Source organism: Hevea brasiliensis, chromosome 15 (genome assembly GCF_030052815.1).
Source record: "Hevea brasiliensis isolate MT/VB/25A 57/8 chromosome 15, ASM3005281v1, whole genome shotgun sequence".
Taxonomy (NCBI): domain Eukaryota; kingdom Viridiplantae; phylum Streptophyta; class Magnoliopsida; order Malpighiales; family Euphorbiaceae; genus Hevea; species Hevea brasiliensis.
Genome location: NC_079507.1, coordinates 20,287,986 through 20,360,074, shown reverse-complemented (window position 1 = coordinate 20,360,074; position 72,089 = coordinate 20,287,986). Strand labels below are relative to the sequence as shown.

The window sequence follows — 72,089 nt, the reverse complement described above, 5'->3', positions numbered from 1 at the left end:
CTTCTTCACCTAGGTGTAGAATCAAGATTTAATGAAGGGAAGTACAGGTTTTAGGGTGAGAATATGAGGGAAATCAAGCTTGAAAGCTTGAAAAATGGAGGAGGTAATGGCTATTGTGGTTCGGCCTAGAAGGAGCAAGGGAAGAAGATGAGCTTTTTGGTTCATTTAATTAATTTGTCTCTATTTATATTTAGTTTTCTAATTTCAATTGGTTTAAATTTTAATGAAGTCATTATTTTGTCATGCTTAGGTCATAAATACATTTAACTTTCTTTTCTTTCTTTTTCTTTTCCAATTATATTTCTTTAATTGTATTTTCATCATAATTCCATCATATTTCACTGCATAAATTTGCACTTAATTTAATTGACATTTGATCAAAAATCACCTCTTCATGTGAAATGACCAAAATGCCCTTCATCGGGTAATAATTTATCTTTACCGATTAGTATAATTTTTCTTGTATTTTCTTAACATTTTTATTGTCATTTATCCTTCATAAATCTTTCAATTAAGTCTCAATATTTATCTTACAAGGTTCCTCATAAGTGTGGGGTTGGCAACTAGACCCACAGTTGCTTCCTAGTAAGGTCACCCATTGCCGGAACCTCGGCTCCTTTAATTTTATGGCATTTCATTTCTTTTATTTTTTTCTTAATTTTACTTGGTCTTTATTCAATCAATTTATGTCTCTTCACTCTAGTTTAAGTATAGTTCCAGATATTCTGGTTGTCCGATCAGACATTTGTCACCGGAACAATAGAATGTATAGAAATACCTAAAGTGAGGGCGTTACAAAGTGAATCAAAACCTAAGGATTCCTCGGTAATTACTAAAAAAGATGGACTATAACCCAATGAGAGGCATTTTGGTCAATTTACTCCAATAATTGACTTTTGACCCAAATATCCATTAAAATAAGTAAGATTAAAACATTAGAATGGAATTAAATTCATGAAAGTGTGTAGGAAAATTTAAATGGGACATATAGGGACTTAATAAAATTGTATGAAAATAAGAATAATTAAATTTATAGATTAAATAATTAAATGGAGGATAATTATAAAAAAGAGACAAATACATAAGAAAATGAAAATAAACTTCATCTTCTTCTTCCATTTAGGCTGACTCCCTCTCTCTCTTATCCTTCCTCCATTGTTAACCTTCCAAGCTTTTAAAATGTTGATTTTCTCCACAAATTTCCATGCCCAAACACTAGAAAACTTTGAATTAGTCTATGATTGGAAGACTAGAAGCAAGAAAATTGAAGGAAAGTGGAAGATTTGGAAGATTGAAACTTTGCCAATTTAGGTAAGTTGTCTTCCAAGCCTCCCTTCTTATATATTTCTTGAATTTAAGGTTAAATATGGAGAATTGACTTGAGAAATGATGAAAAGCATGCATGAACTAGGGTGCATAAATTTTGGCCAATTGGGAAGGATAGGGTTTTGGGTGGTTTGACTCAATTACACATGAATTTTAGTGTTGCATGAAGTGTTTGCATGAATTGTATGTTGAATTTGCTTGAAATTGCTTGGAAGGGGAAGATGAGAATTTAGGGTTTGGTGAAATTAGGGTTTTTGTGGTATGGAACTCAATTAGTATTTTTGATGTCATATTATAGTCATTTGATGTACATTGAATGAGAATTAATGTTGGTTGGTGAAGGGAATTAATGAAGTAGGAGTTGTAGTCAATGTGTTGAAATCTAGACACCTGAGTTTAGTGTACTTAAATGCTCATAAGTTGAGCTACATAACTCCAATTGGTGTGAAACCAATTGAAAATGAAACTTAAAACAAAATGCTAAAACTTCCATAAAGAGTGTCAATCCAGAAAATGACCATAAGGTATATCAATTAGGGCTTGAATCCGAATTACCAATTCTGGACCTGAGAAAAATGACCAAATAAATAGTACCTAATCAATTAAGCATAACTCATTCTGGAAAACTCTAAATTAGATAATTCTTGAACTTGTGTAATCTTGAGACATAAGGGAACAATTCATATGGAGACCATGAAGCCAAATTATGATCATAACTTATCTAAATTGCTTGAACAAAATGAGTCTAAAAATCTACCCTGATTTTGGACTGAACCTAAATTCTGGGAAATTTAAGTATCCGACCAGTTTTGGTAAAATAGCCATAACTGGAGCTATATATATGCAAATTAGATGATTCTAAAGTTAAATACTCAAAAGACATAGAACTACAAATTTCATGTTTTGACCTAGACCCAGTTCTGAAGCCAAATTAGTGGAAATGTTAGGGTAACTTAGAAATTTAAAATATGGAAATCCTGTAACTCAGTAGTTTTTCCCTGTAACCTCCGGGCAGTAATTAGGGCATAACTTCCTCTACCAAACTCCAATTTAAGTGATTCAAAATGATTTAGAAACTTAACACAAATACCTAAAACATTGTTTTGGGGATCTGATTCAAATTCTGAGCATAAGGTGCTCGGATATTGAATGCAAAATTAGATGAAAATATAGAAAGTAGAAAAGTACAGGATTGAGTACCCAAGAGCAGTACCTAGTGTTTTGACCATAACTAGAGTTCCAGAACTTAAAATTGAGTGATTCAAAAAGGACATTAAAGCTAAGACATAAGGGAACGACTTTCATGAAGATTGCATTATCAAATTATGACTGAAACTAGGTTGAAATTAGGTTCTAAAGTTAGGCTCCAAAACTGTCCAGAACCCAAAACCAACTACAACTTTGAAATTTATTAGAAATTTATTTGGTTAGCTATGAGTGGAACTTAGAATGAGTATTAAACCTTTGTAATTGTGTATTTTTAGTGGATAAGGAGACTTCTAAAGAAGGGAAGAACTAGGACAAGAAGAGGGAATTGAAAGAAGGTTTGTGCACAACTAGATTTCTCTTTTGTTTTAAACTTTGTAATTGGATTGAATGGATTTTATACGAGTCAATTATGCTTTTCTTTTGTAATTGAGAATTTTATATTTTTTTTTTAGAACTTTGAATTGTGAAATAGATTTATAATTATGGAAAGGCGGATGTTGGCTAATTGATTTCATTGTAGCAAGCGGGTGAGCCGGTTTGAATGCATTTTTGAAGTGTTTGAGAAACTTGATGTGTTGCCAACCACTTATGTGGATTTGTGATGTTTGAATGTGACTATTTGATTTATAACCATGATTATTTGAATGGAAGATTATTTTGAGATTTGTTTTGAAACCACAGTTGGCATAACAGTCCCTTACAATATTCCCCATTAGTAACGGCTAATTGGAGTTTGATATTTGATTATGTTACCTTCCTTTCTGGTTTGCCAGTTGAGGTTGAGATTGGATGAGTACTCATATTGCTAGATAGCCATCTCCCTCATTAATAATGGTTAATGGGGTTGAGATTGCTTTATCGTGGTGTACAATGTGGCATTGATCGTGAAATTTTGTATCATGGCTTAGACTGTGTGATTGTTGGCAACACTTGTGTTTGTGAATATTTTAATAAATATGCGATTGAACACAATTGATTTGCTAGTGATTGAACAATGTTGTGTTGTTTTCATGATTTATCGGAAATGTGAATTTTGCAAATATTTAATTATGATTTGGCAAATATGTTTGTAATGAGTTTTTAAAATTATTAGTTGTGTACCACTGAGTTCAATGCTCAGCGATAGCTTTTATATACTGTCGCAGGTAGGGGAAAAGACAAGTCTGTAGAGTGCTAGACAGCAGAGCTGCATTTTGGATGGACACCGGGTATATTTTAGGTATACCCTGGTACTTTAGATTTTGATGTAAACTAAAACTTTATGTAGTTATGAACATTCGAGCAGTTGTACATAAATGTTGTAATATTATTTTTGAGACTTTATTCAAATGTAAATTTTATAATATTAATTTTGTTATTTCCAATGAATGTAAACTATAATTAAATGTTTCTTCGATGTTATGAATAATGAAGCATATTTCTTTTGATATTGAATATTGTTTTGATTAAATTTATGATACATGATTCTTTTAACAGGTTTAATAAATTTTGATGTATTGAAATTACAGCAGTCACCATGATGATTTTTTGCAAAAATCTTCTTGGTTTTTGAAATAATTAATTTATTCCTTAACTAAAAATGAATTTGGTTCGTTCAAAATCCCTTATAGTATATTTAATGGGTTATTTGTAGGTGGAGTTAAGTAATTCATTAGGTATACTATGGAATCATGTCATATCTTACAGAGAGATAAGGTGTGACACATCTAGTCCTTGAGCCTTTGATACATTGCTTTAGCATTCTTTAGTCCAAATGACATTGCTCTATAGCAGTAAACTCTTAAATTTGTCAAGAAGGCGATTTTCTCCTCGTCTTTTAGATCCATCATTATTTAGTGGTATCCTGATATTGCATTAATTAGCAATACTACTGCATGCCCTGCTGTTGCGTCCACCAATTTGTCAATGCTCAGTAGTAGGTAATGATCCTTTAGACATGCTCTGTTGAGGTCTGTGTAGTCGATGCACATTTGTCATTTTTTGTTTGCCTTTTTTACTAAGAAGACATTGGCTACCCAGGTTAAGTATTTGACCTCTCAGATTAAACCTGCATTTAATAATTTTTTAACTTTTATTTTAATTACCTACTGCCGTTCTAGTGCGAAGCACCTCTTTTTTTGTTGGATTAGTTTGTCTTTTAGATCGATGTTCAGCCTATGTATTATCATTGTGGGATCTACTCCTTTAATATCCTCTGCTTTTCACATGAATGTTGCTATTATGTTTCTTAGTGTTCGGATGACTGCTTCTCTATTTGCTCTGCTGAGTGTTATCCTAAGATGCATTTTCTTTCCTTCTTCTAGTTCTTCTTCTATTATTGAATCAACTGGTTTGTGTGAGATTTGGCTTTTTGGCTTTTCGAGTAACTTAATTGGCAAAGTCACTTTTGTAACTACCTCTGTTGATTTTTTTTAGCATTCCCATGCCAATTTTTAGCTTTCTTGGACTATAGCTATTCCTCTAGGAGCTGGTAGCTTTATACACAGCCATTGTATACTGATTATTATGTCATTGTCCTTCAAGATCAGTAGGCCGAGGATGACATTGTGTGACAAAGGAATGTCAATCATTGCAAACTCTATGTAGATTTCCCTCTTGTAGCCTTCGTCACCCAGAACCATAACTAGATTTATAATTCCAAGTACTAGGATTATTTTGTCACCGAGGCCGACTAGGGGGTACAAGACTTTAGTTAGGTTTTCTGCTCTATGTCTAAGTTTCTCCACAGCCTCTCTTGTCAGGAGATTTACCTAGCTACCCATGTCGATTAGCACTCGTCGAATAGTATACCTATTTATCTGCACAGATACAACCAATGGGTCAGTGTGTGGTTCGTTTACCTCATTATCCCTTGGGCCTATGGTGATTGCTTCTCTGCTTAATTCATTCTGTTGATGGAGAGGATTGCTAAGCCTTTGGTACTGCTCAGTTCAGCTTATCTTTTGTTGCCTGTTTTGCCTATGTTTAGGCTGCCAGCGATCACATTGATCACACCAATCAGACTTTCGTCTTTTTCGAGTATGGTTTCCTTACTTCTAGGATTAGTTGTTCTCCTCTCTTCCCGACCATCTTTGGTAAATTTCTTGAGTCGCTTATCCCTAATTAGCCATTCTATTTTATCTTTGAACTCCCTACACTCATCAACAGAGTGGTCGTGATCTTCATGAAACCTACAAAATTTTCCCTTGTCTCTCTTACCTGCAGTATCAGGGTTAAGCTTCTTTGGCCACTTGACTTATTAACCGTTTTTCAGAATGCACATGAGTATTCAGGATCTGGGCTCGTTCAAGGGTGTATAATTATGAAATCTTATTATGTTCTATTATTCATTTCTGTCCGAAAGGTAAATCTAATCCAAGCTATAGTTTTTTTTTTTTTTGTTCTGCTTCTTCTTATTGTTCTATTTGAACTTCTTATTATTCTACTTCTCATTCCTTTTTTTAAAGCTTCACAGGCTATTTCATGATTTAAGTTCTCTATTTGTATCGCTTCAGTGTTGAACTGAACGACATAATCCCTTAGAGACTCACCCTCTTATTGTTTAATTTTTTAAAGATCAGAGGATAACTTTTTAGAGAGATGGAAGAAATGAACTTGCTTTTGAACTCAGTGGCAAGCTGGAAAAAATTTTGGATCGATCCAAGCTTAAGGCATTGATACCACTTTTATGCTAGTCCAGTCAGCGTCGTTGGAAATACTCGGTACAAGTGGTAGTCATTTACATTTTCGAGCATCATTATTGTTTGAAAATTTACCACATGGCTCCTTGGGTCTGTTGTCCCTTCATATATATCTAGCATAGGTAGTTTGAATTTTGAAGGGAACTATTCGACCAAGATTGGTTTGGACAATGGGGACTCATCTCCCATTCTAAAGTTTTTCTCCTCCACCTATTTCTGGTACTTTTATACTGCCTTTATTAATCCTCAATTTACATTTAGTTGTGGCAATTCGTCATACTGCTCCTCTTGTTCACTCGTTGTGATACGTTCATTTTTCCTTTCTAAATTATTATTTGTTGATAGAGCGATTTCTTGCCTGGTTTCCTTAGCTTTGGTCGAATCTATTTCTATGACCTTTCCTAATTTTGGGGTAGATGTCCCTATTGAGGTGTTGGTTCCTGGGATCAACCCTTTAAAGAATGTAATTTGGGCCTCCATCTCTTAAATGCACATGTACACTTGATCTGGTGTCATTCCTTGAAATGGGTTTTGTTAACTTGGGATAATGACATTATACATTGGGACTTGTGTCTCAGATGGGATCATGGATGCTGCTGGCATGTCTCCTCCCAATGTAGGGGTAATGGATACGATACCTTTGTTTAGGGTCCTTAAATTTATAGCCATTAAAGAAAGAAAAAACACAAATATCACAGAATAATTAGGACCAAGAATTAGAGGCTATTGGTAGCAGAAAAAGTATTGAAAAGAAGAAGAATGATCTCAAATGTGAATCTTTCAGCCAATGCTACTGGTGCTATTGGTCCACAAATCGTGGCCCTGATATCATGTAAACCTACAATAAAAAAAAAAAAAAAGATGAGGTGGATGGCATTCTGGTAGGCCACTTCGACGCTCAAGTCAGAGATCTTCTTTAAAAGAGTATTTAGTTGAATAGAATTATAAAGTGAGAATACATGCCTATTTTTGGTCATTGGGTTGATATTTATAGGTTTTTTAGGGAAATAGCCATTGCTTTATTTATTGCAGTGATCTTGACTAAATTTTCAAGATTATCTTAGTGGAAATCTGAGTTTTACTCGATTACAAGCTTAATTATTACTCAGTCCATGAGATTTGGGTTCTACTCAACGCGTTTATTACTCGGCATAACTTTTGTTCACCATGTTGGGCGAATGAAGGATTGATCCATCTTGTTTTGTTCGATTTTGACTTCTTGACCATTTGAATACTGTATTTTTAATTGTTACGCTAGACATGATTCTGACTTTAACTGCCACATTGGACATAATTTTGACTAGTTAATTTTGGATTTTAGGTGGGTAGCATTATACACCTATTGACATTATTATGCAAAAACCATATTCTAAAATCACAGAATCAAATTTTTCATGCCATTGCTTGGGAGCTTGTTTTAATCCATATAATGACTTGATGAGCTTACATACTTTTGTCTCATTTCTTAGAAGAATAAATCCTTCAGGTCGTTTCATATATATTTCTTCATCCGAGTCTATATTTAAAAAAGTTGTAATAACATCCATTTGATGTACATATAAATTATAAATAGAAGCTAATGCAAGCAATACTCTTATAGATGTTATTCTTGCCATAGATGCATTTGTATCAAAAAAGTCTATGTCCTTTTTTGCCTAAAGCCTTTAGACACTAACCTTGCTTTAAAAGTTTGAATGGAGCCATTAGTATTGTATTTCTTTCTAACTACCCATTTATAACTAATAGGCTTATATTTAGGAGGTAAGTCAACTAGGACCTAAATATTATTAGATAATAATGAGTCCATTTCATCAATTATTACTTCCTTCCAAAATGCAACATCTCTTGATGCCATGGCCTCATTATAAGTCTTTGGATTATTTTCAATAGTTAAGACAATGAGTATTTTATTAGTAACTTCATTTCTATTGTCTTCAATAAGGAAAACAATAGCTTGAGAAGAAATAAATTCTGAACCCAAATTCTTTTCTTTTCTGACTCTTTGACTCCTTCTAAGTTCAAAAGAATGTTGAGTTTCAACCATTTTATCATTAGAAGACTTTTCAAAATTTTTATTTTACTATTGTGTTTGTATAGATCAAGAACCAGTTGAGTCATTAATGAATTTACTTTCAAAAAATTCTACATCCCTTGACTCAACAATAACGTTAGAATCCAAGACTAGACTCAACAATAATGTTAGAATCCAAGTCTAACAAATTATATGCTTTAGAATTTTCTACATACCCTACAAACACACTTCTTAGAGCTCTTGGCTCCAACTTAGCTCTTTTTGGGTCTGGAATTCTATAGAATGCTAAAAAGCCCCATACTCGAAGATAATTCAAACTAGGTTCCCTTCCTTTCGATATTTCATATGGAGAAACCTTAGTTTTTCTGGATGGAATTTTGTTGTGCACATGGCATGTAGTAAGCAAAACTTCACCCTAAAGATTTAAAGGTAAACTAGCATTAAGGAGAATTAAATTTACCATATCAACTAATGTTCTATTTTTTTCTTTCTGCTATTCCATTTTGTTGTGGGGTATATGGAGCACTTGATTGATGTATAATTCTTGGCTCTTCACAGTAAGAGGAGAATTCATTTGAAAATATATTCTCCACCTCTATCACCGTGAAAGATTTTTATTTTCTTTTTTCTTATTTTCAACTTTTGTTTTGTACAATTTGAACATATTAAATGCTTCATCTTTTGTTTTCATCAAATACACATAAGTGTATCTTGACTAATCATCCACAAAATTAATAAAATATTTGTTTTCACCTGTTGTTAAATTACCATTAAGTTCACATATACCAGAATGCACAAGATCAAGCAATGAAGTATTTCTTTCAACTTTAGGGAAAGGTTTCTTAGTTATTTTTGCTTGAATGTAGATTTCACTTGTAACACCCCTCACTCGACTATAGTGTAGCCGAGCAAGGCGTGCTACATTCGGTGCCGGAGCACCCTATCTTATCTTACTTTATTCTTTTAATCATTTTCAAGTTATTATCTTTTAATATCAATTATTTTTTGACGGAGAAACTAACGGAGTTTCCCCTATTTTATTATCGTTTGACGTATTTCACTATTCAACTGTTTGAAATTTCAACAATATTTTTAAATAAAAATCTCACCATTTCATACATCATCTATATATTTCAATTCCGTATTCAAATCTATACAATTTCATTCATATCCAATTGGATACATTCCCATTCATGCTCAACTTATATATGAAAATTTTCAATCTTCATTAATTTACATGATATACAATTTAATCATATATGAATTAATCGATTTATTAATTTACGTCACATACCTATTAATTATATTTTCATAATTTACATTACAATACTATAACTAAGTATTTCATACAACATACAAATTATGACCTATATGGGCCCTATCTACATGCATCGCTGAGGATGTGACAACCTTGAATATTTCAGACACTTCTACAGATCAGAATTTCAAAATCTCTGTTTAATATTCGTTAGGTTTTATCTTCAGTACCTGCGCAAGGAAATAAATCCATCACGCTAAGTATTGTTGCTTAGTGGTGCAATAATATAACAAGAAAATAATATACAATAAAAAAAAAGGAAATGGATCAAAATTTGGATACTCTGGAATTTAATCTAATTTCATATAATATTTCTAGTATTAACTATCCTTTGTTCTAATTTATTCCTCTTTAAAAGCGCTCAATTCTTTCATAATAATTAAATATTCTTACTCATTTATTTAATTGCTAATATTTTCAGTTACTAATATTTTTAACTTATTTCAATAAATTTCACTGCCCAAGTAACCTATGTGGTGACTAAATCTGGATGATGGTCGTTGTACTTTGGACACCGCATGATTGCCTCGGTCGTTATACCTTGGGACGCAAAATGTCAACCACGTATGCAGTCAGTATGGCCTAAGAGCCATGATAACATATCAGTATGGCTAAAAGCCATGATAACATATAATCGGGCATAAAAGCCATGAGTGTGGGCATAAAGCTATGAATTCCGGCATAAAGCCTTACGTAGTACTGCTAAAATAATACCCTATTGGCATATCAATCCATCCAATCTGACACACGTGTTTAGACAATACATGGGTACATAGTACCATTAAATATTAATATATTGTGTTTTATGACTTCATTATTTCATGACAAATTCCAATTATAATTTATACATTCATTTGATCATTCATATGATTACAATTCACATCAATTATCCTTCTATACCATTATACTCAAAGTATTAGTCCTTTCTGTAATAATGAGAAGTAATGTCTCATTCATATATTAATATGATTCAATTATTCATTCATTATGTCATTCATATTTATCACAATTTATAACAATTGTTTCATTAATCACATTAACTATATTAACTATACTAATAGTTTTTCTAATTTAGTATATCATTTCTTATATCATTGGAGTTATTATTCATTTGATCATTTAAGTCAAAATATTGACTTTCTCATATATAATAGTTACATAAGTTCTAATCACATAAATTTACCACATTTTAGTCCCCAAAAGTGTTGGCATTAGTTGCCAATCCTTACTTCTAACCAATGGAAAATAAAAAAAAAATTTTCAGTTTTGGGTGCTAAAATTCACTGTTCCATTAAGCCATTCTACAATGAGAATTTGGCCAAGTGTTCTCAATCAAAGTTGTTCTTTATTGTGTCTAGTTATATTTCACTTTTTGAATCACCCCATTTGGAGTTTTTTACCTCAAGATATGCCACTTTGAGCAAGGCTGGCCGGATTGGTGTCTACCCAGAAATTCTGGGCAGAATACCATTCTGCCAGATTTGGTAGTTCAACTTTGGCCAATAATTTTATTTGGTTAAGTCTAGAATTAGAGTTTGTGTTCAACATAAAATTTATTCTAAATTGTCTAAGCTTTTCATTGATATAAATTTTAGGTCAATTGGACCTTTCTATACTAAGTTATTACCAAATGAATGAACACTGTTCATTTGGTCATTTTGCCCAGGCAGAATTAGTGTTATCCAGATTTGGTCAATTTTTAGGGCATCTTAAGTTTGTTTTATGGACAGGGTTTCTTCATTAAAGTTGTGCCATTATGTGTCTAATTTCATGTCCAATTGGCCTTGCACTAATTGAACCTACACAACTCAAGTTATAATTGCCCAAACATGCTGAACTCACATTCAGACCTGCAGGGCACTCAAGGCAGCACACCTAACCTCAAATCCAAAGCTACAATTCACTTCAATTCCTCATTATACTCAGCCAAATTGTCACTATTTGACCATTAGAACTTCCATTTACCATCAATATGGACAAACCCTAATATAGCTCAAAACCCAAATTTTCAATACCTCAATTCATGCATAAAGACCTTATAATTCAACTTCTACCATATACAACTCATCAAGAACAATACTAATCAAATTTAATTTCATCAAAATCATAATTTTCTCAAGGTTCCTCATGGCTGCCAAAATTTATGGCTTTCAATTCCTCAACATATTCTTTCATTTTTTTTAATTTCTAACTCATTTCATACTCCTAATCATCAATTTCAAAGAGAAAAGAAAGAGATATGGCACTAACCTTGTTTGATGGAATTCCCAACTTGATAAACTTTCAAGTCTCCTCTTCTTTTTGCTGCCTAGGGGTTAATCAAAGTGCAGGGATCAAATTTAATAAAGGAATCAAGTGGTTTCATGGTGATTTTAAGTGAAAAATGGAGCTTAGAGAATGAAGATCAATGGAGGAAGAGAGAGAGATATGGTCAGCCAAAGAAGAAAGTGTGAAGTGCAGAATTCGTTTTCCATTTTCCTTATTTTATCTCTTTTTAATTTGGTTTTTAGTGGCTTGTTGCAAGGTGATTGGGTGAAAGTGGTTTGATGACATCATGTGATGTCAAAATTTAAATTTTCATCCATTTTCTTTTCTTTCTTTTCTACTCATTTTCAATTCAATTTTTAGTAATATTTATTCATATTTTAGATCATAATAATTATTTACTTAACTGGACAAGTCGGCCAAAAATCATCTCTGAAGACGAAATGACCAAATGCCCTTCGTTTGGCTTATTGAGCCAAAATTGTCTGTACCGATCGAAAAATTTTTCTAAACCTTTTCTTGGCATTCTAATGCCATAAAAACCTCAATGACTCTTCTTTGAACTCTCAAAAATTATTTCATAAATTTTCTCTCGGGTTTAGGGCTCTTAGCTGCGAAGACAACTTCCCACTAGGTTACCCATCGGTAAGGCATAGACTCATTTAACTTGGTTGTATTTTATTTATAAAATTTTTCCTAAATTTTTCTTACCATTATTTGAGTTTTTTATGACTCCTCACTCTAGTCTAAATATTTTTTCAGATGTTTTAGCTGTCCGGAATGACACTGATCACCGGAACAGTAGAATGTACATAATTGCTACAGTGAGGGTGTTACATCACATTTCTCTTTTTATTCATTGATATAACTTATTGATCCATCTTTGGCCATAAATTTTAATGATTTATAATTAATATATGCTAAGCGATTATGCCATAAAGGAAAAAAAATAATCGACAGTATAAACAGAAACATGTGGATTATTATTATTATTATTATTATTATTATTATTATTATTATTATTATTATTATTATTATTATTATTAGTAGTAGTAGTAGTAGTAGTAGTAGTAGTAGTAGTAGTAGTAGTAGTAGTAGTAGTAGTAGTAGTAGTAGTAACACTTAACTTAAACATTGTAATATCCCTCACCCGTTTACAATGTAGCCGAGCAAGGAATGCACATTCGGTGCCGGAGCACCCTATCTTATACTGTTTTGTTCACTGTTAATTCCAAAACTTTATTTGTTCAAAAATGGTTTAGGCACTAAAGTTGTTTATTAAATATGACTAATGTAGTAAATATCACATATTTTCTATATTCACAATTTCAATCTCATTCATATTCAGAATCAACTCATATATCAAAATGTTCAATTCCATTAAGTAACATAATTTGTCAACTAATTATATAAGTTCACAGTCTACATATTATATAGTTTAAGTAAATCACAGACTTATTCAATACAAATTCTTAAACTGAATTACAACATAAGAAATAATTAAAATATACAAAATACATTATATGCTTAATGTAAGCTCTATCTACATGCATTGCTAAGGAGGTGACAACCTTGAACTCTTTTGACACTTCTACAGATCTGGACTCCAAAATCTTAATCGAAGTACCTGCGCAAGGAAAACAATTCCATCGTGGTAAGCATTCCTGCTTAGTAGTGCAATAGTATAACAAGAAATAATATATACAAATAAAGAAAGAAATAAATCATAATTTGGATACTCAGGAATCAATTTAATTTGGTATGGTATTTCTAGTATCAACTATCTTATATACTAGTTTGTTCCTCTTTGGAAGTACTTAGTTTATAACCTTTCAGTAAATATACTCAGTATACAAATTATTCTAACTATATTGTATTTTAAGTCTATACAATTCTGCAAATTATATTTTTGTTATGTTTCTATTACTAATCTCTTTTACTCATTTCATTCAATACTTAATTTAATTGTACTAAAATTTCATTATACTTAACTGCATGAATCGAATAATGTTTTAATTGACTGCCCGTGTAGCCTATACACCGACCAGACTGGATAAACGGATATAACATTGGATACCTAGTACCTCGGGCCTTCACACCATTGGTCACAAAGTATCTCTCGGTGTGCAAACAGTGGATAAAATAGCACTGGGTACCTAGTACCTCGGGCCGTCACACCATCGATTACAAAGTATCTTCCAGTGTGCAAATAGTGTGGCTAAGAAGCCATATAATCAGTCAGTAAGGCAATAAGCCGAGTATCATAACATAATCCGTATAGTCATAGGCTATTAAAATCATAGTGTGGCATAATGAGCCATAAAACATAGTGTGGCGTGAAGCCATTTACAATTCAGCTGTTAGAACACTATTGGCATGCCAACCTATCTAAACTAGTCAACTAGGCAAACTAGGGCATATTATAAGGTTACATATTTAATTCTTTATTCTTAGGGTTTATACATCTTTATGCCTTTTACTGGTCAACGAATATGTTGACCTTTTTATACATCATAGATAAGTTGATTCTAATATCAACATGTCACAATTTGCATTTCAATATGATGCCAACATAGTACACTGTACATTTCTCACACGTTGGCATTTATTGCCAATTTATTTCTAGGCTTTATTGTATAGTATTGTCAATTTTTCAGTTTTGGTATGCTAGATTAATCTAGCTAAATGTCCTGTTTCCATTGGTTTTTAGCTTCTGGTCAAAGAAGTAAATTTGTAGCTCTATGTCTTATTGAATTTTTGACACTGATTTCAGGTCATTCTGAGTTGTATAGACCAAGTTATCGTCAATTTACTAAAACTAGACCGATTGCATTTTCAATGCAATTTTGGGTCATTTTTAAGTCAAATTCAATTCTGGCAAATTTAGTACCCTAATTTGGGCAAGCAATTTGACTTTATTCTGGTCATTTCTGGGCTTTAGTGTCTTCATAAGACTTGTAGCTCTATGTCTAAGCTTTCCATTGATATAAATTTCAAGTCATTTGGACTTGTTTACAATGAGTTATGGCGAAAATGAGTGACTGCTGTTCATATGGTCAAATTTTGGGTTGCAATGGTTCTGGATAGTTTTGATACCTTAATTTGTGCAAGCAATTTGACTTAGTAAATGGAATTTTTGTGTTCTGTGATCTTCACCACAGTTTTAGCCCTATGTCTAAGCTTTCTGATGGTATAAATTTCAGGTCATTTAGGCCTGTTTTGAGTGAGTTATGGCCAAAATACTGGCCACTGTTTATATGGTCAAAAATTCTGGGTTACATGTTAAGCAATTCCGGATTTGGTCATTCTTTTAGGTTACTTCTAGGCAGAATTTTGGCATGACCTACACATGAAAATTGGCCTATTGTAAGTCCTATTTCACCTCCAATTGGCCTCATACCAATTGGGGTCACACATCTGTATTTACAACATAAAATGCATACTGCCCTAATTAACCACACTTTGCATTAAAATTTTGCATTTCTAGTGAACACCATACACATTGCATCTTAGTTAATTGTCTAACAATAATTCAATACAATCAATATCTAGCCACAATATATTTGATCAAGTATCCAGCAATTCAATCAATGTCCAAATACAATTCAACTCAAGTAATTATCCATCAACTCAATGCAATTTAATCAATTGTCCAATATCAATTCAATTGCTCAAACCTAGTCCAACTAATCAAGATCAATAATATACATTCAATTGTTCTCAAATCAACATTAATTATACATAAATTTAAGGTCTTCCTAAGCACATCAAAGCTGCCCAATTTACACTTATACTTCCATCTCCCTTATTGACTTCCTAACTTCACTTTCAATGCACAATTCACACATACACATGGTATTCAAACTCATATATATTTAAGCACTCTAATTAACTCTTCAAATCACCAAATACATGAAGAATTAAATCATACTCCCATGGACACAAGGGCTATTGAATTTAAAGCCTTGTCAATACTCATCAAATCCTTCAAATTTCTTCACCAAACTACTCATCTCAACCTTAATACAAACTTTAATTAAGAGGGGTAAGGAAAACTAGCACTAACCTTAACTTGAGCTTGACAAAACTTCACCAAATCTCTTTCTTTTTGCTGCCTATCTACTGCCCATGGTGTGAGGATCACTTTTAATGAAGAGACTTGCAAGAAATTATAGCTTGAAGATGGTAAAATGGGAGCTTGCATGGGTGGCCATAGAGGAAGAACTGGGAGAATTGAATTCAGCCATGGTTGTGCAAAATGAAGAAAATGAATGTTGAAGTGGTGATTGCTGTCCACTTATGGGTATTTATACCCCCACTAAAGTCCACTAATTGTCCACTAATAATAATTAAACATTAGTTTAATCCAAGGTTTCAATATTTACAAACTAATCCCTTATTTCTCTTTTAATTGCACTTCATTTTTAATTTCATTTTTCATGGGGTTCCCAAAATTTAATACCACTTATTTTTAATAGACATTTAGGTCAAAAGTCTACTCCAGGTGTCAAATGACCAAAATGCCCCTCTTCGGGTTGCATTTCGAATTTTTCGGTGCTACCGATTTACTCCTTGCATCGTCGATTCCTTAAATTTTCATTTTTGTTTATACTGACTTACTAAATTTTCTTTAACATTTCCAATGTCAATTACACCTCAGTAGACCTTTAATTATTTCTTGAAAATATTTCCCAAGGTTCCCCGTAGTCCAGGTCTAATCAACGGTCCTCGCCATAACTTCCCAGTGCGGTCACCCATCGCTATGATTCTGGCACATTTAAGCTAATTGCACTTCATCTCTTTTATTTTCTCTTAATTTTTCTCATCACATATTTCATTATTTTATGCTTCCTCACTGTCAATTAAGTGTAGTTCCAGATATTTCGACTTTCCAGAGCAGACATTAGCCGTCGGAATAGTGGAACATACAGACTATGTAAAGTGAGGATGTTACAAACATCCTGTCATATGAATAACCCTTCCCAACAAAAACTCCATTAATCCCTTTTTATCCGACTCTAAGGCAGTCTTAATCCCTTTCTTACATAACAAATTTGCAGACACTAAATTTTTCCTAACATGTGGAACATGTAACACATTAATAAGAAGAAGCTTCTTTCTAGAAGTTAATAGTACTTCAACATTACATTTTCCTAGCACTTCTGCAGTATCATGATTGCCCATTAATGGTTCATGTCCATCTTCTGCTTCTCTATATTCTTTAAAATAAGACTTCTTGTTATAGATATGAACAGTAACACCAAAATAATACCACCAATCATTCGATTTGGAAACAGTAGCCATATGTAATTCTATGATCATTCCAATATGCATTTCCGAAATCATGGCAATAATTTCTTCAACATGCTCAACCATATTTGCATTATTTGCATTGTTGGTACTGGATTATCCTTTTTGGGCTTATTTATGAACCTATAATCATGTTTAAAATGCCATTTCCTTCCACAATTATAACAACTTTTGTCTTTCTTTGACTTATTTAAATTATTTGAGTCACTTGCTTAAAAACTTTTCCTCTCCTTTCCTTTATTGCCTTTCTGAAATTCATTATTTCCATTAATATAATTTACTTTATTACCAGACTCAAAAGCACATTTCTTTTCATGAATACGTTATTCTTCTTCAATACCCAAATGCTTCATAAGTTGGTTTAAAGTGAAACTCTCAAAATATGTAACAACTTTTTTTTTTGTAGCCATTCCAACTAAGAGGAAGTTTAGCAATTATAACACCAACTTGTAGTGGTTCAGAAACCATTACTTTCAAATCTTTAAGTTTTGAAACTAAGGTTTGAAGTTCATGGACTTGATCCAAAATTGAACAACTTTCTTCCATAACAAAATTAAAAAATTTAGAAAATAGGAATTTATCAGCACCTTATTTTTCTCTATTGTACTGGTCTCTAATGCAGTCGAAATCTCTTTCAGAGATGTCATAGAAGCAAACAAGTCATAGAAACGATCTTTCATAGAATTGAGAAGATGGCCTCTGCATAGAAATTCATCATCCTCATGTATTTTTCTTACTTTTTTGGTTGCTTCAATATTATCAGATGTTGGTGCAGGGAGTTGCATTAAGGTAGGATCCAATACATAACCAATCTTCAAAGCAGTAAGTATGAATAACATCTTATCTCTCTAGCGGGTAGACTTGGTGCCATCAAATCTGTTTAACTTTAGAAATTCATGATTCATAAACTTGATTGTAGACTCTAAACTAGACTCCATTGCGAACATCACTTTAAAATTGTTGAAATATCACTAAATATAAATAAATCTACTGTTAATTTTGAGGCATGAGAACACTTTATTTAAAGTAATATTTGCCCCCTTATATTTTGCTGCGGAGTTATGGCAAATTATTTTCAGGATACAATAAAATCAATCAAAATCGATAGTCAGCAAATTTGGAAGGTTTTCTTATTGATATTTCTTGAAATAAAAAGATTGTAGAAATAAGAGAGAGAAGAAAAAAAAATATTTAATCCAGAGAACTTATATTATCTATATAGTAGATAGAAAATATAGCCGCTAGCATTGTGAACCAATACAACTAATCATAATAAATATAACTGTTGTGAATCAATATAACTAATACTGTTATGAAGCAATACACCTAATTGTAATCAATATAACTCTTAAAGGCTAACGATAAAAACTGTTATTTCATAATTATTTTTATTATATTTGGATAAATAGAATAAAGTTCTATCAACTGGTATTACAATATACGCTTACACTTATACCATACCAATATGTAAAAACTTTAACTGGCTCAATAGTTCATTGAATTTTTCCATACAATCAAATAGATAACCCTAAAGGTCTCATATTCTAGGAGCTCAAACTATGTGATTGAATAAATTCTTTTCTATCTGTTACGGGTCGAGGACTTCTTCTCCTTCTCCTTCTTCAAACTCCAATTCGTATCTTTCATAAAAAAAATAACGTTACAGGTTTATGTGCTTAATTTAAAGAAATAGTTTATTCAATTTACTTAATAAAATGATTTGAAATAAAATCAAAAGAACCAATTTTACAAATGAGATTAATATTTTTCTTGGGGATGGACAGAAATTTTTAAACTAGAACCCATAAGTATTGGATTTCACAAAACACATTTTATTTGGGGATGAATCTTGTCATGGGACCATCTGCCTCTGAATGAGCTTTGCGGCTTCCTCACGTAAATTACAATAAGAAAAATAGAAGGTTGGTAAAATTAAGATGGACGAAAAGTGAAGCTTCGGTTCCTTTGGTTGAGCTTTAACGTCTAACGCCACATTACCCTCGACGGCCGCTAAGCCGTACGCAATTAAATTACGTTCGCTCGTGGAAAGCAACAAATCACCGAGTCATGGGCATTTTCGGAAATCAATTTTTTATTTAAAAACTTTAATTTGAAACTAAATTAAAATTAATCCCCAAACTCCCATATCCCATTCGTTGTTTTCCCAATTTGCATTTACTCTCTTTTCTCTAATTGGTCTCGGCCTCTCTCTGCGTTTCGTTCTCCCTGAGGAGGTGCTAGAGCCAATCACCTCACCTCTTCGGAAACCCTTTTCTGTGTGACTAAGAAAGCAACCAAAATCAATGGCGTCTGAAAACTTCACCGACAAAAATGCTGTGTTCAGAAAGCTCAAAGCCAAATCCGATAACAAGGTTTATACTTTTCATTTTTTTTTTCTTATAGATCTAATTTGGATCTGGATGTTTTCTTATTGGATTTTGAATTATAATTTTTTTTTAACTTGTAGATGTGCTTCGATTGCAATGCCAAAAACCCTACATGGGCATCTGTGACGTATGGGATCTTCCTTTGCATCGATTGCTCCGCTGTTCATCGCAGCCTTGGAGTACACATCAGTTTCGTCAGGTATTCTTTTTTAATTTGTCTGAATAATGGTTTGGTGTTTAATTAGCTTATTTGAGTTTAGGGTTGCTAATCTATTGTGGTATGAACTGATACTGTCTTTTCAATGCGTCCCTTCTTGTATTTTTTCAATTTGTTCTGGTTCCTGACTTCATTTAACTTAATTATTCACAATTTTTTCTTAATACTTCAGAAAATTATAACTTGTATCGGATGATGAGGAATTAGAATTATAGGTCATGGATTTAGAAATTTATATGGATTAATTACCACAGATTTGGGATTTAGAGGTCAATAGTACCTGGCTAGACTCCATTCCTAAAAACGATCTAATGTGGTAATTGTCCTACTGAGGTTTTTATTTTGTGCCTCTATGATTTTGTTTTATCCATTTGGTGGTATTATCTGTGTCAGTAAAGTACATTGCATACCGTAAGATATTTTAAGGTGAACATCACAATGTGAGTTGGTATTATGATCGCAAATCACAGTTGGTTCTCTCCGTCATTGTGTAGAATGGTGGCAAATGCTAGTTTTTATAGGAATGCCAGCTAGATTAAAATAGATTGTTCATTACAATGTTTGCTTTTTTTTTTGGGTGGAGTTGAATGAAGAGAAGAAATTGAGGGCTTTAACAATAGTAGAGGAGAAAAAGAAGCAGAAACAGAAAAAGATGAAGTTCATTTACATGGTGTCGGTAAGAATCATTACTAGTCTTTGTGGGAGTGACTTATAGAGTAGAATTTGGTGGTTACTATTGTAATTTCTTTTCCTTTTCTTCTTCTTCCTTTTTGTATTCCCCCCCTTGCATGCAAATGGTTTATTAAAGTAATTTTACTTGAGTGTTGTGTCACAGAATTCCTGAGTTTTTGCCTTAGATAATAAGAAGAAAGGAGATGAGAGAATAGAAGAAATAGGGATGAGAAGTGTAGAGAAAGAGAAAATTATAGAAAGAGAAGTAATTCTTGTATTATTGAATTGTTGGATGACCCAATTAGTTACAATGCTACCCTATGTATACAATATTTTGCTCCCATACACTCTCACAATTCCTATTCCCCTTATTATAATGACATTCCCCATTTCTTGAGATAATTCTTGTCCTCAAGAATGAAAAGGTTCCGTGAATAAAAGAAAATTCTTCTATGCAAGTAGCTTGAATGCTACGGTGGCGCTGCACTTGAATGCTAGGACTGAATTTGCAGGGAGCATTTTATCTAAACAAGATTGCCTTTCCAATTGGAATGTTGGTGTATTGGAATGTTTTGCACACACTTTCTTACAATCAGCCATTGTACATTCTCCCTCAGTGACAGAATTTCAATTTCATTTTGTTCTTTGCCATTTCTTGTACTCATCCTCTTTGAGAAGAACAATCTCATAGGAAACCCACTCCAAATTATAGCACTGAAATTCAAAATCAACTTCTTCATCAACCTTAATTACCCTTGAGTTGTCTAGGTTATGCCATGTGTTTGGAAAGAACCATAAGTAGAAAAAGTAATACCCAAAAATGAGTAAAACTTGGTCAGTTTTTGGCACCTCCTTAGGAATTGAAAGAATATCTCCCTGTTGTTCTTCTGAATTCACCAGGTCAAATGACATCCCATCTACCTTATCACCACTGAAAATCATCATGGACTGCTTTTTTGGAACATCATGACTCACTGGTTCCAACTTCAATTTAAGGATATTAGCCTTAACATCCACCTCTTGGTTGCAAGCCACTTATGAATTTTCTTCCTTAGTAATTTCCACTTTTAAACATTTGCACATCAAACTTTTCTACATTGTGATCCTCTTTTGCTCTGTCCACATGATTAATGGGCACTTGCTACTCTATTTCAAATTTCGCCAATTTTTCTTGAAATGATATCTCCCACTTCTCCCAAACGTTATATCCAGTGTATCCTCATATCTTTTAAGTGCTTTATCAACAATTTCACAAGTGCCCTATTCCAAATCCCTTAACTTTTGTTCCCAAGATTGCTCTTCCATAATCAGAAAATACAAGAAAAAGGAAAGATGAGTAAGAGTCAAGATTTTCAAGAATAGGGTTTGAACCTAGGAATTATTTCCGAACCTAAAACAAAGTTTCAAAGCTAGAAATGGAAAGAATTAAGGAAAAGGGAAGCTCTAAGTATAGATCTAAATTTGGAACCCTAACAGATGCAGAAAGAAGAATTGGGAAGAGGAATAGAGAGAAACTGAAGAAATTAGAAGAAGAGATGGAAATAGGATGAGAAATAGAAAAATTGAAGGAAAAAGAGATTTTATTTGTAGTAATTCTTGGAATTTCAAGAAGAAGGGATGGAGAAGATGAGTAGGGTTGTGTCGAGAAGAAGAAATAGAGGAAGAAATAGAAGGGAAAGAATAAGAAGCAATTTCAGGGGAAGAATGAGGAGGAAGAATTCTCGGGGAGGAAGGGGGAAGAATTAGAGAAAGGAAGAAGAAGAATAGACAGAAGAAAGGAAGAAATCTTGGAGAAAAAGAAGAATTGGAGGGAAGAAGAGGGAGAGAGAAGAATAGAAGAAACTTGGTATTTGGGAAGAGTAATCTGCCATATTTGCAACTCCCATGAAACAATTTCTAGTAATTGCCCATTGGTCTAATAGCTCTTAACACCAATTTGTTACGTATTGGAATTCTCAAGACCCCATACACCAGAATTAGACGAAGAAACAGAAGAGAAGTAGAGAAAATAACATAATAGAGAAGGAAGAAATCGAGAGAGAGAGAGAGAGAGAGAGAGAGAGAGAGAGAGAGAGAGAGAGTAACTGTGGTATTATTGATTTGATGAATAACTATCAATTACAATGAAGGGCTATTTATACCATTCACCCTTATTTTCTATTTCAATGTGTAACTACTTAATCCAATTCAGCTCACTAATTGCTTAGTCATAGCATGTTGCTCATGTGAATTGTGATTCCTTCCTCACTGTTTTATAATAAGTAATAACACAATCAACCAATAGTTATAACTAGGTTCAAGTTGGGCCAAATCTAATGTATTGAGTTGAGCTCGATCCAACCTAGGGTTTTGGGCTTGTTTAAGAAATCAAGTTTGACATATAACATTTGTTATATATTAAGGGTTTGTTTAGGACTCATATTGGAGTTGCTATTGGGAAAATCACCAGCTTCAATATGTTAATTAGAGACCATTAATTTTTTTTATATGTTAAATTTAACATGAAAACAATAATTTCAAACTACTTTTTGTAAAATCTAGATTGGAAAAGTGGTTTCAACGAATGCCTAACATACTCCAAAAGTAGGGGTGGCCACGGTCTGATTTCGAATCGAAACTGAATCGGAACTGGTTCAGTCAAAACCAGACCGAAACCGGACCGAAAATGTCCTTCTGCGGCTTGGTTTAGGTTCATATTTTTTAAGAACCGTGAACCTACGGTTTCAAACCGAATTGAATAGGCGGTTTCGAATTGGACTAAATCGGCGGTTTCGAACCAGACTAAACTGCCGATTTAAATATTAAAGAAGTCAATAAATACCTCACACTACTCCTAATTCATTTATATATATATCATTAATTCTATACACAATTATTCTCTACACTTTCTTTAATTCTTAATATTTTTTCAATTTCTCTCAAATTCTCTAAACAATTTTTTCTACACTCCTTTTAGTTCTCAGTATTCTTTCAATTTTCCTACTTTATTATTTTATATGCTTACTGGAATTTTTAATACTATCTCAATTACTCTATTATTATTTTACATCTTCAATAAAATTTTCAATACCTTTATTTTAATTTTTTTTTTCTCTTTTATACTTTTTTAATTATCAATTATCATATAATTTTAAAAAAAAGGCAAACAATAGAACATAAATTTTAATTCCTCTAAATCCTAAAGGGATACATAGGCAAAATTAAGTTTATACACTTTTTTCTAATTTCATTAAAAAAAAATTAATTTTATCTCTAGTTTTTTAATTAAGTTCAAGTCTTTGCTTATTAAATTTTTCTTAAAGATAAATTATTTTTATTCTTTTTTTTCTTATTTTATTTTGATTGAAAGATTTATAAAAAAAATTAAAATATTTTTATAAATATAATTTAAATTCTGAATTAATAAAATTTTTCTTTAATCATTTTCGTCTAAGTTACCCTTAAACCGTTCCTAAATCGCTCCCAAACTGTCCTCTAAACCTTTCTTTTTCGAACCGCTCTTCAAACTGTTTTAAACAGAGGCTCGAACAGGAACTGGCGGTTCAAGAACCGTCTTTTAAACCGTTTCTCGGCGGTTTGGTTCAAGTTCATGATTTCATTGAATCTGATCCGGCGGTTCAGGAACTGTAACCGGTGGTTCCTGAATTGTGGCTACCCCTATCCAAAAATATTGAGATTATGCTTATAGCCACCATTGGCTTGGTATGTAACTTAGCCCTTCTGTGGGCTTAGTGGCGATGGCTTCAAGTGCTATCTATGCTAACTTTATAAATGTTGTAATTTTTGGGATAATAACTATTTTCTCTTCACTGTACCCTAAAACTGGAAATTTTTAATAATATTTTATGAGAATTATTATTTATAATTCGTTCATTATAGGACATATCCATTTAGTTGGTATAAGTAAGGGTGAATTGCTATTTGCCTCTTGAGGTTAGATCATGATCAGGTTAGATCATGATCACTACTAGGCCCATGTTATTTGGAAATCGAGCTAACTGGTTCTTGGTATTTGACTCGATGAATCATTTAGTCCCTTTGTCCTTTTCCATTAGTCAACTGTTTAAAAAAAGTTTTAGTCATAAGAACACTAAAATAATAAAACAACTTTTTTCAAATCACTTTTTTGCAACAATGCCTAAAATGGTGTTTTGTTTTTGAAAAACAGTTTTAGGCTTCCAAACTCAATGCCAAACAGATCCAGAATTATTTTATCATTTGAAGCCTTTGTTTCTATACTTTTGCTATTGCTTGAGGCATCTTTTTTTGGTTTTCCATCATTTTAATTAGCCTTCTTTTTAGGGTATCTGCTGTAATCTTATCTTAAAAGAAAACATTAGGGGAGATTATGGTGAATGCATGTTATCTTGTAAATTTGATGCTGAAACAGTGAATCACATGTAGTACTATATTGAGAATGAGGATTTGTGGGATGTATCATTTCAGTAGTTTGAGGGAATGGAATGGGTAGGCCTTTGAGGTAGAGGAAAAGCCTGTATTCTTTTGCCTATGGTTTAACCGGCTTAGTACTCAAAACTTTGGTATAGTGGACAGTTCTTGTGAATTCTTTGTATGTTGTAGTCTTTTATGGATTCTACTTCATGTACATAATCTCCTTCATTGTGTCCCATATTGATTTTTTTTTTGAACTAAAAAAAAAAAATATTAAATAGAGGAAAGCTATTCTGTTCATAAAAATTATTTATTTTATTCATGTAGGTCTACAAATTTAGATTCTTGGAGTCATGAGCAATTGAGGATGATGAGCTTTGGGGGAAACAATCGTGCACAGGTTTTCTTCAAGCAACATGGATGGACTGATGGGGGGAAAATTGAGGCCAAGTATACATCTAGAGCTGCTGATTTGTATAGGCAAATACTTTCAAAAGAAGTTGCCAAAAGTATGGCAGAAGATGCAGGCTTGCCATCATCGCCTGTTGCTTCTCAGTCAGCCCAAGTGTCCAATGGACTTCCTGATAACAAGGTCGATGAGACTCCTAAAGAAAGTTCATTAGAAAAGCAAGAAACAACTGATGTTGCTCATTCCCTAAAAACTTCTCGTTCAGTTATTACCGGTTTAATCAAGAAGCCTGTTGGTGCAAAGAAAACCGGGAAGACGGGGGGCCTTGGTGCTAGAAAGCTTACCACAAAGGTAGGATTTTACTTACATTTATGAATGAATTAATTATTGTTAGAAGTGTTAGCAATTTGTCTTTATGTAATCTGTCATAATAATCTGCTGATCAGTTAGAGTCTAAAATCATAAAAAACTGAAATAACTGAATTTTATATTTTCAAACAACCTAAATAAATTAGATTGAAAACCCTTAAAGTGATTTTCTGTTCAATTTTATCGGTTTATTTGGTTGCGGACCTCTGAATTGGGTTATTAGATTGTGTCTATAATTAATGGGTCTTTTTTGAGCTTAAAGAAAAACTAAGAAATAAATCACACAATTTTTCAACCTGTTTAGAATAAATCTTGTGACAGACATTCTATTTTATCAATAGAATTTAGTCAATTGATTTCACAATAAAATTTATATGTGTAGAAAGAGATGATTCTTCTTAATTTCAATTAATTTGTACATGGGTATATATATACAATTGATTCCTATAATTGTGTTCTACTAATTAGGAAGAAATCCTAAATAGGAATAGAGAATACAAAATATACAAAGAAATAATATAGTGATTGACTTTCCATTACACTCCCCCTCAAGTTGGAGCATAGTTGTTAATCATGCCCAATTTGTTGCAAATGTAGTCAATCCTAGCTCCATTCAGAGTTTTTGTGAAAATATCTCCCAACTGTTCTTCAGTTTTGATGTGTCCTGTTGAGATGATCTGTTGTTGAATCTTTTCACGAATAAAGTGACAATCAATCTCAATATGTTTGGTCTGCTCATGAAACACCGGATTAGAAGCAATATGGAGAGCAGCTTGATTATCACACTACAATTTCGCAGGTAGGAAGGTCTTAAAACCTGTCTCATCTAGTAATTGAAGTATCCACATTACCTCACTTACTGATTGTGCCATGGCTCTGTATTCGGATTCAACACTAGATTGAGAAGCTACACTCTGCTTCTTGCTTCTCCAAAACACCAAATTTCCTTCAACAAAAACGCAATATCCAGTAGTTGACCTCTTGTCAATCTTAGATTCAGCCCAATCGGCATCTGAAAAACATTCAACATTTAAATGCCCATGATTACCATATAGCAAACTTCTTCCTGGAGCGCCCTTCAGATAACACAAGATTCGTCCCAAGGCTTCCCAATGAGCAACAGTTGGGGAAGACATAAACTGACTTACCACACTAACGGCATAAGTAATGTCAGGACGAGTGACTGTAAGGTAGTTCAATTTTCCTACCAATCTCCTGTATCTCTCTGGATCTTCAAACAACTCACTATCCCTTGCTAACGGTTGTAAAGTTGGAGTCCTTGGTGCACTATAAGGCTTAGCACCTAATTTTCCTGTCTCTGTCAATAGGTCGATGACATATTTTCTTTGAGACAAGAAAATACCCTTCTTACTTCTCATAACTTCGATACCCAAGAAATACTTTAACAATCCCAAGTCTTTGGTCTGAAACTGGGTTTGGAGGAAGGTTTTAAGAGATGAAATACCTGCAAAGTCACTCACAGTGATGACAATGTCATCCACATAGACTACCAGGAGAATTAGACCAACCTCAGATTGCCTATAAAATATTGAGTGATCACACTTACTCTTTTGCATACCAAATTCCTGTACTGCTTTACTGAATCTCCCAAACCATGCCCTAGGACTTTGTTTCAAGCCATAAAGAGACTTTCGAAGACTATAAATTTTACCCAACTCCCCCTGAGCAACAAACCCAGGTGGTTGCTACATATACACCTCCTCCTGAAGATTACTATGAAGGAAAGCATTCTTGATATCCAATTGATGCAGGGGCCAATCATATGTAGTTGCTAAAGAGATAAACAAGCGAATAGAAGTAAGTTTAGCTACAGGAGAAAAAGTGTCAGAGTAATCAACTCCATATGTCTGAGCATATTATTTTGCTACATGGCATGCTTTTAACCTAGCCACAGAACGATCAGGATTTACCTTTACTGTAAATACCCATTTGCAACCAATAGCTTTCTTACCAGTGGGCAAAGGTAACAGTTCCCATGTACCATTAGCATCTAAAGTCTCCATTTCCTCTTTCATAGCAGCACACCAGCCAGGATGAGACAGTGCCTCACCAACAGTATTAGGGATAGGAACAAAGTCTAAAGAAGTAACAGAACACCGAGAACAATAAGACAATTGATTCCTATAATTGTGTTCTACTAATTAGGAGGAAATTCTAAATAGGAATACAGAATACAGAATATACAGAGAAATAATATAATGATTGACTTTCCATAACAATATGTTTGGAATAATTGTTAAAATTATATAACTCTATTGAATTCTAGTGTTTGAAATAATTAAAAAGTGTATTGATTTTACGGTACTTTTGTTAATAATAAGACAGTCTTCTTTAAGGGTATCTTTAGGTTTCAGTGATAAGACTTCCTAAATCAAATGAATTGAATTATTTTAAATTATTCTATTTTTGGGATGATTTCCAATTCTTGCAAAATGCCTTTTTGTGACTTCTTAAGAATTGAACTTTATCACTTAAAAAGAGCTTTCCAAACATGAAATTAAACGAATTTGATCTTGCGTTTTAATGGTTTACGAGTACATTTTTTAGGAAAGGGGGAAAATATAAATAATAAAAGAACTTGAGGAAAATCAAAAGCAAAAAAAAAAAAAAAAAAAAATCAATTGGTTTTGAGAATTAAGTATTGATTAATATTTTAGTGAAGTTCAATCTAAGTTATCTTAGTTGAAGTGGGGAAAAAGAGTTAAAAACACATGCCTTAATATTATAATTATAATTACCATATGTTATTATTATTATTATTTTTTTTTAAGTTTTAAAATTCAAAAACTGAACTAACAGAAAATTCTTAAAAATAAAACCAAAGTAAACCAATTTATTGAAAGAACCTAAAAAAAATTGACCAAATTGTGCAAGTTCAGTTTAATATTTTGGTTTTGGCTGATTAATATTTGCTCATAGTTACTTGATTTTCATGTGCCTTCTCAGTAGCTATCTTAATAATTGCAGCCCAGTGAAAATCTCTATGATCAGAAACCTGAAGAACCAGCTCTTCCTGTTCCTTCATCTAGTAACACCACCACTCCAAAAGCTGGCACATCGTTTGTATCTCGCTTTGAATATGTGGATGATGTCCAATCTACTGAGCTCATTTCTGGAGGTCCGCAAGTGATTAGCCATGTATCACCACCAAAGTCATCAAGCTTCTTTGCAGAATTTGGAATGGATAGTGGATTTCAGAGGAAATCAAACTCAAACTCCTCAAAGGTGCAGGTAAACTTCATGAATTTATGCTGCATGCAAATTGTGCTCCGGTTAATGCAGTTGCTGCATTACTAAATGGTAAAAACTTCTCAAATTTAAAAACTGCAATGTTTGATGACCTGTTTGGAATTGTGTGTAGAGATTTTGTCATACTGCAGGGTGGTTGTGTTGCCAAAATGCAGGGTAGGCCTAACGTCTGACATAATGCAGTCTCTATGTGGGTGCTAAATGGGGTAAAAGGCCTCAATTTTTCACCCTAGAAATGAAGCCAGCCAAAAGTCTAATAATTGATGGCTGATATGACATGGGAACATAGGTTGGTGATGCAGGAAAGCTTATCGATATGAGATTAAGGTTGAAATTTGAGGTCATGTTAAAGCTAAAATGGGTAGGAAGTTTTAGTTGGAAGGCAAGGATTTAAAAGGCTATAAGTTTAGGAAGTAAAATTAAACAAGAAGCAGGGTTTTGTGGGGCTGTTTGCGGGGCTGAGTTATGTATAGTGAACATCAGAACAGTTTAGGCTTCACACCCAAATTTCTATAGCCATCACACACAAGGTTGAATTGCATCACACAAATAGAAGCATAACTGCTGGAGTTTGTATTGATCAAAACTGTGAAATGACATTACAAACATAAGTATTCATGGATTGGACTCCAAAAGTAACCCTTAATCAACAAGGACACTAAAAAAAAAAAATTCTAAAATAAAAATAAAGTTTCCTAAAAGCATATGGATTATGGACAGATTTTCCAAAAAAGCTGGAAAATTGCTGGAGACTTAAATTTAATAGGCTAGAGCTAATATGATAAAACTCTAAAATAGCGTATTATATAACTTCCCCAATAAACTGTAAATTAAAACTGAACCCTAACCCTAAGCTTTTGAGTATTTGACTTTGAATTTTCTGGAATTCATTGGCTGGATCAGATGGCATAAAGTATGTTTCTATGGCTTTAGATGAGAGAGGGAGAGAGAAAGTAGAGGCCAAAGTTGCAGAGGGTTTGTCTGGGAATAGGAGGAAGAAATTAGGGCAACTGTTTGTCAAGTTATTCAACACTTGAAATATCATCATTTTATGCATGCGTGCATAATTTTTGGTTCAGGTGAGTTCTAATAGATTTGAAATCTGGAAAGCTCAGCTGACCTGTAACTGTTGATTGTCAAGTTCTTTATGGACAAAACTCCCACACTTGTAACCCAGGGCAGCCCTTCTTTTTGGTTACCTATTTTTTATAGCCAAATATTCATTGCCTATACCAATACCTTTTTATATTGCATAGGGTTTTTTTGCAACCTCTATGCCTATATCCTGTAAGGATGTTATATGCCACGGGAAGTATAATATTTGCACAGAAAAACCCTCAGCCTTGGTTGTAAGTAACTTGTAAGATCCTTGATAAGTTAGGAACAATATTACAGCAAGAATGTAAGAAGCAGAGTCCTTGAATAAGGAAAATTTGTTGTATTGATAATGCAGATTCAACTACAGCAGCTCTTCTGCAATTACATTAATCTCTACTACACTTCAGAGGGCAAACTTAAACATGAAAAAGAAAAAGATGACCCAAGAGATAATTCTCCCCAGCAAGAGAACAATTCTTGCCCAAGCAAAGATGCCAAAATCTTAGGAAAGTTCTTCTCCCCACCTTTAGGCTTTGGTTACTCTATTTAATCATTTCTCACCTGCTGCCATTCTGTTAGCATCTCCATGTGGCAATATTCCTATAACTCCCTCTAACAAAAATGAATTCTCCTCTGCTTCCTCCACCTATAAACTTCTTGAATCTTCTTTTGCTTTTTCTCTAAATTCTCTCATTCCTCTCCTATCACTACTGTACTCAACTCAATTCAACTAAACTTTTATCCCAAAAATTTGGGGTCGGCTATATGGATTCTCTTTCTCCACTCTAAACGGTTTTGGGTTAAATTCTCGGAAATGTGTAATGCTTCTAGGTCATATTGTACTACTCTCTTCCAAGTCAGTTTATGTCTACCCCTTCTTTTATTTTTATTCTCTACCCTAATGTGCTCTACTTGTCTAACCGGAGCCTCCGTATGTCTACGTTTCACATGACCAAACCACCTCAATTTCTCTTCTCTCAACTTATCCTCAATTGGTACCACTCTTACTTTTTTTCTAATGCTCTCGTTACGGAATTTATCTAGTATGGCCACTCATTCACCTTAACATTCTCATGTCCGCAACTCTTATCTTAGACATATACGACTCTCTCAGTGCTCACCAATCACTATCATATAACATGGCCGGTCGTATGACTATACGGTAAAATTTTCCTTTCAACTTATTGGGAATCTTGTGATCATATAAAATTCTCGTGGCACGTCTCCACTTTAACCATTCTGCTTTAATTTTATGATTAACATCATCCTCACATCCTCTATCTACTTGAAGGATTGAGCCGAGATATTTGAAGTGATTATTTTGGGACATATCACTCTATCCAAACTAACTCCATCCAAATTAATTCCTTCCCCATCACCAGTTCGGCCTTCACTAAACTTGCAATGCATGTATTCTGTCTTCGTTCTACTTAACTTAAAGCCCTTTGACTCTAGAGTACTTCTCCAAAACTCTGACTTTCTATTAACTCATTCTTGCGTCTCATCTATCAGAATTATATCATCTGCAAACATCATGTACCAAGATATACTCTCTTGTATATGTTTCGTTAATTCATCTAAAACTAATGTAAAAGGGTAAGGGCTTACAGCTAAATCTTGGTGTAATCCAACTGAGATAGGAAAATCTTGTGTCCCCTCCCACTGTGCTTACGATAGTAGTTGCTCCTTTATACATGTCTTTTAACACTTGTATGTACCTAATAGATACCCCTTTTTGTTCTAACACTTTCCGTAAGACATCTCTTGGAACACAATCATAAGCTTTCTCCAAATCGATACAAACCATGTGTAAATCTTTCCTCGCCATCTCTATATTTCTTCAAGTTTCTGATGAGAAAGATCGCTTCCATAGTTGAACGACTAGGCATGAAGCCAAATTGATTGGGAGAGATAGAAGTATCATGATGTAGTCGATATTTCACAACTCTCTCCCACAACTTCATAGTATGGTTTATGAGTTTAATTCCCTTATAGTTTGAGCAACTTTGTATGTCTCCCTTATTTTTAAAAATAGGTATTAAAATACTCCTCCATTCATCAGGCATTTTCTTTGAATTTAGAATCTTATTAAACACTTTAGTTAACTATGCCACTTTCATATTTCCAAAACACTTCAACACTTCAATTGGTATTTCATCGGGTCCACAGGCTTTACCCACTTTTATTCTCTTAAGTGCTTCATTTACTTCTAAAGATCTAATCCTTCCAGTATAATTTACATTCTTTTTTATTGCTTTGTAGTCTTTATTCACGCTATTACCATTTTGACTATTATTAAAGAGATCATCAAAATAATTTCTCAATCTTTCTTTAATGTCCTCATCTTTTACTAACATTTTTCCTTCTTTATCCTTAATGCACCTAACTTGATTGAGATCTTGACATTTCTTTTCTCTCCTCCTTACTAATCTATAAATATCCTTCTTTCCTTCTTTAATTCCAAGTTTCTCATGTAACTTTTCAAAGGCTGCGCTCTTACTTGACTAATTGCTTTTTTTGTTTCTTTCTTTGCTATCTTGTACTGTTTATATGCCTTATTGTTATCACACTTAGATAATTTCTTATACCATTCTCTCTTTCTCTTCACTGCCTTTTTGTACTTCCTCATTCCACCACCTTCTCTCTTTTGAGGGTGGTCTATGTACTCTAGACTCTTCAAGTACTTTTCTAGCGACTTCTCTAATCTTTGATGCCATCTGTATCCACATATCATTGGCTTCCATATCCAGCTTCCATGCTTCGGACTCGAGAAGCTCATTTTTAAACTTCACTTGCTTTACTCTTTTGAACTCCCACTACTTTGTTTGAGCTACACTATTTCTTCTAACCTTACTTGAATTGTTTCTAAACTTGACATCCAAGACCATTAACTGATGTTGACTTGTTAAAGCCTCTCCTGGAATGACCTTAAAATCCTTGCATAGAGCTCTATTTGTCTTCCTAGTTAAGAAGAAGTCAATTTGGCTTTTATGATGCCTACTTTTGAAAGTTACTAAATGTGACCATTTTTTTATAAATTAGGTATTTGCTAGTATTAGATCATATGTCATAGCAAAATTCAGAATGCTTTTTCCCTCCTCATTTCGGTTACCAAATCCAAAACCTCCATGAACATTCTCATAGCCTTGTCTATCACTTCATACATGTCCATTCAAATCTCCACCGATGAAACATTCTCTTCATTCGGTATGCTTTGCCTTAGATCATCCATATCTTTTCAAAATCTTTGTTTACTCTCACTATCTAGTCTTATTTGTGGGGCATAAGCACTAACTATATTTATCGTTTCTCCTTCTAGTATTAGCTTTACTAGTATAATTCTATCTCCTACTCTTTCCACAGCTATTACAGCATCTTTCAACGTCCTGTCTATGATTATGCTTACACCATTCTTATTTCTCTCCTTTCCGGTAAAACACAGTTTGTACCTGTAATGGACTTTTACTTGCTTTGGGCCTGGATTGACTTTCCCTAAACTTTTAGCTGCATTCTTAACAATCCTACATGCATAATGTATTGGATCATGATCTATTAAAAAGGATCTAGGTGTTTATAGTAACTTGCTCTAATGATGCTTAATGTTATGTTTTGGCAACTGTTTATCTGATATTTGACTGTAATTTATTTTATGTTTATTTCAAGGTATACGTTTTGACGTTGAAGATAATTTTGCCTGTAATAATTGGGGATGGTCAGAAATTATCAATGATTACATGATAGTTAGATATTGGATGGCATATTGGCATGTGTTTTTCCTATACTTTCTTGCTCTTACATCATAGTACTATCAGATTCAGGAAACAGATGAAGCAAGGAAAAAGTTCTCAAATGCAAAATCAATCTCATCAGCCCAGTACTTTGGAGATCAGAGCAAAGCCACCGATGTTGATGCTCAAGTTTCCTTGCAGAAATTCACAGTATGTTCCATGCATCAACTGTAATTCATTCTTATTGACAGCTCTTGGTGTTCATTTTCTTTGTTAATTTATTTTGATAGTGTTCATTTTCATTGTTAATTTATTTAGACCTGTGGGAAAAATGGTTGCGTTTAGATGGTGTGTACCTAAATGCCCCTTCATCTCTTTTCTCATTGGGATAAGAAGACAAGATGCCTTGAGCTTTTGCTTGGGTTGGGATCACCTAAGGAAACAAAAGTGAAGTCATCAGTAGTGCTGGTGATACTGGATTTGTTCCCTACTTATTGGTGCATATTTCTCGTGGTATTATTCCACTATTAAAAGGCTACATTTCAGACTCACGGAACTGCATGGAAAGCTAATTGACCCAGTAATTATTAATCATTCACTACTAGTAGAGATCATAATCCTACTGTTGAAATTTAGAATGATTGAAAAGATAGGAGAAAATAACAAGGATTTATGTGATTCGTCTAGCACAAAACCTCTAAAGCGCTGCATTTCATTCACTTGTGTATGTGCATAAAATACTGAAGAGTCCATATTTATAATGAAAGATACAAGATATATATGGCATCCCATAGATCACTCCTTAATACAAGCAATAATCAAGCCAATGATTCTACTATCAATCATATAATTTTCTCATAATCATATCCCATGAATTAAGGGAAAATTCCAACACCTACAAAGAAACTTGTATTTTGATATATCTGAATAATTATAATGTTCCTTTTGATTTTTTTCTGAAATTTTTTGCGTCGAGGCCAAAGTTATAATCTTCATGTTCATTCCAGGGTTCCTCAGCAATCTCCAGTGCTGATCTTTTTGGCAACGGCAATGATAACTCCATTGATATTGCTGCAAGTGACCTGATTAACCGGATATCTTTCCAGGTATGCATCACATGATTTGGTTCTGAAGAATGCTTGAGCGTTTATTGATTAATGTTGGGAAGTACTTTATTTCTCTTCATCATTGCGTCACCCTATAAAAAAAAAAAACTATAATATATATGTGTACGTGCATGTGTGTGTTGATAAAATCACTTATGCTTTTGTTCTATCCTTTTCAGGCACAGCAGGATATTTCTTCCCTCAAGAATATTGCAGGAGAGACTGGGAAGAAACTCAGCTCGTTAGCGTCCACCTTAATAACTGATCTTCAAGATCGAATCCTCTGATTTGGGTTTATTCGATGTTAAAAAATTATCCAAAGGGGTTTGTTACATTGACAGCCAATATTTGTGTAGTGGAATGTAAAATGAGTCGATTATAAAATTCTTTTGGAACACAAATAAAATTATAACTTTTCAAGGTGGTATTATTTTCTAGTGCAGGTTGTTTTGAGATTAATTCTGTTTAGTTATTTCACTTAGAAACTATATCAGTTTGTAAATCAGAACAGTTTTCTTGCACTGTATTCGTGTAGGAACTGATATTATGAACAGTTTATTGATGAGAAAACTACACAGATCTATCCTGCAACTTGTATTAATCTGGCTTGTTAATTGTAGCCCTGTTGGCTCCTTTTGATTTCCGATGCTGGAATTTCTTTGTAATTATTTTTTTAAAAACTTACAAGAACATTTAAACCTTGTTCTCAAAATTATAATTGTCTCAAATTTATTTTCCTGGTGTGCATGTTATTATTGAGGGTGTGATTGTGGAAACGTCAATGTATGTGCCACGGATGTGTTGGCTATTTATAGGCAACAGTAACTTCAAATGGAGGAAGCTTTGCTTGGGCTTAAGAGTAGCTTGAAGCTGAAGTGGCTCGTGGCTGCTCGCGAGCAATCTCAGTAGCGTAAGAGAAGATTAACGAGTCTTGCAAAACGCATAGAAGCATCGCGAGGTTCTTCCTAACTTATGAGCAGACAAGGAATACCTCGACGCCTATGGAAGTGCAGCGTGCAAAGGGTCTTCGCCAAAAGGTTAGGAAGCTAATGAATGCCCGCAACGCCTTTGGAATCATGGGTTCTCTGATGACCTATGGAAGTAAGAGGATATTATAACACCTTAGCAAGCACTTTAAGGTTTTTCACTAACATTAGGAAGTTAAAAATTGAGTGATCATTGGGATCAAAAGGAAAAATAAAACAATAAAAGAATAAAAAGTGTGGTGAATCCGGGGATGGTTTGCATTAGTGAAGTGTACGCCCTTCTATAGAATGTGGGTTGTCCATGTACAGTTGTCTACATTTGATCCTATGTTATAATGATTTATACAATGGTGATTGTCCACACACACACATATATACACATGAATTATCTATATACACATGAATTATCCGCAAGATATTCATAAGATTTGTATGAATAAGATGATCTTTATCTTATTCTGTGTTGCAGTTGTAACGACTTGAAATCGAGACTGTTACCGATACTAGAGAATGAATAGGCATAAAGATTTTCAGAACATGTTGCAAGCCCAAACTTATTTTCTTAGGATCCTTTTGAGTCATAAAATACTTTAATAAAATGAAACACGATTATATTTTAATATTTCAAAAATACTAAACAACAAGCACAACAAATTAAAATACCACCAAAACTATATATTAAAACTAGTTTCACTAAAATATATATAAATATAACATGATGGCCAGATAACCTTCACTAACCAAGACTTGCCATTGGAAGGGAAGAACCACAACAAGCCCCCGTTCATGACAATTGAAGTTAAAGGTTTCCCTTATGTTATGGATCAACTATCAATGTGTGCACAGTGAAAGTCCCATCTAAGTTGGAGATGTAATATTTTGCCTGTGCCTTTAAAAAATTAAAAGGATCAAAATCAATTCTTTTAATGTGACCTGATATTAATTGACATTTATTTTAATTAAAACAATTCCTAATGTAACACCTCTATGTTCGGTAGTGCGTTCTACTGTTCCTGTGACCAGTGTTTTCCGGATAATTAGGATGCATAGAACTACACTTAGATATGAGTGAGGAGATGTAAAATAATGAAATACAAGAAAAGAAAAGACAAGAAAAATAAAAGAAAAATAATAGCAATGAAATGTAACCAAGTTAAACGAGCCGAGAACCCTAGCGATGGGTGATAGTACCGGGAAGTCGCAGCGTGGACCGTTGACTAGTCCTGGACTGCGGGGAACCCTGGAAAATATTTTTAGGACTTAAATAAATGTCTATTGAAGTATAAATACCATTAGAAATATCAAATAAAAATTAATTAATTACTACAAACAAAAGTGAGAAATCGAAAAACGGACAAAACTCGGTGTTATCAAAAAATCGGGAATGCAACCGAAACAGGGGCATTGTGGTCATTTGACACCCCGAGTTGTCTTTTGACTTAAATGTCCATTAAAAATACATAATATTATACTTGAAAAATGTCATGAAAAATTAAATTAGTAGTACATTAATTAAATAGCAAAAGTAAGGGGTTAAATGTAGGAATTTGGGAATTTAAGATTAAATAAATATTAAACTTCACTTAGTGGTCCACTAACTCCCTTAAGTGGACCATTAACCTTCATTTGGCTGAAATAACTTCATCTTCTTCCACCTTTAAGACAGCCAGCCAAAAATGGGAGAGTGAAAACCTCCATGGACGCATTGTTTACAAGCTTCATGCAAGCTTGATCCAAGCCTCCTTCCTTGCACTTTCCTTCATTAAAAGTTGTCCATACACCTTGGGCAGTAGATAGGCAGCAAGAAGACCAAGTTTTGGTGAAGTTTTGAAGAGTTTCCAAAGTGGTAAGTATGTGTTTTTGATTATTGCTTCATTAAAGTTTGTGAGGATATTATGGGTACTTGAATTGTGGAGAGATTTTTGGAGTTTGATGTTTAAAGGGAGATGTGTATTTTTGGCAGCCATGGAAACTCCTTAAGGGCAGTTTATTCTTGCTTGTAAATGGTAGATTAAAGGATTGATTATGTGTTTATATTTGTAGGAATAAATTGGGTGATGTATACTAAGTATATTGTGAATGTATACTTGAAATTGGAAGCTTGGACATTAATGGAGAGAGGTGTATGAATCGGCAGCTTGAATAGTAAACCATAAAAATGTTATTTCATGTTTGGTTTATGGAATATTAATGTTGAATTGTGGTACTTGTTATGGCAGCTTGTGTATATGTATGAAGGTGTGAGGTTAGACATGTAAATGAGCTAGGTTAGGTGATTGAATTATTTATAATTTGAGCTTGAAAAATTCTGTCCTATATGGTGCATATTGAGTGTGATTATAAGCTGCCAAAATGACCAACAATGTGTTGTGAAATGTGTTTGTGTTATGGTACAAAACAGAAATTGCATGAATGTGCAACTTGGTAGGTGTTAAATGTATCTTTGATTGAGTGATGGACAATGTGCAATAGGGCAGTGTGTAAATTGGCTTAGAACCTTAAGTGTGTGGCTTCAATTAGTATGAAACCAATTGGAGGTGAAACTAGGCACAAAATGTGCTAACTTTCATGAAGGAAGCTTACCAAAATTCTGCTTGGAAGATAACTTGAAAAGTGACCAAATCCGGATTAGTGCAATTAAGGCTTGAAAATTGACCATTTGGGCAGCAGTTAGTGTTTTGGCCATAACTCACTCAAAACAGGTCCAATTGACCTGAAATTTTTACCATGAATAGTTGAGACATATATCTACAAGTCTTATGAAGACACCAAAGCCCAGAAATGACCATAAGCAAGTCAAATAGCTTGCACAATTTCGGGTCTAAAAACTGGCCGAACCAAAAGTGACCTAAAATAACCTAAAGTGACCAATTTTGGTACATTCTGAACAGCAATAGTAAATGATCATAACTTGGTCTACATAACTCAGAATAACCTGAAATTTTTCCTCGTGTGCAATAAGACATAGAACTACAAGTTTGTAGTTTTGACCAAAACCCGAAAACAGAGGAAACTAGATCATCCGGCTAGGTCAAATTAGTATACCGGAATCCAATAAATTGCAATAAAATGCAACAAACATGGAAATGAATTGGGTAACATGTGCCAACAATAAAAGGCTATCAAATGTGACATATTGGTAATATTAAGACCTAATTCACCTAGACTGTATCGAAGGTCAACATCTTAGGTTGACTAAAGAAATGATAGAATTCAATAATTAAGTATTAAGTCTTATTGTTAGAGACGGTTTAAATGAGTACTGAAACACTTCAAATTGTGTTTCTCAGTTAGCAAAGACTCAGGGAAGGGGAAAGAAACACTGAGTCAGAGCCAAGAGGCATATATCAGAGGTTTGTGCACAAAAGTTATTTTTTTTGAAATTTTCAATTAAAATAAATTATGACTATTTGTATGTTATTATTTTAAATTGTGTTTGTGCACAATAGTTATTTCTTTTGAATTTTTCAATTAAAATAAATTATGATTATTCGTATGTTATTGTTTTAAATTGTGTTTGTGCACAATAATTTTGATTTCTTATTTTCTACTTAAATATTTATTTGAACATTATAGTTTTAAATTGTGTCTGTGCACAATTCTTTTTATATTTACTGCTTTTACTATAAAATTTATTTGGAGAAATGAGTTATGAATAATTTTTGATTATTTTGGCTTTGAGAATCTTATTTGGAAATTATTGTATTGCCTACTTTGCAAATGGAAATTTTGAGATAAAATATGATTTGTGGTTTGTATGAAATATTTAAATATTATGATTTGGAATTGTTTTGATTAACACTTGGCATGACACTGTTACTATGCTCCTCCTCCATTTATGGGGTGAGTGTGATTATATTCCTCCCTTTTTGACTTATCAGTCTGGGGTGAGTGTGATTATTTTCCTCCCTCTCTGGTTTACCAGTTGAGGTTGTAGATCGGATGAGTACTCATTAGCTAGCTAGCCACCTCCCTCATTGATTTCGATTAGTGGGGTTGTAGATTGCTTTATCGTGGTGTACAACACGGCATTGATAAAAAATTTTGTGTCATGGCTTAAGTTGTGTATGAATTGGCAACACTGTATTTATTAAATTATTTGACCCAAAATTTTTCTATAATGAGCTTTGATAATTTGTGAAATGTAATTGTGCAGCATTTAAATTATGTTATTGATTTGCAAAACGGTATTATTCAGTTATTTGATCAAATTGTGTTATTGATTGACAAAACTGTATTATTCAGTTATTTGATCAAATTGTGTTATTGATTGGCAAAACTGTATTATTCAGTTATTTGATCAAATTTGTATTATATGAACTTTGTAAATTATGAAATGGAACTGTGAATCATTTGATTTGTGAATTGTCAATAAAAAATTTATATATCGCATTTCAAATTGTTATTGTGCACCACTGAGTAAATTTTACTCAGCGATAGCTTTTCATTACTGTCACAGGTAGACAGACTGACAGGGCAGTAGACTAGGCTGCTAGTGCTTCAGTGAGAGATCATCGGGTATATTGAGTATACCATATTTTGCATTTTGTATTATAATGTATGATCACTGTATGTATATAGTGTTCTTGGTTTTGAGCAGTTGTAAATTAAAATTGTACATTGAAGTGCTTTTTATAGGTTTTTGAAGAACTGTTTTATTCAAAATGCAGATGGCACTCCGCTAAAATTTTTACAGAAATTATTAATTCTTCAAATGTATTAGCTGTTTCACTTCAGTTCAAAAAATTTTTTTTTAACACCTGTAAATAGTGCTCACCATTGTAAAAAGAAGTAAGAAAAGTTTTAAAATCCCTTGTAGTGTATTTAATGGGTTATCAATAGACGAAGTTAGTAATTCATTAGGTATACTACGGGATCATGTCATGCCTTACAGAGGGGTAGGGTGTGACACCTAATCCTAATCATACAAGGATTACTTGATTGACGTATCAGATTAAGTCTAGGATATATATATATATATATATATATATATATATATATATAAGTTGATTTTCTTTCTACTCATAAAGTCATACACATTTTCTTTCATAAAGTTAGAGATATTAAGGTCATCTCAAGAAAGTCTTCTATCTTTAAAGTTTTGTGTGTGAATAAAGAAGGGTCAAGAAGTAGAAATCAATTTAGTGAATCAAAAAGTCTCTCTTAATTATTACCATGACTCAATTAAACTCCACATCACTATGCTTTCTAGATCTGTGAGAATTTATTTGTTCAAGATCCATTATTAGGGTAATAGTTAAATTTTGTATATAAAATTTAGTTGAATTAAGTTCTAGGCATTAGGAATATCAACATGACGAAAAATCTTGTTATATAGAAATTTAAGTTTAGGATGAGTTCTCTCAAAAGAAAGAAATTAAAGAAAGAAAATAATAAATAAATATATCAAAGTGGCCGAATTGTTTTGGCCATGAATTTCAAAACACGTGAAAACGTATTTGTAATAGAATATGCTTAAAATTAATTAATTGATTAATTAATAAATTAAAGTTTTGGCCTAAAATTAATTCGGCCATGAAAGTTTAACACGATGAAAAAAACCTATTAGAAATATTACATGTATTCCCGAAAGCAAGAAAAAAAATTAAAAATTATGTTTTTTACACAATCTACTTAAGATTTGTAATTAAACCTAATGATTGAATAAATATTAGGTTTAATAAGATATATAATTTATATGATACCTTATGATATTTATTTTAGTTTGTTAGTCACCAAAGTAGTCAAACTATGAATGATATTTACATGCATATAAAAATTATTAATTATCCATACTAATAGACGCTTATGATGAAAAATAGATTAATTGATATTCACTAATTATCAAAACTTAAGGATTTTACTCAAAGGTAAATCAATTACTCTATAAATAGTGAGAATTATGAGGACAATAATATTTTATCAAATATATATTGGATGTCCAAAGATAACATATATATTTGATATAAGTTAGTTATTGTCCCATCAAGTTTAAATGCATTTAATTTAGGATAATTTATTGTAGTATCTACTCAAAGAAGAACTATAGTATATTTTAACTATTTAAGTTATCTGAATCTATTTTGAGCATATAAATATCATATTGTAACTGTTTTTCCTCATTTACAAGCTTAATCTATTATTTTTCTAATGGGTTGAATTTCTTTGAATGGTGTGAGCAAGTTAAGTTCCATTTAGGTGTCTTGGACCTTGACTTGGAATTATTAAAAAATAAACTTATTGCTATTATGGATACAAGTAGTGAGGAAGAGAAGTTATACCATAAGCAATAGAAATGATTAAATAGATTGACTTTATGTCCTTGCAAATGACTATTACCAACAATATTAGGGCTACAATTTCACAAATTGAAAATGTAAAAGAATACCTTAAACTTGTGAACGATCTTAAACTTATGAAATATATGTTCCATTCTGCAGTTAAGTCACTCAATCGTACTCTAACGGCATAACTCACGACCATGAAGTATAATGAGTCAAAGAGTATGTAAGAGCACATTATTAGAATGAGTGATATTGTAGCAAAACTAAAAACCTTAGGAATGACGGTTGATAATTCTTTCTTGGTGTAGTTCATTCTGAACTCATTAACTCCTGAATATAGGCCATTTCAAATTAATTACATCACTATTAAGGATAAGTGTAATGGTAATGCATTGGCCAGTAAGACAGTTTAGGAGGAAACAAGATTAAAGAATTAAGTGACTCATTTCGCCAACATTATGGGTTAAGAAGCTAGTAAAGGACTTAAAGTTAAAGCCTACAAGTTTAAGAAGAAAAATAAAGGATCTTCAAATGTTACTCAAGCTGAGGAAAAGGAATAAATGGTAGATAAGTGTATTTTATGTACTAGAATAGGACAGTATCAGAAAGATTGCTTGAAAGATAATGTGACACCCCTTACCCGTCTACAGTATATCCGAGTAAGCTATGTCACACGGCGTACCGGAACACTCTATTTTACCTTAATCAATTTTTGTCATAGTTTTGAATATAGTTTATGAAATATAATTTATTTAAGCCATTTATCGAAATTATTATTTATTTGAGGTTTCGAAAATTTTAAAGAAAATCCGGCAGAGTGCCGGCTAAAAATGGAGGAAACAGTTCTTCGGAACCTATTAAAAATACTTCCAATATTCATATCTCATCACTCTCAAACTCCAATATCAAAATCTCAACATTTTTCAATTTCATTTCTCAATCATTCATCTAATGTGATAATCAAGTACAAATCACAGATAAACATTCACTTTTCCATTCACAAACACAATTCTCATTATTTACATGAACATCAAAATACATTACATAAGTTTCATTTACACAAAGGAAAATAAAAATTGGTTACAAAATACCAAAATGAAGCCTAGTGTCCTACCAATGCACTGTGGAAGGTGAGGTGACACGGACACTGTGCAGAGCTGCAGGATGGACTCACCCAGTCTGCGGTCTACTGGGCTCACGATCAGTATCTCCAGAACCTACGCGTGGCAAAAGCAACGCGCTAAGCAATGATGCTTAGTGGTGCAATAATAAAATAAAAGAAAATAGCAGAAAATAAATATGTATTGAATGTATATGTCTTATTTGTTTTGTATTTATTATATTCATTTATTTCTTTAACTTTGTCCATTTTCATTCATTTGGTTGCCCAAGTAACCTATACTGGATGACTGGACTGGATAAACGTAGCGCCTTGGGTATCTAGTACCTCGGGCCGTCACACCATCGGTCACATATGCATCTCCCGGTGTACAACAGAACAGCTAATAAACTGTAATAACAATAGGCACAAGGCCAAATATCAACACAAAGTCAGAATGGCTAAAAGCCATGAAATCATAGAATGGCATATTGCCATGTGCAGTACTGCTAACTGAACCCTATTGGCATGCCAAACTATCCAAACCAATCTTGTTAGGTATACTAGGGCATTTGATACTTTAAAATTCTTCAATTTGTGAATTTCAAGTTTTGGTGTCACTATTCACTTCATTAGTCAACAAAAACGTTGACTTTTGGATAGAAAATAGGTGTATTGGTTTTAACACTCCCAATGTTCCACATTTTGCATTTAAAACTTGTTGGAATTAATCACCAAATCCATTTCCACACTTAGCACTAAGCGGCAGAATTTTCAAATTTTGTACCATAATTTTACTGTTCTATTAGGGACTGTTACAGTAGAAATTTGAGGAAGTGATAAACATGAAAGTTGTTCTTTATTTTGTCTAGTTAAATTTCGTTTTTTGAATTACCCCATTTGGAGTTTTGTAGCTCCACTTATGATCCAAAAACCACAGCTGGCCGGATTGCAAAACTGCAGAATTGACCATATCTACAGTGCAGTGAACAGTAACTACCACTGCCTTGTTGGATAGGTTCTGGTCATAATTTCGGGTAGGTTTCTTCATGAAAGTTGTTTGTATATGTCTTAACTTGTTGCTGTAAACATTTCAGGGCAATTGGCCCATTCTACAATGAGTTATGGCCAAATGAACAGTTACTGTTCATTTGGTCATTCTGCAGAACCTATTTGCAGGGTATCCGGATTGGGGCCAACTTTTGGTCCTCTTGCTTTGGTCTTTTGGGCATGCTTTCTTCAGCAAAATTGTGCCATTTTATGTCTAGTTTCATGTCCAATTGGCCAAACACCAATTGAACCTACACAGTCAAAGATATGGCAGCCCAAACAGGCTGGACTCACAGCCTCCATTCTTTGTCACTAAATGACCTACCAAAACTCTTTGTAACCCTCTAATGGACTTCAAATTATGGTCAACTTACCTCAAATGGTCACTAATTGACCATTAAAATGTTCTTGAACAATTTCATCAGCCAAGTCAAAATTTTACTCTCAAAACCCTAATTCCCATTATGAGTTTTCACAACATACTTTAATTAACTAACTAATCCATTATACTTATATTTACATACTTTAAACATAATCTCTAGTGCACTCCAAGTCCATCAAAAACACTCAATCTTGTTCCTTCCTTAGGGGCAGCCGAAATCCATGGGTTACATACACTTAACTTTTATTCATTTGGTTCACAAATTCACACTTATTTTGAGTCATTAACATGGAATAAGAAAGATAGGTGTATAAATAGGCACTAACCTCTTTGCTCAACTTATTGAACTTGTGAAAACTCTAGAATTTCTCCTCTTTGTGGCTGCCTAGAGCTTCCTTAGGGTGTGTGGATAAGTTTTAGTGAAGGTGACTTAGGGTTTTAGGGTGAGGTGTGAGAGATTTTTAAGCTTGAATGGGGTGTTAATGGAGGTTTAGGGCAAGGCATAGGTTCGGCTGGTTTGGGAAGGAAGATGGCTGATGGCATTTTTAATTCCTTTGGTCTAATTTTTCCTCTTTTATTGGTTAATTAATTGGTTGTTTAGTTATAATTGGTGGAAGCTTTTAAGTGACATCATAATGATGTCATATTTGGCATTTTATTGATTTTTCTTTTCTACTAGCTTTACATTAATTTTTCATCACCCTTAATTCATATTTTATGTTATAATAATTATGTACTCAACTGGACAAGTCGGCCAAAAATCACCTCTGAAGGCGAAATGACCAAAATGCCCTCCGTTTGGCTTAACGGGTCAAAATTGTCTGTACCGATTGAAAAATTTTTCTAAATATTTTATTGGCATTCTAATGCCATAGGGACCTCAATGACCCTTCTCTGGAGTCCCAAAAATTACTTTATGAAATTTTCCCCGGGTCTAGGGCTCCTAGTTGCGAGAACCGCAACTTCCCTCTAGGTTACCCATGGTTTGGGCATCGGCTCATTTAACTTGGTTGTATTTTATTTTTAAAATTTTTACTAAATTTTTCTTATTAATATTTGTGTTAATTATGGTTCCTGACTTTAGTTTAAATATTTTTCCGAACGTTCTAGCTGTTCGAACCGACACTGGTCACCGGAACAGTAGAATGTACGGAGTTGCTACCGGGAGGGTGTTACAACTCTTCCCCTCTAATTTAAATTTCGTCCTCGAAATTTATCTGATGCAAACAGTTGAGGGAACTGTTGCCTCATCATTTCTTCACTTTCCCAAGTTGCCTCCTCGGTGTTGTGGTGCCTCCAAAGCACTTTCACCAGTGGAATCTGCTTATTTCTCAACTCTTTCACTTCCCGAGCCAGGATTCGTAGAGGTTCTTCTTCATATGTCAAATCCGGCTGTATTTCAATTTCTTCCCTGGAGATGACATGTGAAGGATCTGAGCGGTATCTTCTGAGCATGGACACGTGGAACACATTGTGGATCTTGTCCAGCTCTGGAGGTAAAGCTAGCCTATAGGCCACTGGACCCACACGTTCAATGACTTCATATGGGCCAATGAACCTAGGGCTTAACTTACCTTTCCTTCCAAACCTCAATACCTTCTTCCACGGTGACACCTTGAGGAACACTTTGTCGCCAACCGCATATTCTATTTCTTTTCTCTTCAGGTCGGCATAAGATTTCTGTCTGTCTGAGGCAACCTTTAGATTGGCTTTGATTAGTTTTACTTTCTCCTCAGTCTGTTTCACAGTGTCAGCCCCACCGCTTGTCTTCGCCCAATTCAGTCCAAAGACACCGAGTTCTACATTTTCTCCCATACGATTGCTTCATACGGGGCCATTTGGATACTAGCTTGGTAGCTATTATTGTATGCAAATTCGCGATGGGAGGTATCTATCCCAACTTCCTCAAACTCAATGACACAACTCTCAAAGATATCCTCAAGGACCTGACATATATTTCATGTTATTGTTATCATTTTAGTTCAATAGTTGTATTAATTCAATTGGTTCAATTGTTTACCTGGATTACTCTTTCGGATTGCCCATCCGTCTGAGGATGGAAAGCTGTGCTGAAGTGGAGTTGTGTACCCAAGGACTCATGCAACTTCTTCCAAAATCTCGATGTGAACCTTGGGTCTCGATCAGATATGATGGAAAGTGGAATTCCATGCAGTCTAACTATCTCACTGATATACAATTTTGCTAACTTCTCCAGTGAGTAGTTAGTCCTAACTGGCAGAAAGTGTGCTGACTTCGTCAATCTATCCACTATCACCTATGCTGCATCATGTTTCTTCTGGGTGAGAGGTAGACCACTTACAAAATCCATGGTGACCCGATCCCATTTCCATTCAGGTATGCGTATAGGCTATAGCAAACCTGATGGGACTTGATGTTCTACCTTGACTTGCTGACATGTCAAGCATTTGGTCACATAGTCAGTTATGTCCTTCTTCATACCAGGCCACCAATACTGAAGCTTCAGATCATGATACATCTTTGTACTTCCTGGGTGCATAGCATATGCACTGGTGTGTGCCTCTTTTAGAATACTGGCCTTCAATTCCCCATTATCTGGTACACATAGTCTTCCTTTGTAATACAGACACCCATCTGCTTTCACCCCATAATCAGTTGCTTTTCCCTCTGAGATTTTGCTCATAATAGCCATTAGCTTCTCATCTACTTTCTGCCCATCTAAAATCTGCTGTAGCAGGTTTGGCCTCACTTGCAACTCAGCCAAAATAGCTCCATCTCGAATCAAAGTTAGATGGGCACAATGATCTCAAAGCTGTGATGGACTTTCTGCTCAAAGCATCAGCAACTACATTTGCCTTCCCAGGATGGTAGTCAATTACACAATCATAGTCTTTCAGGAACTCAATCCATCGCCTCTGTCTAAGGTTGAGCTCCTTCTGGGTTGGCAAATATTTTAGACTTTTGTGGTCTGTGTAAATGTAGCATTTCTCACCATATAAGTAATGCCTCCATATCTTCAGTGCGAAGATAATTGCTGCAAGCTCTAGATCATGGGTAGGGTAGTTCTGTTCATGTGGCTTTAGCTGTCTGGAAGCATAAGCGACCACCTTCCCCTCTTGCATCAATACACACCCTAACCCATTATGTGAGGTATCACTGTAGACCACAAAGTCCTTTCCTGACACTGGCTATGTTAACACTGGTGCCTCTGTCAACATAGCCTTCAACTTCTCAAAACTGGTCTGACACTTGTTATTCCAAATCGACATTCTTGTGTAATACTTGGTCATTGGAGCAGCTATTAAGGAAAATCCTTCACAAATCTCTGTAATACCCACTAGCCCCAAGAAGCTTGACCTCGGTTGTATTTCGGGAGGCTTCCATTCCATCATCGCTTCTATTTTCTTGGGATCCACCTAATCCCATCACCGACACTATGTGTCCAAGGAATGCAATCTCATTCAACCAAAAGTCACACTTGGACAACTTATCATACGACTTCTTTTCTCTCGTGGTTTGCGTAACAATCCTCAAATGCTCATCATGTTCTTCCCTGGTCTTGGAATACACCAAAATATCATCAATAAAGACCACTACGAACCGATCTAAGTGTGGATGGAAGATACGGTTCATAAGGTCCATGAATGCTGCTGGTGCATTTGTTAGGCCAAAGGGCATCACCAGAAACTCATAATGCCCATATCGGGTTCTGAATGCAGTCTTGGGCACATCTACATCCTTCACCCTCAACTGATGGTACCCTGATCTGAGATCAATCTTAGAAAATACTCCTGCTCCCTTCAACTGATCAAATAGATCATCAATTCTAAGCAACGGATATTTGTTCTTCACAGTCACTTTATTCAATTGCCGGTAATCAATGCAAAGCCTCAAAGTCCCATCCTTCTTTTTCACAAACAGACCGAGCTCCCCATGGTGACACATGGGCGTATGAACCCCTTATCAAGCAACTCTTGCAACCGAGTTTTCAACTCCTCAATTCGATGGGTGCCATCCTATAAGGAGCAATGGAAATGGGTCTTTGTGCAGTGTCTCAATAGCAAATTCAACTTCCCTTTCTGGTGGCAAACCGGGCAATTCTTCAGGAAATACCTCTGGGAAGTCTCTTACTGTGGGTATATCACTCAGGTTTGGCTTAGCCTGCCTAGTATCCACCACATGTGCTAGGTAGGCTTCACAGCCTTTTCTCATCATTCTTCTTGCAATCGTGGTCGAGATAACATTGGACAGGAAATCTGTCCTTTCACCCACAACAGTGATCTCATTACCTTCAGAAGTTTTCAAAGAAATTCTCTTCAATTTGCAATCAACTATTGCCTGATGACGTGACAACTAGTCCATTCCCAAAATCACGTCAAACTCGTGGAAGGGCAACTCAATCAGGTCTGCCAAGAATTCATACCCCTGAATCCTTAACGGGCAACCCTTGTATACTTTGTTCACCACTACACTGTGGCCCAATGGATTAGTGACCAGAATGTCTTGGTCACTCTCCCCTACTAGTATCCCCCTTTCTACGGGTAAGTTGATGCAGATGTATGAATGAGTGGATCCTAGATCCACTAATGCATGCACAGATGTATTGTAGAGGAAGAACGTACCCCTGATGACGTCCGGGGCATCTTGCTCCTCCTGAGCTCTAATGGCATAGGCTCTGGCAGGTGGTCTGTTATCTGGCCTCTCTGCTGGCTCAGATGCAGGCCTCTGTGATGGTCACACTGCGTCAGATTTGCCAGATTTCCTACCCCTTTGTGGTGCAGGAGCAGGTCTGTCTACTTGTGTTGGAGCAGCTGCAGTAGTTCTGCGTGGACAGTTCTTTAACTGATGCTCTGTTGACCCACACCTTAAGCAGGCACCAGTCACTCTCTAACACTCCCCCTTATGCCATTTCAAACAGTGTGGACATGCAGAAGATCTGGGCTGGTCCTCGAACCCCATCCTCGAGAGGCGCCCACCGATGGTGTGGGTGACCTCTCCTAGGGGTGGCTGGGCCCCGGCCGACCACGGCGGTGTGGCTGACCTGAACTCTGTGCAGGTGGACCCTTGAACCTCTTCCCAGATGCAGGAGCTGAACTAGACTGACCTGGGCCCCTCTTCTGCTGTCTTTCCCTTCTAGTCTGCTCACTGATTCTTACTTTTTCAACCTTTATTGCAGCTTCCACTAACTTAGTGAAGTCTGTGATTCCCAAGGCAGTGATCATGATTTTATATTATCATTTAATCCTTCTTCAAATCTCTTACACCTTTCGGCCTCATTAGGGACTATCTCCCTTCCATAGCGGCTCAATCTGACAAATTCCTTCTCATACTCGGCCACTGACAGCTGTCTCTGCCTCAGATTAATAAACTCTCTTCTTCTCTCTTCCAGGTATACACTACCCACATATTTCTTCTTAAATTCGGAGAGGAAGAAGTCCCAAGTTACTATTTCTAGCTGTACTTCACTGGACACAGTATCCCACCATTCATATGCATTGTCTTGCAGCAGAGATACAGCAGCTTCCAAATTTTGCTCTGGGGTGCAGTGGAGTTGTTTTAAAACTCTGCCTGTTTTGTTCAAACAATTTTCGGCTGCAACAGAATCATCTTCTCTCTTGCCAAAGAAGTCCACTGCTCCAAACTTCCTCAATTTTTCCAAGTGTGATTTTGGTTGTGGAGGTGGTGGTGGTGGTGGTGCTGGCATTACCCCGGCCATTTGTCTGAAGAATTCGGCCATTTCTTTGGAACATGGCTCGTGGAGGTGGCGAGCTCTGCTTGAGCTGGCGGAGCAGGTTCTCCCCTACCCCCAGTCTCAGCTGCTGCAGGTGGAGCATGACTCTCCATTTCCTCCTCAACTGCCCTCTGAGATGTAGGGTCCATATCCTATTCAAAATGACAAAGACAAACAGATCTGCATTAGTGTCACCTCGACTCTTACAAATGCAATGCATGGTATGGACTCAATCTAGGCCCAGAAACACCTAAACCGTGCTCTGATACCACTAAATGTGACACCCCTTACCCGTCTACAGTATATCCGAGTAAGCTATGTCACACGGCGTACCGGAACACTCTATTTTACCTTAATCAATTTTTGTCATAGTTTTGAATATAGTTTATGAAATATAATTTATTTAAGCCATTTATCGAAATTATTATTTATTTGAGGTTCCAAAAATTTTAAAGAAAATCCGGTAGAGTGCCGGCTAAAAATGGAGGAAACAGTTCTTCGAAACCTGTTAAAAACACTTCCAATATTCATATCTCATCACTCTCAAACTCCAATATCAAAATCTCAACATTTTTCAATTTCATTTCTCAATCATTCATCTAATGTGATAATCAAGTACAAATCACAGATAAACATTCACTTTTCCATTCACAAACACAATTCTCATTATTTACATGAACATCAAAATACATTACATAAGTTTCATTTACACAAAGGAAAATAAAAATTGGTTATAAAATACCAAAATGAAGCCTAGTGTCCTACCAATGCACTGTGGAAGGTGAGGTGACACGGACACTGTGCAGAGCTACAGGATGGACTCACCCAGTCTGCGGTCTACTGGGCTCACGATTAGTATCTCCAGAACCTACGCGTGGCAAAAGCAACGCGCTAAGCAATTATGTTTAGTGGTGCAATAATAAAATAAAAGAAAATAGCAGAAAATAAATATGTATTGAATGTATATGTCTTATTTGTTTTGTATTTATTATATTCATTTATTTCTTTAACTTTGTCCATTTTTATTCATTTGGTTGCCCAAGTAACCTATCTTTGGATATTTGGATGGATAAATGGGTAACCGCCTTTGGGTATCTAGTACCTCGGGCTGTCACACCATCGGTCACATATGCATCTCCCGGTGTGCAACAGAATAGCTAATAAGGTGTAATAACAATAGGCACAAGGCCAAATATCAACATAAAGTCAGAATGGCTAAAAGCCATGAAATCACAGAATGGCATATTGCCATGTGCAGTACTGCTAACTGAACCCTATTGGCATGCCAAACTATCCAAACCAATCTTGTTAGGTATACTAGGGCATTTGATACTTTAAAATTCTTCAATTTGTGAATTTCAAGTTTTGGTGTCACTATTCACTTCATTAGTCAACAAAAACGTTGACTTTTGGATAGAAAATAGGTGTATTGGTTTTAACACTCCCAATGTACCACATTTTGCATTTAAAACTTGTTGGAATTAATCACCAAATCCATTTCCACACTTAGCACTAAGGGGCAGAATTTTCAGATTTTGTACCATAACTTTACTGTTCTATTAAGGACTGTTACAGTGGAAATTTGAGGAAGTGATAAACATGAAAGTTGTTCCTTATTTTGTCTAGTTGAATTTCTTTTTTTGAATTACTCCATTTGGAGTTTTGTAGCTCCAGTTATGGTCCAAAAACCACAGCTGGCCGGATTGCAAAACTGCAGAATTGACCATATCTACAGTGCAGTGAACAGTAACTTCCACGGCCTTGTTGGATAGGTTCTGGTCATAATTTCGGGTAGGTTTCTTCATGAAAGTTGTTTTTCTATGTCTTAACTTGTTGCTGTAAAAATTTCAGGGCAATTGGCCCATTCTACAATGAGTTATGGCCAAATGAACAGTTACTGTTCATTTGGTCATTCTGCAGAACCTGTTTGCAGGGTATCCGGATTGGGGCCAACTTTTGGTCCTCTTGCTTTGGTCTTTTGGGCATGGTTTCTTCAGAAAAATTGTGCCATTTTATGTCTAGTTTCATATCCAGTTGGCCAAACACTAATTGAACCTACACAGTCAAAGATATGGCAGCCCAAACAGGCTGGACTCATAGCCTCCCTGCTGCTGTCACTAGGCAGCCTACCAAAACTCTTTGTAACCCTCTAATGCACTTCAAATTATGGTCAAATTACCTCAAATGGTCACTAATTGACCATTAAAATGTTCTTTAACAATTTCATCAGCCAAGTCAAAATTTTACTCTCAAAACCCTAATTCCCATTATGAGTTTTCACAACATACTTTAATTAACTAACTAATTCATTATACTTATATTTACATACTTTAAACATAATCTCTAGTGCACTCCAAGTCCATAAAAAACACTCAATCTTGTTCTTTCCTTAGGGGCAGCCGAAATCCATGGGCTACATGCACTTAACTTTTATTCATTTGGTTCACAAATTCGCACTTATTTTGAGTCATTAACATGGAATAAGAAAGATAGGTGTATAAATAGGCACTAACCTCTTTGCTCAACTTATTGAACTTGTGAAAACTCTAGAATTTCTCCTCTTTGTGGCTGCCTAGAGCTTCCTTAGGGTGTGTGGATAAGTTTTAGTGAAGGTGACTTAGGGTTTTAGGGTGAGGTGTGAGAGATTTTTAAGCTTGAATGGGGCGTTAATGGAGGTTTAGGGCAAGGCATAGGTTCGGCTGGTTTGGGGAGGAAGATGGCTGATGGCATTTTTAATTCCTTTGGTCTAATTTTATCTCTTTTATTGGTTAATTAATTGGTTGTTTAGTTATAATTGGTGGAAGCTTTTAAGTGACATCATAATGATGTCATATTTGACATTTTATTGATTTTTCTTTTCTACTAGCTTTACATTAATTTTTCATCACCCTTAATTCATATTTTATGTTATAATAATTATTTACTCAACTGGAAAAGTCGGCCAAAAATCACCTCTGAAGGCGAAATGACCAAAATGCCCTCCGTTTGGCTTAACGGGTCAAAATTGTCTGTACCGATTGAAAAATTTTTCTAAATATTTTCTTGGCATTCTAATGCCATAGGGACCTCAATGACCCTTCTCTGGAGTCCCAAAAATTATTTTATGAATTTTTCCCCTGGTCTAGGGCTCCTAGTTGCGAGAACCGCAACTTCCCTCTAGGTTACCCATCGCTTGGGCACCGGCTCATTTAACTTGGTTGTATTTTATTTCTAAAATTTTTACTAAATTTTTCTTATTAATATTTGAGTTAATTATGGTTCTTGACTTTGGTTTAAATATTTTTCCGAACGTTCTAGCTGTCCGGACCGACACTGGTCACCGGAACAATAGAATGTACGGAGTTGCTACCGGGAGGGTGTTACAGATAAAGCTTGATTTGAATAGAAAGGTAATCTTTATGCTTATGTATGTTTCAAATCAAACTTATTTAAAGTTCCTAATAATACTTGGTTGCTTGTTTTTAGTGCTACTATTTATGTATACAATGTGATGAAAGTATTTATATGGGGAACCGTTTGAAGGTTCCAATTGAAGGCTAGAGACTACCCTTTGGTCTTAAATAATGGTTATCACCTAGACCTATTTTAGACCCTGTATGTGCCTTCAATGTCTAGGAATGTCATTTTTATTTCAAAACTTGATAAATCTCGGTTTAATGTTAAGTTTTATCATGGATATTTTAGTTTTTTTAATACTAATGATAATTCTATTATTGTTTCTAGAATTCTTATTGATGGTCTGTATAAACTGAAACTTGATGTTAATTTTGTTGAATCCTTGCCTATCCCTTATATCAATATTGGAAATAAGCATAGTAGACTAAATGAGAAATCTATTTTCTTATGGCATAAGTGTTTGGGTCACATATCTAAAGAAAGATCAGAAAGGTCAATAAAGAATAGGATTTTACTGAGTATAGATATCATTAATCTTGATGTGAGTTGTAACACCCCCATATTCGGTAGTGCGTTCTACAGTTTTGGTGACCGGTGTCTGTCCGGACAGCTAGGATGCCTGGAATTATACTTAAATGTTAGTGAAGAGAAATAAGATAATAAAATACAATAGAGGAAAATACAAGAAAAACAAAGGAAAAATAAGAGCAATGAAATATGATTAAGTTAAATGAGCCAAAAACCGTAGTGATGGGTGACCGCACCGGGAAGTTGCGGCGAGGACCGTTGATTAGCCTTGGACTGCGGGGAACCCTGAGAAATATTTTTGGGACCTAATTAAACATCTATTGAGGTATAAATGACATTAGAAATGTTAAAAAAAAAATTAATAAACTAGTACAAAGAAAAATAAAAAATCGAGAAACCGACAAAAATCGGTGTTACCGAAAAATCGGGAATACAATCCGAGGAGGGGCATTTTGGTCAAATGATACCTCGAGTTGACTTTTGACCTAAATGTCCATAAAAAATTAGTAGTGTTAAATTTTGAAAATTCCATAAAAATTAGAAGTCAAATATATAGAAAAAAAATAAAAGGCATTAAGGGATAAAACTTAAGATAATTAAAGTTTAATTATATGGATATTTTAATGTTAATTAAAGGTTAGTGGGGCACTAATTAGCACTATATAAGCATGAGGACAGCACTTCATTCATCATCTTCAACCTTGAATCACCACATTTGCAGAATTACATTTCTCTCTTAAAGGAAAACTCCATGGACGTCCCAACCAAGCTTTCTCTCTCCATGATCCAAGCTTCCATTTGTTAAAGTTCCTTCACTAAAGTTGTTTTACACAACTTGGACAACATATTGGGAGCAAAAAGGGAAGGATTTGAAGAAGATTTAATAAGCTTTAAAAATAGGTAAGTGCTTATTTTCCATTGTTGCTTCATTAAAGTTGTAGTAGAGGTTGTGGCGTGTTAGATTATGGAAGAAATTTTGAGGTTTGATGAGTTATTGGAGGGTACTATTTTTGGCAACCATGGAATCTCATGGTTAATGAATTATTCTTACATATATTTGTTGGGAATTCATGTAGATTAAGGTGATTTAATGTCCTAGTAAATTATTTTCATATGTATGTGGTGATTGTGCATTGGAAATTGGAGTGGAAGAAATTATGGAAGGCTTACACATTTAGGACAATTCGGTAGCCTTATGACTTGTAGAAAAATGCTTGAATTCATGAAGATTATTTGATGAAGTGTGGTAGTAAGGATTGATGAATATATATATAATTTGGTAGTGGAAGTTATATGTAATATTTGGAAGTGTTTGTGTATATATTGTTATAATTGGACTTTGTAATTTAGGATTATATTTGGTGTATCAAAGGTCATTGTACTTTGCCCAAATTGACTATAATGTGAAGTGATAAATGAATTTGGTATGGTACCAAATCAGAATTAGGTATGAGAAGTTTAAATTTAGCAAGTTGAATGTATATGTGATTGGTGTTTAAGGAAAGTGTAAAGGACAGTATGCATTTTAGTCTATAACTCCAAATGTGTGACCCCAATTGGTATGAGACCAATTGGAGGTGAAACTAGGCACAAAATGTGCCAACTTTCATGTCGAAAGCCTACCAAAATTCTATCCAGAAAGTGACACTAAAACTGACCTAATCCAAAATTGGTAACTTGGCAAACCCAGAATTTGACCATATAAACAGTAATCAGTCTTTTGGCCATAACTCACTTAAAACTAGTCCAAATGACCTGAAATTTATACGGTTGAAAAGCTTAGACATAAGGCTACAACTTTGGTGAGGACCACTAAGCTCAGAAATGCCAATTACCAAGTCAAAATGATCGCTAAATTTGGGTTACAAAAACTGGCCGAATTGACGTTGACCTAAAAATGACCTAAACTTTGCAATATAAGTGCAACTTGACCAGCAATAGTACTTGGTCCATAAAACTCCAAATGATATGAAATTAGTCCCAAAATTTCAATAAGACATAGATCTACAATATTGGTAATTTGACCAAAACCCAGAAATCAAGGAAACTAGGTCAATTAACTTGATTAAGTTGGCACACTAAATCTAGAATTACAACATTTGAACATAAAATCCAGAAAATTCAAATAAGCATATCTCCCACCAGAAGTGTCCAATTTAAATGAGCCATACCAATCTAGAAAGCTAAGAAAGAGACCTACTTCCTTAAATTATAAATGTATAAGGTCAGAATTTAAGGTCAAACCATTGACCTAATTGAGGACCATGCCAATATAGGACCTTTGAGTCCAAGTTAACAATTTTATCTATAAAGAATTCTCTAAGACTTGAAAAATGGTAAGCAAAATTTTTGGTTGTCCCTAAGACATAGGGCAACAATACTTATGAAGAATGTTAGAACTCAATGTGATTACAAACAGTCCAAAAAAATTAGTAAAATCAGAACCGAAAATGCCTAAAAAGGAAACTAAAACTTAGATTTGACCTAGTTATGGTTAATTGACCATAACTTGAGCTATACAACTCCAAATGGAGTGACTAAAAAAAGAGATTAAAGAAGACATAATGAGAAACAATTTAATAAAGAGAAATCTGTTAAATTTACAGTGTAGCTTGGTCCAATAGATAGTAAACATTGGCCATGAAAGCTGGAAAATGGCAATAAAATGCAATAAGCTTTAAAATGAAATTGGTAACATATACCAACACTTAGAGACTATAAAATGTGAAAAATTGGGAACATTAAAATTAATTCAGCTAATGTATATTAATGGTCAACATTATAGGTTGACTAATGAAATGAATTGAAGGGAATAGTACCAAGAAAATTTAGATATTGGATTTTATTGTTAGAAACAATTTAACTGAGTACTGAAACACTTTAAATTGTGTGTTTCAATTGAAAAGGATATTGAAAAGCATGAGGAACATTGAGTCAAGGCCTTGGGACGACTCAAATCAGGTCTGTGCACAATACTTTTTATATTCACTATTTTTACTAGAAAATTTATTTAGAGAAATGAGTTATGAATATTTTTTTTTATTATTTTGGCTTTGGGAAATTTATTTGAAAATTATTATGTTGCCTACTTTGCAAATGGAAATTTTGAGATAAAATGTGATTTGTGGTTTGTATGAAATATTTAAATATTGTGATTTAGAATTATTTTAATTCACACTTGTCATGGCAATATTTGTAACACCCCTAAGTTCGTTAGTGCATTCTACTGTTTCGGTGACCAGTGTTGTCCGGACAGCTAGAATGCCTAGAACTACACTTTAATATGAGTGAGGAGACATTAAATAATGAAATACAAGAAAAGAAAATACAAGAAAAATAAAGGAAAAATAATAGTAAAGAAATGCAACTAAGTTAAGCGAGCCGAGAACCCTAGCGATGGGTAACCGCACCAGGAAGTCACGGCGTGGGCCGTTGACTGGCCCTGGACCGCGGGGAACCCTGAAAAATATTTTTAAGACTTAAAGAGACACCTATTGAAGTATAAATATCATAAGAAATATTAAAGAAAAATTAAATAATTAGTACAAAGAAAAGTGAGAAATCGAAAAACGGACAAAACCCGGTGTTACCGAAAAATCGGGAATGCAACCCGAACAGGGGCATTGTGGTCATTTGACACCTCGAGTTGTCTTTTGACCTAAATTTCCATTAAAAATAAATAATATTACACTTAGAAAATATAATGAAAAAATTAATTTAGTGGTACCTAATGTAAATAACAAAAATGGAGTGTAAATGGAGTAATTATCACTTAAAACTTATTAAATGATTATCCTAGCATGAGCGGAGCACTATGGGAATTAAAAATTCACTAAGTGGGCAGATTACTCCACTAATGTTTCTCCTTCCTCTCAAATCCTCACTTTGCCGAATTGAATTTTCTCTCCATTGTCCACCATGGCCACACCTTGCATGCAAGCTCCACTCCTAATGATCAAGCCACAATTTCTCCAATTGTTCTTCATTAAACTTGTTCTACACATCATGGGCAGCATGTAGGAAGCAAGAAAAAGAAGTTTTGGTGAAGATTTAAGAAGTCTCATCCATAGGTAAGTTTGAGTTTTTGAATATTGTTTTGTTAAAGTTTGTAAGCATGTTATGGGTGTTTGAATTATGAAGAAATTTTTGAGGTTTGATGTTGAATGGGAATGTGTAATTTTGGCAGCCATGGAAATACCTTGAAGGCAGGTTATTTGTGCTTGTAAATGGTGAATTAAATGATTGATTAAATGTATATTGTGTAGGAAATTGTTTAGGTGATGTATACTTAGTATATGTAAATGTAAAATGAAATTTAAAGCTTAAAAAGTAATGGAATGTAAGTGTACCATTGTGGCAGTTTGCTAACCCTTGAAGAATGCTGGAATTCATGCTTAGTTTATGGAATAATGATGTTAAAATGTATTGGTTGTTATGGCAGTTTGAATGTATGTATGGTGGTGTGAAGGTTGGACATGTGAATGAGCTTGGTTATGGAGTTAAATTGTTGTAAATTTAGTTGGGCAAATTCTGCACTTGTTGGTGCACATTGAATGTAATTGTAAGCTGCCAAAATGACCTATAATGTGTTGTGAATTATATTTAGGTCATGGTACAACCAGAATTAGTTTGAATGTTAAGTTTGGTGAGTGTTAAAAGTGATGTTTGATATGTATGCAAGAATTGCAATAAGGCAGTTTGTGTTTTAGGCCTATAACTTTAAGTGTGTGGCTCCAATTGGTATGAGACCAATTGGAGGTGAAACTAGGCACAAAATGTGCCAACTTTCATGAAGGAAGCTTGCCAAAATTCTGCTTGCAAGGTAGCTTGAAAAATGACCAAATCCGGATTAAGTGCAAATGAGGCCTGAAAATTGACCATTTGGGCAGCAGTTAGTGTTTAGGCCATAACTCACTCAAAACAGGTCCAATTGACCTGAAATTTTAACCATGAATAGTTAAGACCCATATCTACAAGTCTTATGAAGACACCAAAGCCCATAAATGACCATAAGTAAGTCAAACAGCTTGCAAAAGTTCGGGTCCAAAAACTGGCCGAACCTAAAATGACCTAAAGTGACCAATTTTGGTGCAATTTGACCAGCAATAGTAAAATATCATAACTTGGTCTACATAACTCAGAATGACCTGAAATTTTGCCCCGCGTGCAATAAGACATAGATCTACAAGTTTATAGTTTTGACCGAAACCCGAAAACCGAGGGAACTAGGTCGTCCGGCTAGGTCAAACTAGTATCCCGGAATCCAGCAAATCGCAAGAAAATGCAGTATACACGAAAATGAATTTGGTAACATGTACCAACCCTAAAAGACTATCGAATGTGACATATTAATGACATTAAAACCTAAATTACCTAGAATGTACCAAGGGTCGAAATAGTAGGTTGACTAAGCGAATAAATGAATTCAGTGAATTAATTATCAAGCATTATCGTTAGAGACAGTTTAAATGAGTACTAAAACACTTCAAATTGTGTTTCTCAGTTAGCAAAGACTCAGGGAGGGGAAGGAAACACTGAGTCAGAGCCATGAGACAGTTATTAGAGGTTTGTGCATAATAAGTATTTCTTTTGAATTTTTCAATTGAAATAAATTATGATTATTTCTATGTTATTATTTTAAATTGTGTTTGTGCACAATAGCTATTTCTTCTAAATTTTTCAATTGAAATAAATTATGATTATTTTGTATGTTATTATTTTAAATTGTGTCCGTGCACAATACTTTTATATTCACTGCTTTTACTAGCAAATTTATTTGGAGAAATGAGTTATGAATAATTTTTGATTGCTTTGTTTTTGGGAATATTATTTGGAACTTATTGTATTGCCAACTTTGCAAATGGAAAATTTGAGATAAGATGTGATTTATGGTTTGTATGAAATATTGTGATTTGAAATTGTTTTGATTCACACTTGGCATGACACTGTTACTATGTTCCTCCTCTATTTATGGGGTGAGTGTGATATATTCCTCCCTCTTTGACCTATCAGTCTGGGGTGAGTGTGATTATGTTTCTCCCTTTTTGACTTCCCAGTCTGAGGTGAGTGTGGATGAGTACTCATTATTCAGCTAGCTTCCTCCCTCATTGATTTCGATTATTGGGGTGAGTGTGTCTTGTCGTGGTGTACAACACGGCATGTGTGGAAAAATTGTGTCATGGCCTAAATTATGTTATCGATTGGCAACATTGTATTATTCAGTTATTTGATCGAATTGTGTTATTGATTTGCAAAACGATATTATTCAGTTATTTGATCGAATTGTGTTATTGATTTGCAAAACGGTATTATTCAGTTATTTGATCGAATTGTGTTATTGATTTGCAAAACGGTATTATTCAATTACTTGATCAAATTTGTGTTAGGTGAATTTTGTAAATTGTGAAATGGAATTGTGAATCATTTGATTTGTGAACTGTCAATAAAAGATTTATATATCGTATTTCAAATTGTTATTGTGCACCACTGAGTAAATTTTACTCAGCGATAGCTTTTCATTGTTGTCGCAGGTAGACAGACTGACAGGGCAGCAGATTAGGCTGCTAGTATATTCAGCGAGAAATTATCGGGTATATTAAGTATACCATATTCTGCATTTTATATTGTAATGTATGTTCACTGTATGTATATAGTGTTCTTGGTTTTGAGCAGTTGTAAATTAAAATTGTACATTAAAGTTGTAAAATAAATTATGAGTTATTTGGACTTGTAAAAATTGTATTATATTTCTTGTATCTCAGTCTTTGAAAAATTATTGTGGATTTGTGTTGAGAAACATGTTGGAGTTGAGATTTGGAAATATATATTGAAGTGCTTTTTACAGGTTTTTCTGAAGAACTGTTTTATCCAAAATATAGATGGCACTCTGCCAAAATTTTTTACAGAAATTCCAAATAATTCAAATGTGTTAGTTCTATCACTTCAGTTCAAAAAGGTTTTTAACACCCGTAAATAGTGCTCACCACTGTAAAAGAAGTAAGAAAAGTTTTTAAAATCCCTTGTAGTGTATTTAATGGGTTATCAGTAGACGGAGTTGGTAATTCATTAGGTATACTACGGGATCATGTTATGCCTTACAGAGGGGTAGAGTGTGACAATATTACTATGTTCCTCCTGCATTTATGGGGTGAGTATGACTATATTCCTCACTCTTTGACTTGCCAGTCTGAGGTGAGTATGGATGAGTACTCATTATCTAGCTAGCCACCTCCCTCATTGATTTCGATTAGTGGGGTGAGTATGCCTTGTCGTGGTGTACAACACGACATGTTCGGAAAATTTGTGTCATGACCTAATGTAACACCCTCCCTGTAGCAACTCCGTACATTCTACTGTTCCGGTGACCAGTGTCGGTCCAGACAGTTAGAACGTCAGGAAAAATATTTAAACTAAAGTGAGGAACCATAATTAACTCAAATATTAACAAGAAAAATTTAGAAAAAATTTTAGAAATAAAATACAACCAAGTTTAAATGAGCCGGTGCCCAAGCGATGGGTAACCTAGTAGGAAGTTGTGGTTCTCACAACTAAGAGCCTTAGACCTGGGTGAAAATTCATAAAAAAATTTTTGGGACTCCAGAGAAGGGTCATTGAGGTTTCTATGGCATTAGAATGCCAAGAAAAAGCTTAGAAAATTTTTTCAATCTGTACAGACAATTTTAGTCTGTTAAGCCAAACGGAGGGCATTTTGGTCACTTCGTCTTCAGAGATGATTTTTGGCTGACTTATCCAGTTAAGTAAATAATTATTATGACACAAAATGTGAATAAATATTGCTAAAAATTAAATTGAAAATGAGTAGAGAAGAAAAGGAAAGAAAGTGAGATTAAATGACAATTTTGACATCACATGATGTCATCAATCCTTTCCCCACCAATCACAAATAAGCGAGCCTATTAAAAAGGGATAATTGAGAAAAAATAAATAAAAGCAATCATACTCATCTCCTTCCCCATTTCCAGCCGTTTCCTCTTCCACACCCAAACCACCATTGAAAGCTTATCAAAGCATCAATTCCCACCTTAAACCACCTCAAAACCCTAACTTGCCTTCATTAAAAATTATCCCTACCACTAGAGCAAGCTTTGGGCAGCAATTTGAAAGGAAGAAAGTGAAGTTTTTAAGCCTTGAAAAGTGCCTAAGTCAAGGTTAGTGCCAATTTATTCTAAAAATTTTGTGTATGGATGCCATTGAACATGATGTTGGTGTTGTAAACTATGGATTGTATGTGTATGAAAATTTTAGTTATTGGAGTTAGGGTTTGAGGCATAAAACTTAAATTTTGTTCATGTTTTGGTGAATGAAAGTTTAAATGGTCAATTAGTGACCATTTGGCTATGTATGATGGGGAAATGAAGAGAGTTGTGGCTTGGTATTTGAGATTGGTAAGCTGCCTTGGTTGACCTGCAGGACTGACCGTGAGTCCAGTAGGTTTGGGTAGCCATAAATGGAGTTGTATAGGTTCAATTGATACAAGGATAATTGGGCATGAAACTATACACATAATGGCACAACTTTGGTGAAGAAACCCTGCCCAGAAAACCAAACCAAGTTGGCCTAAAAATTGCCCTAATCCGGGTGACTTGCATTCTGCCTGGGCAAAATGACCAAATGAACAGTGTTTATTCATTTAGTGATAGCTCAATGTAGGAAGGTCCAATTGACCTGAAAGTTTACCAGTAGAAAGCTGAGACATAGACCTACAACTTTTATGAAGAACACAAATCCAAATTCTGATCATAACCTAGTCAAATTGCCAACCAAACTTAGGTTACCAAATCTAGCAGAACCAGTTTTGCCCAGAATTTTGGATTCTATCTAATCCGGCCAGTTATGGTGTTTAGGCCATAACTTGAGCTACAAAACTCCAAATGGAGTGATTCAAAAAAGAAAATGTAACTAGACAAAATAAGGAACAACTTTCATGAAGACAACTTTGCCAAATTCCTACTATACAAATGACCAATGGAACAGTAAACATAAGGCTTGAAATCTGAAAATTGTGAATAATTAACACTAAGCTTAGTAATGGTATTGGCAACCAATACCAACAACTTTAGAATGCAAAATGTGGTATGTTGAGAGTATTAGAACCAATGTACCTATTGTCTATGCAAAATTCAACATTTTAGTTGACCAATGAAATGAATAGTAACACCTAAACTTAAATTTCAAGAATTGTAAAGTTTAAAAGTGTAACATGCCCTAGTACACCTAGCAAGATTGGTTTGGATAGGTTGGCATGCCAATAGGGTTCAGTTAGCAGTACTGCACATGGCATTATGCCATTTTGTGATTTCATGGCTTTTAACCATTCTGACATTGTGTTGAAACTTGGCCTTGTTCCTAATGTTATTACAGCTTATTAGCTGTTATGTTGCACACCGGGAGACACATATGTGACCGATGGTGTGACAGCCTGAGGTACTTGATACCCAGTGCCAGTTTGCCCGTTTATCGAGTCCAGTCATCCAGTATAGGTTACTTGGGCAACCAAAAATGAAAGTTGATAAATTTAATAAAATAATGAATATAACAAGTACCAAATAAATAAGATTACCAATAATTATCAAAAATTTGTCTGCATGAGACATCAATACACTCACTACATATTTATTTCCTTTTAGTTTTTTTTATTTTATTATTGGCACCACTAAGCATTATTGCTTAGCGGGTTGCTTTTTGCCATGCATAGGTTCTGGAGAGATAGACAGAGAGCCCAACAGACCACAGACTGAGTGAGGTCACAGATCTGCCTAGCGTCAGAGTCACCTCTCATCTACAGTGCATCAGTGGTAGGACCTTTAGGTCCCTTTTGAAATTATGTTTTTGCATTTTGTATTAGGTAGTAGTTTGTGATTTGTAAATTATGAACTCATGTAAATAGTAAATTTATGTAATCATATGTTGATATACATATTTTGAAGAATTTTGTTAATTAATATAATTTGAGAATATCTTCATGAAATTTTAGTTGATTTTGAATTTGAATGAAATTGTGGATTAATGTCACACCTTACCCCTCTGTAAGGCATAACATGATCCCGTAGAATACTTAATGAACTACCGAACTTCACCTACCGATAACTCATTAAGCACCCTACAAGGGATTTTAAAACAAATTTCTTACTTTTGGTAAGTGGTGAGCATTTCTAATAAGTATTTAAAACATGTACTTAAGTGAAAAGCTAGTTGAAAATTTTAACCAATCCATGCCCAAGATGATATCATACTCTCTAAAGGGCATTTCAATCAAGTCTGACAGGAAAACATGTCCTTGGATCACCAAAGGACAGTCCCTATAAATTCTGTTGACCCGGACCTCTTGTCCTAACGGACTAGTTACTAGCACTTCAAAATCCATTTGCACACAAGGAACAGCAAGTGAACTAACTATGCTAGCACTAACATATGAATGGGTTGAACCCGGATTAAACAACACAAATACATCTTGATCAGAGATAGAGAATATACCAGCTACCACGTCAGAAGTCTCAGCCTCTTCTCGCTGTCTCATTGTATAAATTCTGGTTGAAGCACTTCCTTATCCTGACTGACCAACTGTGCCCTGACTGCCTGAAATAGTGCCTCTACCTCTACCTCTTCCTCTGCCAACTGACTGTGAACCTCTGAGAGCAGGACTCTGAATAGATCCCTCGGCAGTAGGAGGAGCTGGACTATATCTCAGAGCACTAGTACATTCTTTAGCTATATGGCCCTTGCCACCGCAGTTAAAGCAGGCTCCAGTGGCCCAGTAGCACTCCCCCCTATGAATCTTACCACAAGTATCACAGGGGCAGGCAGAATGTGAACCCCTGCTCGATTGCTGACCAGACCTAGGGGGTCTCTGTCCGGAGAATCGGCCCCAACCAAATCTTCCACCTCGACCCCTGCTAGGTCCACTAAACTTCTTCTTTTTCCCAGAAGTCCCACCAGAACTCGGCTCTACAGACTTTTCCCCCTTGTCTTTCTCTGATTTCTCAGCTTTCTCTGATTTTTCTTTCACTGGGGTTGCTTCTGATTCTATTCTTTCCAACTCAAGTGCTTGAGACATGAGCTCTGAGAAGTTGCTGTGTCGGAATCCCATAACTTGCATCCTTATGCTGGGCTTCAAACCCGTCTCAAATCTCTTGCATCTTGCCTTGCTGGTAGTAAGGAGACTCCCCGCATAGTGACTCAGGCGGGAGAACTCCCTCTCATACTCTGCCACCGATCGGTTTCCTTATTTCAGACTCAAAAATTCTTGCAGTTTCTGGTTAACATATGCATCTGGGATGTATTTCTGTCTGAATTCTCTGATGAAGTCATCCCAGGTCAACACTGGTGGTTTGGCCAAGCTGTAGGGGATGGTCTTCCACCAATCATACGCATCCCCTGCAGTAGCGACACAGAGTACTCAAACTTCAGTTCATCTTGGCAATGTAGCTTCTTAAATACTCTGTCCATTCTTTCAAGCCATTGCTCTGCCTCTAAAGGGTCCACTGTACCCTTAAATTCTGCAGCCCCATACTTCAGTAATTTATCATATTGTCTGGCTGGAGGCCGTGGTTGTGCCACAGGTGGTTGTGGTGGAGCTTGAGCAGGCATACCCCCAGCCATTTGTTGAAACATCGCAGTCATCTGCTTGCAAACTGTGCAGGGAACTGTGGCATTTGTGGGGCTGGTGCTGCTGACCCACTAACATTCGGTAAAGCTGGGGCTTCCCCTTGTGCCTCAGCTTCAATAGACTGCTCAACTGAGCGATCCACTTCTTCCATAACAGTCTGGAGTAGGGTATCTCTTGAACAAGTAACACATGGAGATTTCCCTCCGTTAGTTCATATTCATGATGTAATGCACTGTATGTAACAATTATGGACATTGAGCAGTTGTACTTAACAAAGAAAGACACAAATTTATATGTTAAAACATACATAAAAAATTTGCTCTGATACTACTAAAACATGTCACACCTTACCTCTCTGTAAGGCATAATATGATCCCGTAGAATACTTAATGAACTACCAAACTTCACCTACCGATAACTCATTAAGCACCCTACAAGGGATTTTAAAACAAATTTCTTACTTTTGGTAAGTGGTGAGCATTTCTAATAAGTATTTAAAACATGTACTTAAGTGAAAAGCTAGTTGAAAATTTTGGCCCATTTTATTTTTCCGGAAATTTTATAAAAATTTTGACAGAGTTCTGTCTGTATTTTGAGAAACCAGTTCTTCAAATACCTGTAAAAAGCACTTCTAAAAATTTTCCTCAACAACTGCTTCAGTTTCATACTCAATCTCAATCAAAATACTAGTAATCCATTTCATTCATATTTTATTAGAAACAAAACAATTTAGATACATCATTACAACATTTACATTAAGAGAATTTCAAACTACAATATATATTACAACTTTAAACAAATTTTATACAACTGCTCAAGACTCATTTTTACATGTCCATACATTTATGTGCAATATATACATCAGAAGAAATATTTACAATTAGGGTATAAATTATACCCGAAGACTTTAGGCTAAATGATCCTCAATCTTTAGTAGCTCAGTCTGCTGCTCCTCTAGTCTCTGTATCTGCGATAGCAATAAAAGAGTACTAGGACTCAGTGGTGCACAACATACTAAAATAATCTTTATGCAAAAATAAAATCATATTTATTCAAAAATTTGACTAAACATGAGCATTAAACACAAAACATAAATTATGAGATTTTAATGCAAACCACGTTCATTTCGAAGTATCAAAACACATTTCATAAAACCCACAGTTAGATCATGCCATTCGAAACAAATAGAATCTCAATAGCCAGAGGCTAAAGAGAAATCACATCACAAGGCTAGCTAGCTCAAATATATGGATATCCATTCACATCCTCTTCTACTGACACACCTCAACACTTCTCCAGAGAAGGAATCAAAATTCGAAACTAATTACCCCCACTAGTCGTGCTAGTGAGGTGTTCAAATATATGGTCATGACACTATGGTTTCAAAACTTATCTTAACAATTTGCTAAACTTTGTCATTTCAAATATACACAATAACTTTCACAATTTAAATCAAACATCATAAATAAGGTCACAATAAACTTTTAACAATTCAAAGCAAAAGTAAAATGCATATTTCATTCACTTTATCAATGAATTTTAAAGCATGGAGATGTTGTGCACAAACCTCAAGCGAGTCGTCCCTTAGCCTCGACTCGGTTCCTCGGGTTCTTTCCCGATATTCTTTTCAACTGAAACACACAATTTTACAATGTTTCAGTACTAGAACTTAACACAAATCCAAAATAAATTTAGCTTCACATTTACCTAGTTCTAACATGTTAAATTCGACGTTCTCGAAATTTTTATGTTTCGGGTTACTATTCACTACACTATTCAAGTCAAATAGTTGACTTTCTAAGGCTTAATAGGTATGGGAACTCCAACTTCACCCACATACCACATTTTGGTCATTAAATTTGTTGGTTTTGATCATTTTCTCAAAGCTTAAATCCTTTTGGCCAAATTGTCAAATTTTCAGTTTTGGTGCTCCAAGTTGCACTGTTCCATTAGCCCTTTTACTGTTGAAATTTGGCAAAACTTCCTTCATAGAAAATGTTCCTTATTGTCTTAAGTGTATTCTCATTTTTGGATCACCCCAATTGGAGTTTTGTAGCTCAAGTTATAGCCAAAATAAGATTACTATTCACGTGCACTGTTCATACTGAGATTTTGGTTCTGGCAGATTTTTGGTCCAACTTTGTTCAGTAATTTGATCAAGTTAAGTTCATAATTTGGCCTAACTTTCTTCACATGAAATGTTCTACTATGTCTTAGGTTTCCATCGATTCAAGAATCGCCTAAATCTGAGTTTCCTAGAGAGAGTTATAGCCCTTCAAATATTACTGCTCAAATGGAATTCTGCAGAATCGCAGGTACAGTAACTCAACTTTGCTCAACAATTTGAATGGGTTAATGGCATAATTTGGGTTGGTGTTCTTCATGAAAGTTTTATATCTATATCTTATCTAATTGCTGGTAAAATTTCAGGTCATTTTGACCTTCCTAGCTCGAGTTATGACCAAATGAATAGTTCATTTGGTCAGTTTGGTGCAGTGGCAGCCTGCTCTCATTTCACTTTGGTCAATTGTTTCACTAAGTTTTGGTCAGTTTTTGGCCATGGTTCCTTAATGAAAATTGTGCTATTTTATGTCTATTTTCATCTCCAATTGGTGGCATATGAATTGGATTTGTAAAATTTGAGTTTTGGTCCTTCAAAGTGGGTTTGGTCATGCTGCCAGCAGCATGACCAATTGACCTACGAATTTGGTTTTCATTTCAACAATTCCAACACATCTCTTTTGGTCATTATTGACCATTTTTCATCTCACAATAGACCAAAGTCATCATTTAAGCATTTCTCAAAAATTTGGTTCACAAACCCTAGCATCCAAACCCTAATCTCACTAACTCTTGCATTTAACCATTTCAATGCCTTTAACTATCATCACTTAACTCATTAAGGTTCATATTCCTATCCAAGTCAATCAAGCCATGCAAATTACACTCTTCACAATGCTGGCCGAAATTCCCTCTCTTCCTAATCATGCAATATTTTTCAATTTCTTCATATAATCTCATTCATTTCTACCATAAATCCATCATATATATATTAAAAGAAAAGTTGGATTAGCTTACCTTAGGTGAGCAGAATTTGTCTATCCAATTCTTCAACTTTGCTTGACCTATTTGCTCCCAACCTTCTTATCAAAGTTCAATTACAAGTTTTAGTTATGAGATGTAAAGATTTCATGGCAAGATTTAGGGTTTAAGGGAAGCTTTAGATGGCTTCAATGGAGGTTTCATTCATGGGGAAGCAAGGAAGAGTTTCGGCTGGTTTGGGTTGGGAGAGAAGATGAGAGAAAATTTTTTTTCTTTGTTTTATTTTTGTCTTATTCAATGGATATTTAACTTGGTCAACTTTGGTAGGAAATTAAAAATCAATTGTGACATCATTTTGATGTCATAAAGTAATGTAATTTGCTTTTTCTTTTCTTTTTTTTTCTATTTATTTTTTTCTATTAGTTTTTTAATTTAATTCTCGATTCCAAAATTTTCTTTTCTCCGTTTTTATTTGACAGTTAGGTCAGGAGTCAGCTCTCGGGGTCAATTGACCAAATTGCCCCTCACTGGTTCATTCCGGTTTATAAATAATCCAATATTTCTTGCGGCTCCTTGACTTAATTATTTGACTGGCTTAACAGTTCTTTTTCGTGATTTTCTCTTTTCCACTGTGTCCATAAGGGTCCTAAGGACCGCAGGGTCACTTTTTACGGTTCGAAATTTGAGTTTAAAATGACTTCGCAGTCGTTCCCGAGGAGGTCACCCATCGTTGTGACTCTCGGCTCGTTTAACTTCTTATGTTCTGTTTTTCTTATTTATACATAACTACTTGAACATTACTAATTATTTGTGTTTATGGTTTATCTAATTGTCTTAAGTATGGTTCTAATCCCCTTAATTGTCCGGACCGACACCGGTCACCGGAACAGTGAAATCTACCTGGCTATGCAAACGGGGTGTTACAATTAATGTTGAGAACTTGAAATGATTGCTAATGTTGAGACCTTGTTGATGGTTATTGGAGTTTGAGAATGATTGGAAATGATTATTGGAAGTGTTTTTCACAGGTTCCGAAGAACTATTTTCTCCATTTTAGCCGGTACTCTGCCGGATTTTCTATAAAATTTTTGGAACCTCAAATAAATTATAATTTCAATAAACGACTTAAATGAATTATATTTCATAAATTGTACTTCATAACTATAAAAAAAAATAAATTAGGAAGAATAAAAAAAAAATGATTGAATTAAAATAGGGTGTTCCGGTATACTGCGTGGCATATCTTGCTTGGCTATACTGTAGACGGGTAAGGGGTATCACACCTAAGTTGTGTTATTGATTGGCAACACTGTGTTATTCAATTATTTGATTAAATTGTGTTATATGTGTTTTGAAAATTGTGATATGCATTTGTGAATTATTTGAATTGTAAATTGTCAATAAAAGTTTTATATACCGCATTTTAAATTGTTATTGTGCATAATTGAGTAAATTTTACTCAATGAAAGCTTTTTCATTACTATCGCAGGTAGACAGACAGATAAAGCAGCAGAGTAGGCTGCTTGTGACTTCGCTTTGGGATTTTGCTGGGTATATTGAGTATACCACTTCCTAGTAAATATTATTGTAATGTATGTGAACTGTATGTACATATTGTACTTGGTCTTAAGTAGTTGTAAAATAAAGTTATAAATTATTTTGGCCTGTCAAAATATTGTATTACAATTCTCTTATTTCAGCTTTTGAAATACTCATTTATTTACACTTTATCTTTGAAATTGCTGAAAATGATATTGGATTGAGAGTGAATTGTGTTGACGACACTGATTTGAGCCAAATTGGAGTTTGGGATTGAACAAATATATTGAAAGTGCTTTTTACAGGTTTTTGCAGAACTGTTTTGCTCCAACTACAGATGGCACTCTGCCGAAATTTTTACAGAAATTATTGATACTTCAGATTTGTTATTTGATTTCACTTCAGTTAAAAAAAAAAAAATTTAACACCTGTCAAAAGTACTCACCACTATAAAAAAAAATAAGAAAAGTTTTAAAATCCCTTGTAGTATATTTAATGGGTTACTGGTAGGTGAAGTACGATAATTCATTATATGTACTACGGAATCATGTTACATCTTACTAAGGGATAGGGTGTGACGTGTGGATTGCATTAAGGAAAAGCAAACCAAGCACAATAAGAATGAAGCCATAAGAAGTACTAAGCTTCTTGAAATAATACACACTAACATATGTAGACCTTTTGATGCTCTATCTTTTAGTGGCAAAAAGTATTTTATCACCTTTATTGATGATTTTTCATGTTATGTATATATTTATTTACTTAATGAAAAATCTCAATCAACAGATATACAATAAATGTACATAAATGAGGTTGAAAGGTAATTAGATATAAAGACAAAAATAGTAAGGTTAGATAGAGGTGGTAAATACTATGAGTAACTCTTCTTTACTTATATCTTTGTGGATGTATCTACTTAAAACCATTGTATACTTATTAAATAGGGTTCCTAGTAAGGTAGTCGCAAAAACACCTTATGAATTGGGACTAGAAGGAAACCTAGTTTAAGGCACCTGTATGTTTGGGTTGTTAAGCGGAGGCAAGAATTTATAATCCACATAAAAAGAAATTAGATTCTCAAATGATAAGTGGATACTTTATTAGTTATCCATAGAAATCTAGAGGGTATAGGTTTTATGCTCCAAACAATAGTCGGAGAATTATGAAAACTGGTAATAAAAGATTCCTTGAGAACGGTGAAGTTAGTGGGAGTGTTGAGAAATAAGATATGGATACACAGGAAACTAAAGTTGATTTTGTTGTGCCTATTAATGTTCGTATGTCCACCCTTACTCCATATGTTGTTCCAGCAGTTATTGAAGGTCTTAACAATGCTGTATATTATGATGATGAAACACATCCTTAATAAGCTAACCCATGAAGAACTAATGAATGTGAACCACAAAAAAAAAAAAAAAATGCCATTAAGAAGATATTTGCTGGTTTTACAACCCCGCATGTAATACCCCTTATCTAGTCTACAGTATAGTCGAGTGAGGCGTGCTACATTTGGTGCCGGAGCACCCTATTTTATCCTGTCTTATACCGTATTAATTTAATTATATTATTTTACATGTATAATTTTTTTTATCCCATTTCATTTTGATGGAGACTCAAACAGAGTCTCTTCTGTTTTACTAGTGCATGGCGGGTTTTACT

At 34.5% G+C, this 72,089-nt stretch overlaps 1 protein-coding gene across 1 annotated transcript; it reads left to right on the top strand.

Annotated features, from left to right (window-relative positions):
- Positions 1–19,261: 19,261 nt before the first annotated feature.
- Positions 19,262–35,379, top strand: LOC110656620 (probable ADP-ribosylation factor GTPase-activating protein AGD8). Its single transcript, XM_021813492.2, has 7 exons — positions 19,262–19,512; positions 19,608–19,726; positions 25,136–25,568; positions 28,575–28,838; positions 33,767–33,892; positions 34,690–34,788; positions 34,968–35,379. The coding sequence occupies exons 1-7, from the start codon at positions 19,444–19,446 to the stop codon at positions 35,073–35,075; spliced, it is 1,218 nt and encodes a 405-aa protein (XP_021669184.2). The 5' UTR covers positions 19,262–19,443; the 3' UTR covers positions 35,076–35,379.
- Positions 35,380–72,089: the final 36,710 nt, after the last annotated feature.

Excerpts from the sequence above, each read along its gene's own strand:
- LOC110656620 (XM_021813492.2), top strand. The coding sequence starts at position 19,444 with ATGGCGTCTGAAAACTTCACCGACAAAAATGCTGTGTTCAGAAAGCTC. Across the intron at positions 28,839-33,766 it reads CAAACTCCTCAAAGGTGCAG|ATTCAGGAAACAGATGAAGC; the intron begins GTAAACTTCATG and ends TAGTACTATCAG. Across the intron at positions 34,789-34,967 it reads TTAACCGGATATCTTTCCAG|GCACAGCAGGATATTTCTTC; the intron begins GTATGCATCACA and ends TATCCTTTTCAG.